Here is a 72,089-nt window from a genome sequence, read left to right as displayed (position 1 = left end):
GGTTTTTATTTAAAACAATGATTAATTTTTTTTAGTCAATTGGTTAATGTATAAGAGCATGCAGGCCATCTGGAATCATCTGAATACGTCTCCACAATTAGCCAAACCCAGCATCACTAGGGTCCTCGAAGAGACTCCACTGAACTAAAGAAATGTCTGTGATTTCCAGTATTGAACTCCTGATTGTGATCTCAGATGGCTTACAAAGATACTACTGTCTGGATGTCAGTGCACCTGTACTTAATTATGATAAATACGTTACAATCAAGAGTAAAGATTGTTGCTCTCAGGAAATAAAAAGATATCAGAGAATGGACTTTTTTTTCTTTTTTTAGCATGAATGGTACTTAACAAGATGGTGATGGGAGATGTTTTGGTACAGTTTAGGTCAACTCTGATCCAAAAAACACATTCAATGTTCAGATTTGAATGCCAAATGATTTTTCTCTGGGAAGTCTCCTGTAGTCTGTCCTGTATACCCAGTAGGGTTTATCAGAAGCATCAGTAATGACAATGTGGAGATTCATAAGAGATAAAAATGGTGGTGAGTGTCCCACAACACATTTACAAAAGTAAGGCATGAAAATAATGTCAGAGAGAAAAGCTGGAATAAGGGTTCCATTGCACCAGTCTGTCATACACATTGTTTTAAAAAAGGAAAATTATTGCAAGGTGCTTTATCATTTGTCTGCATATGCCTGACACAGTTTTTCCTGGGCATTCATTGTAGACCTCCTATGATTTTCTCAACTCTGGAGTCCTCAAAGTAAATGTAAACCTGTTCAAAGTTATTTGTGCACTCAAAACTCTTTTGCTCTGCAATTTTGAGGCAGAACAGGGACAATATCTTCAAGTTTAAGGATCATTTTTATTTCCTTCAGATATTCATGGACAGACTTCCTGGTTAACGCTTGCATTGCCTGTGTAAAGAATGTATTTCTCTTCTTCTGGGCAAGTCAGTTAATTTGAACGATACTGCATTTAAATTAATAAAATATTGCAAAGATAGATACGAGACTACCTTCAAGTGCATTCTCTTCACATACTTCTCCCACAGTGTACATATACTTCAGTTGATCTACCAACTGGCCAATACTGCTGAAAGGCAAATAAAATTTCCGTGAAGTATAGATACAGCCCCAGTTCCTCCCTTGGAAGTCTCTTGTGGAGAGCAGGGGCGGCATCTGAAGCAATGGATTACCAACTCAGAGACTGAGAAGCCATTGTTGATGCCAGAAAATATCTGTGAAGAAAAAAACCACCATAATATCAGTATCTTCTACAAAACTAGCCTGCAAGAAACAGTTCTAGCACATTAAAGGAAAAAACCCCTCTCAAGTACTCAGATTGTAAAATATTTTCCTTATTTTTAATTTATAACTATGGGGATAGAATAGCCTACTTGTCTTTTTTTTTTCCTTTGGGAGCAATGACATAAATCATCTCCAGTGATTTGTTTTTATCTGTGCTAAATATGGAAAGACACGCTTTGTCATCAAGGCATAGTTTCTTAATATATTTATTGAAAGTATTAAATCCTGCATGCAGAATAAACAGATTTTTTTAAAAACCCAAAATATATCTAAGTGCTTCTGTATGATGTAAAAATTATTTCTCTTCCCATTTTTTTAAGAATTCAAAAATTCTGGATTTCTACAGAATCTTCTGTATTTCTATAGAAACCTTCTAAATTAAATAGAAAATTTGCTTAGTACGTGGAAATGAAAACACAGAGAAATGTATTTAAAGTGTCTTAATCCTCATCTAGAAGGACTTTTGATATACATTTTTATGTCGATTTATGGAGGCTGTACATCTAGAAATTATTCCTGCCATTTGCTTTAGAAATTGACTTTGTAAATGTGAGATAGACTTCAAAAATATTTTCAATACAGGTTTCAATCACATTCTGTACTTACTTTTGTCTCCTTAAATGGATAATTCCAGAGGGGGTGACAAGAAATACCTCTGATTCTGTGGAAATGCCATAAAATGAGGGCTACTAACCTTTAATCATCATCTGTTCAAATGGGCAACCTTGAACGGGAAAATAACTGTCCCTTTGCCAAAGCAAGCCAGGTCTTCAAAGTTTTATGCTAGGGGAGTGTAAATAAGCAACAGATGACCAGATGGGAGACTTTGATCACTGGAGAAGATTGGTGAGGGAGTTACCAGCAGAGGAACTCAGTGGAAGTGATTGACAGAGATAAAGGGAGAACATAAAAAGGAACAGCCAAACATCCATTCATGCTAGAAAAGTCCTTTCTAAAGCAACAAGAATGATGTGACTAATGGACTTTTAGTTGGATTGTTCAACTTAAAACTGAGGAAAAGAGGTCTTTTGCCATTTGCCCTGAAAAATGATGCTTCATTTTTTTCAGCAAAAAATAAGCCAACAAAACCCCCAAAACCCAGCTTTATTTTTAATCTCCCAAGACTCTCATACGTCTTCAAGTTAAACAGAAAAATTATTGTGTGATTTCTTAACACCTTTTTAAACTTTTAAATCTTGGGCTGATTTTGAAACCAGTAGTTCACATATCTTTCTGACTGTTTTTCATGGATGAAACTGTTTCTCATGGATGAAACTGTTTCTGGATTCCCATTCATTAATAGCTTCTATCTCTTTCAGCTGTGTATTTTTAGTAATTTTACTGTTTTCTGAATGAATTTCACCCAGCTTCAACCACATATTCCTGTTAACTCATTTTTACTCTATGTTAATTCTTTACTTTTTATTAACTTAGCATGTTTAAATCTATTCCCTTCTCCCAAAATTTCTATAATGGCTGGGGCTTTTTCATTGTCAAAGAAGTGCGCTAGAATACATCTTTCCACATTAACAGTTAACAAGTTAACACAGTTCATGGTTTTGTAAAAAAAAACATGTTTTGTTTAAGGTAACTTCCTAACAAAATGCAAAATTATTCTGTTTTCAATTTAATACAGCTTCTACTGGACAACAAATACCATCAATGACAAACCTAAAATTTCAGGCCATTACTCCCATACATCAGAAAAACAGATTCCAAATCAATCATTCTCTTGCCAGACTAGAAATCATTGTAATATAGAAACACACAGCCCAGCTGCAACAACTGGAGAGAAACTGTTAAAGTTCCTAGTAAGGCTGGCAGCATCACAGAGTCAGCGTCTGCTGAGCAGTGGAGAGTCAGGCAGCAGAAGCTGCAGATTAGAAAGCTAAGCCAGGGCAAAAAAACTCTTACATTTTCCTCCCATTCACTTCTCAGTTCCAGCTGGATCTGGGAGCCCAGTTCACAGCTGTGCTTGCCTAGAGAGACAAAACAATGTGTGCTGGAGGGCCTCTTGCTACTCTGCTACAATCAAAATGAAAAGCCAATTAAGCAGTTTCACTTTTTCCCTCTATCTGCTTCTATTAAATCTTCTCCACCAGATTTGACTTAGACAGGAGACTCAGAAAAACAAAATAGTTTGCCCCTGGAACAGGAAACTTTGCACCAACTGGTAGATATATTCAACAAAATTTCACGCAGAGAGTAAAATTATCCACCCTCAAGGGCTGGACATCTACCTTCATTATCATGTTATACATTCTGAACAAGTCATTTTGATCAAAAGTTTCCCTTAAAAAAAAACTGTATTAAAAAATACTTTTACAAGGGAGAACCTGACTTCTGAGAAAACACAATCTTCTACAGCCTGAGAGCTAACAGAAAGAATCTGCCTAGGGTAAAGGTAAAATTATTAAGAAAAGCTTTTCACCTACAGTAAAAAAAACCACATTTTGCATTAACAATCTAAAGCAATATAACTCCATTCAAACCCACTTTACTTATTAACATACACAGTTATGTAGGACAACATACTCTGTGCCGAGAACTGGTGTAAGCATTTTACATTACATAATGATTACACTTGCTGTCTTGGAAGCACAAAGTCAGAAATCATCCTGACATTTTTTAAATCTATGACAATGAACTTAAGTTATTTTAATACTTTCTTTCTGATTTTTCTCATGAGCTTACTGTAGAATTGTAGCACACTCAGATGAGATGTTCAAAAGGTTTGTGGTATTTCTTTCCTCAGAAGGCAGCATCGGACAGAGTCACAAGTAGTGTCCATCTCGGAATAAGATTGCAACTTTTTGAAAGTGCAGTCTTACAGGCAGACAAACCCAAACACTTCTGAAAATCAAAATGAATATTGTTGTTATGCTGCTTGGTCTTTATTTTGAACAGCTGGAAAACTAATTAAAAGACCACAACATTCCTCAATCATCTGGTTTGCAAACATGAGTTTCAAAGCACCGGGTTCATCACAAACTAGGGACAAAGACTTGTAAAAGCTGCTTGCAGTGACCCTGGGACAACCAAATGTTGCACAGTCTCCTTTCTACCTCTAATCTGACTTTTACTTTGAAGTCTGATGCAGCAACAGCTCAACATATTTTCAAATCATTCACCCAGTCCTGCTGAACAGCATTATATTTTGCGTTACCATAATCTGATCTCAGAACCAGATGGTGATCCCAATACACGTTTTTTATGACTGTCACTGCTGTACAAAAATAGAAACACTCAATACAAAGATGAGATATTTCCCTTTGACTGTTTCTTATTTTATTACCCACAGCATATTCCCCAAGACTTTCATTTGTAGAGCCCTGTATCTCCTAGTTCTCTGTTACATCTCTGCTTTTTCTCATTTATTTTGGAGTTATTTCTCTCCTTATCTCTACAGCTTCTCAAGACTGCAGTATCTCATTAAAACAAAATTGAAACTGTTAACCTCGCTATTCTCAGTAGTTTCTCAAGGTCTTTGATGGACACAACAATGCAATCACATACCCGTCAACTTTTAGAAACCTAGACTAACTTTTAGGAATGTTGAATATCTAAAGCAGAACAAGGCATTGTAAGTCTTGTCTTGTCTCCATCATGCTCTAAACAGTCCCAGAACACAGAGTGTGTTCTAGACTCAGGGACAGAGACAGAAAAGAAACCTTGAAGTGAACACAAGGAAGAAAACAAGACTGGGTTTACTTTTGTATTCAGTGCAATTGCCAATAAATCAAGGTTAATTTGAGAATTGTATTTGCAGATGACTTGTAAAACAACCTGTGGTTTACATACCATATTCCCTTGGAGAGGATGATGCTAAGTTGCACCTTTTGGTGGAATGACAACAAAACCGAGTCTTGGGAAGAAACTAAGTCACTCTTCCACTGTATTGTATAAGGCCCATTCTCAGGCTGTCCCTCTGACAGGACGGACATACTCCTCTGTGCCGATCAAATTATAGAGACGCTGGTGACCCGGTCAGAAACCAGGCTGTTTCTCAGTATAATCTTTTGAGACTCTCTATTCCAGGACTTCACATGACAGAGTTTTTGTCAACACTTTTTGTTGAATTGTGCGAAGCTGTGCAAAATCTGCTCTGAGGTTTGGTTCCTATGTGTGCAGGCAGAATTCATTACAGGACAAAAAGCATTAAGCAGTCACTATGGGAGGGAGAGAAAGAGCTTCAGGCAGAGAGTGAATAGGACAAAGAAGATACTGAGAAATTCTCTCCCTAACAAAATACTGAAACAAATATTAGGAAAGAAGATCTATGAGCATTCAAAGGTTAACAACAAAGTCAAGAATAATAGTCAGTGCAAATGTTTGAAGTATAAAAATGGAAAGTATATTTGAATTATTTTGAATAAGATTACATTATCAGTTAACAAAGGGAACTAAATGAGCTGAGTATAACTTGAGTTTGGCAGATTTTATTTTTACACAGTATATTACAAAATTAGACTTACAAAATTAAACAAAATGAGGCTGGAGGAGTACATTGTAATATGAGTAACGGTTCAAAGATAGTTAATGTAAAGTAATTTTAAATGAAAGGATATTGTTTTAGGTGAGCTCTCCCCTACCTCTGAAATTTGTCTTAGGTCCATTCTGACTTAACATTTCGATTCATATTCTGGAGGAAGAGGAAAGATGGCATAGTAATCATTTTTACAGATGATAACTAACTAAGAAAAGTTGCAAGTTCAGTGAAGGGGAACACATAAAGGAATATCACATATTTAGGAGTATTAGTGAAATGCACAGAAAATGTAATTCCTCTAGGGACAAACTCTCCCTAGGAATAATATTGACAATATAACTAAAATAAAATTTCCCTTCCTAGAACAATTTTAAAAAAAAAGGTTTAGGAGGCTAATGGTGTAACAAATATATTGTTCAGGGTGCTTGGCTAACACTTTCTCACTGACAACCCTGTTCAGATTTCAGCTGCCTGATGGAACTTGAGCTTCTCCCATCCCTGCTCCAGCATCTTCTCTCATAAAATTAAGTTAGTGATAGACATCATTCCCCAGCAAAATTGTTCACACCTTTCCAGCTACTTTTATATGCAAGACTCTTCCAGGCACTCAAACACAAACCTTTAGTGAACTGACAAGCCATATTTAATTGACCCCCGGCATGGCTTGCACTGTTGCATTGCCCTGTGGTCTCCCTTGAAACACAAGAACTACAGCTGGTAGAAGTTAAGATCATTTGTTTTGACAATGTAAAATTAGGGGTCTGGCTGTCTTCACCTATTGACTGACTTAGTCCTTAACTAAACTATTCTCCATTGATTAGCTTACTGTGAGGAAAACCGCTATCTTCTGCCTGGAAGGACTGTGTTCAAATAAGTCAGTTTTTTAATACATTGAATCATACATTTCATATAAAACTTAAAGCCTCCCACTCACATGTTACACAACCACACAAAAAGGATTAATGCCTTTGGCTCATTATTGATTCATGTTTCAAATTTGACCCCTCATTCAGTCTCTGACTGTCACCATGAAACTAATCTTCACTGCAAGCCATTTAAACTCACACCCACTGAATTATACCCTCCTGACAGATATTGCTATCAGGTAGGCCAGAGCTAACTCAAATAAATCTGGTGTGTAACCTCCTCTACTCTTACATTTTTCAGGTCCCAAATAGAAGTAATGTCTCTCCTATCACATTTTTCTGAATCACTATCCTGATATTTGTAAACAAGTTTCCACCTTGGAAAGTTCCCTGCGTGGCTGGGAGAGGGTCTGGATATATATTCTTGCTGTTGTGGTTTAAAATCCTTCATGCTCTCCTGAGATTTTATGCTGGCTAATACAGTCTACATTTTGCCTAAAAGCAGACTTTTGAAAAAATCAAATCAATACATTGATTGCCGAGATCTGGCCTGCACTGCATTAAAATTTGACAAATATTTCAAAGTGGGCAGCTGCAATCAGCAAAGTGCACTGAAATTTATATTCGATTTACAAATCATAAGCTATACAGAAAAATAAAACCTGTGTTCTTGGGAAAGGGGACACTCCAGCTTTCTTTTGGCAGCTGTAACAAGTGGTATGTGGTGCATTTCAGCATATTTAAAGAAAGGATCTTTTTATATCCACATATTACTGCTCAAGTTTCCTTCTCTGCTGGAGAATACCGATACTTAGCTTATGTTAGCAAGTGTGATATATTTGTTTGTGCTATTTAAAAAATATCAAATACCTTCCTAGTTTTTGTACATGCTGTTTTTCTGCCTCAGGATTAGGGCCTCCAAAATTAACAACCTCAGTTTCTTACTCTTTATTTTTACATACTTAGCCCGTATACTCATTGGACATCTTTGTAGACATGTGCTTTAAACCTATTTCATCACTTAGATTGAGCAAAATTGAAGTTATTTGAATCTTTTTGCTGCCAAATCTTGTTTTCCCTTCCTTGCCTGTTAAGTCGCTGCAGTGTGTGTGACAACAATGCACCTGAATATCTTATCTTCTTGTCTTCTGTTCCAGCTACACCATTTTCATTTTATGGTCATGCTCATCTATGTTTTCTCCCTGGACTAAAAGTTAATTTATGTAAACTGTGGTGGCATTTTTATCACCAAAAATTAATTCTATTTTTTCCATAACACAAAGTGAGCATAGCTCACGTGGCTGTTTAAGGAGATCTCTCAAAGTATAAGTGTTTATAAATGTGTCTCATGCTTGTCTAGGGGGTGTCTATTGGATGTTGCTTATCAATCATGCATAAAAATTATTTAGCATCAGCCATATCTCATAACATTTTCATCCTCGTATTTGGTAAAATGCATTTTCATATATTTATGTCCATTGCCTTGGCTAAAACATAAATGAATGGTTCCTTTTTTCTGTTTTCTTTCTTTACTCCTAAAGTGACCAAAACCAAGAACCTTGCAGTATAACTCTTGTAGTCATAGGTCAGTTATGATTCTGTTTTAATTTCCCCCATAGTATAAGTGAAGGTTGCTTAAATGCACAGATAATGGGGTGACCTGGGTCTTCCAATTCTATTCTGCCACATTGTTAGTGTAAGATTCTCTTGAAAGGCACCATAGAGCTTTTCCTCAGCTCACGACACCTTTTTCTGAATTCACCTTTATGACCTATACGCCTACTTCGCTTTTTTCCTTTTTTTTAGAGTTAGTTCATTTTCCACAATGCCAAATTTTATCTCTTTGCCTTTTACTACGTTTTCATGTTTTCCAGTGTTAGTGCTTGCTGCAATACCCATGTACCAGTTCCCATATTAAAATAACGAATGTGCAATTTGCCCTCAGGTGAACAGTCCATTCATCTTCCGCCACAAAGATTATAGGAAGGGATTCACCAAAGCTATCAACACCTTTTTCTCTATGCTATATGTACATTTTGATGTTTGCAGCTCTGACCAGTTTGTGTCAGATGAGGTCCTCATACCTTTTCCCAGGAGCTATATGATATATATGCTATAGTGCATCGTTGTTCACATTTCAGTAATGAAGTATTCACTCAAGCAGAGTAATGTGTGCAAGAAAACATATTAATTTGAAAAATCAGTTGCTCTAAATGCTATTACAAAAAATAAAGCCACCTTCAAATTATCTTTCACTTCACTAACATGAAGAACTCTTTGAATTCTTCTGCTTATCTTCCTTATTTCCAGGAATTTTATCTTTGATAGACCAGGACTGGTGAAACAATATCTTCATTCAGGTTGATTTACACATCCTCATGGTAGCCTGTAGTGTTCAGGAATTATTCTGGACAAAAGTTTGTTTGAAATGAATTCTTCAGTGCAGACAGTATAAATTAGAACAGCATGAGAAAACTTGGGTTTCCGCAGTCACTCCCCAAATTGGAGTAGGAACCACAAAGGCTGTTTTGATTTGCTGATGTATTGTACCTGCAAAATGCTATAGAATAAGGTAGGAAAATTAAAGTAGAGGGAGTCATTCTGTCAAGTGATTGATATTTCTGCTTTTATTGTAAGTCACAGGGGAGGAGTTACCAAAATCATCTGTAGAGCAGCTTTTAAAACTAGGAAGCTCCTATCACAGTCAGCATTATCCTTCCCACCCAACCATGGATTTTATCAGCATGCCCTTGTCTCATACATAACCTTGCTAAGAAAACAGCTTTCTTTATCCTCCATTTAAGGTACTACTACTACTACTAGGGGGATCTAATGATTTCAGATTAGTTAGCAAAATAGGCAATAAAGTTTTATCTTTAAAGATAACAGTCTCCCTTCCTAAGAAATGTCCTTTCACAGTTTATTGCATTAGGGTTTGAGAAGCTGGATTCATTTACCTAACACAGCATCCAATAATCAATGACAATACTTTAGATATTGAATTTATCATAAGGAACTGAAATATTTTTATGAGATAAAAATTTTAGATAGCAAAATGCCTGTGAATTAATGGTTTTCAATCCAGAGTAGTATTTCCCTAGCTTTCCCACACTAATAACAAGAAGCTGAGGGTATGGTGCTTGAGGGAGTAGGCAACTGAATGGCATAGCCTCCAGGAGGGCTGTGCTGTGAACAAGTGTGTCAGCTGTTCTACAGCAGTGGTCAGGGTGGTACCACCTGAGGATGTCACCCCACAATCGGCTGTGCTAGCCCATGATCCAGCACTATGGTGAACATGAGCCAGCTTACCTGTTTGTTATCTAATTACCTCAGTGTTTCTCTGCTGCAAGAACTTACTGTGTCATTGCTGATGTATTATGGACCCACAACATACGACTTCTTAGTAACTTGTTTTATAGCCTTGGCCATAGCTTTGACACTGATTTCTCTTGTATGAAATTTGTTCATTTAAGTAAGCTTGAGTACTAACTGACAGAAAAATACTGAACAAGAAGTTAAACTAGAACATTCTCTCTTTAGTTCCAACATTATTTCATCTGTGACTGAAAACGTTCCTGTTTGGTTCCAGTTAGATGTGACCAAAAATTTTGGGGACAGTTGTTCCAGTTCTGGATGAAATATTGAAATAATTTTGGTCCAAGTTGGGTTTGTTTCCTTGGGACCAAATTCATTAATCTGGGACATGGACCTTAGAAATAACAACAGATCAAAGAAATGTGTATGATAGGAAAACCTGTCTCAAAAAAAAAAAGTATGAAACTAGCCTCACAAATGCAATAGGTCTCAAGAGAGGACCAGAAGATCTCATTGTTCTAAAGGCTTTTCTGTCTCTGTTATCTACGATTCAGTGTTGGAATGAATTGCAACAGGTTTTATTTCTACAATATTTTAAGGTTAAAAATAAAATGGGAAACTGTGATATCATTTGCATTGCCTGAACTCTTTGGTATCTTATTAATGAAATATTACTACAACAAAAGTTCTAGTAACTCTAGTAACTTCAGAACAAGGTGGAATATCTATTTTCTTTCTCCTATGTCATGAAACTGTGCAAAAAATAAAACAGTTTGGTATTATAGCTTACGCTCATTTTAACTTGGTTTTTATTAAACACCCACAACAGTGTCAAAAACAGTATAAACTTATCTTGATAGGAGTGACTCTGTGGTCAATGTCAGCAGCAATATTATTCTGGGAATAATCCTAGCAAAATGACACTATATATTTTTCACACTTCAGCAGCATGGCTTCCTTAAAGATAGTCATTCCCACTGATCAAGGATACCATGATAGCAATACCAGGGCTGGGCACGTATGGAGAAGAGAGAATGCAATTTAACATTTGCATTTGGCACTCTCAGTAGGATTCATCTGATTTGCAAAGGAGATAGACAAGTGATGCAGTCATTAATAAAGATGCTTCACTATAGTAGATGATCTTTGAAGCATATACTTAAAAGATCAGATCTGCTTACATCTCTGAATTCCGTTATTATTTTTTAAACTTTATGGCAAGTAAGCTAGCTATTAAGATGTAATAATAACACAATAATTAAAATACAATAACATCCTAAAAGCTAGATATATTCCCTTGTTACATTATTTGCAGAAAGCTTTTAATAAAACAAATATTGATGTTGCCCAGATTAAGACTTGTTTGGATAACATGCAGCTCCCTGGAGTTCTAGTTAAGGATTCCACTGCTCTGTTGGATCAGATTTCACAGGATGAGGTTAAAGAGGCAATTGCCTCTTTATATTATCAATGGTCCCCAGAGAAGAATGGCTTGGGGCTTATTTTTGTAAATATGTTAAGATCTCTCAGCAAAAAGAAAATTTTCTCAAATGTTGAAATTATAGTTTTGACAAGAAGTTCAATGTGCTTTCAATAAATAGAAACAAAATGGACCTGAGGAGTATTAACACATTTTCTTTGCCATATGTTAACCACAGTTATTAATGTGATATTTAGGAGCTAATAAGGGGCAACTATACTTAAGTGACTAACAGATTAGTGACAACTGACAGAACTGTCAGGACACTGACAAACTAGCATTATCCAGAAGACTAACGGAGATAAGGCTGAAATACCCCAGATTATGTTATCTGAGAGAAAAACAATCCTGTGTTTTTTGTTTTACAAACCAATGTACAAAACTGCCTGGTGCTCTAAGTTCTTCTAACCTACCAAATAAGATGTGGTTGATTAAGAAATCTCTTAACATCATTTGAACCAGGCTCCAGCCCAATGATATGCATAACAACCGAGGTACACACTAGTCATAGATGAATTTGTGGAAAAGCAATCCAGCAAAATTTATTAAAAACACAAAACTAATACACGTCTTTGGTATTCTTGACCTCCACATTTCTGGTGTTTGGTAAATCCCCAAGATAAGCTTTTTATGTGGCCTACGTGTATTCTATTCTTACATTCTTTGCAAGGTATCTGCTAACAGTCCTTATCAAAGGCAAGATGCTAGGCTGCATAGGCTTTTGATTTGAGCTGGTATGACCAACTTCACCTTAGTTTGGGACTAGAGGCAACTGCAAGTCCCCTGGGACCGTAGACATGACACTTGCAAGATACTTACCATACAAATAGAAGTATGAGAGATATTTTTGGCTCTAGAGTATTTCATTGCTGATTTTAAGAATGTTTCCACAAACCAGAGGAGCTCCCAAGACACAAATACAAAATATTATTTGTTAGCTAAAAAAAAATTTTTAAGTGTATGATCATTCTGGACAAGATGCAGTTTTATGTTCTCTTCATGGTATTCATCCTCTTTAGATACTTCTTTTTAAATTTTAGGATATTTTTAAAAATTACGTGTGAAGAAAAGGTGGTGAAATACCTGTCTGATAAGTTGCATTGATTTTCATTGCTCTATAAGCTGCTTAAATTAATCCCACATGTGCACATTTTGCAGGTATTCCTGCTGCTTCCTTTATGCCAGCACAGGCAAATACTAGCAAGTCTGCAGCCATGCTTTTTGTGAACAGAGCTGCACAGATACTTGCCATCAATGAACAGAAATTTGTCTCTGCCTGTTGAGGATTTATTTAGCTTTCAGCTCTGTATACAAATGAACAGTGAGGATTTACCCCTTGACATTTTTAGTTCATCTACTCTATTGCATCTTATTAGGATGATTTTTACCCTTTTATATATCTTTCAATATATCTGACCGAATCCCTCCCCTCCCTACTTTTTCTCATTTTTATTTTCTTTATAATTTTGCCTTTATCTTCTATTCCAGTTTCTTATGACTCATATAATTTTCATTACATTGCCAGTTCTGAAAACAGTGAGAAATCTGTCAAGAACAGATGTAAATGAGATGTAATAGAGGGGCATTTGAAATTTATTTTAGCAATCTGTGTGATATTAAAGAGATAAGAAGGGAAAAGAGAATGTTTGATTAATATAGAGAGAGAGACAATGCTAGGCAAAGTGGACAACAGTATATACAGACAATCTATACTCCCAAACATAGTCTGCTCAGATTAGCATGCTCAATCAACCCTTTAGTACCTATAACATTCTGCCAGATGTGACATTTTAAAAATGGAAAGGCAGGATTTGTTCATGAAAACCCTCCGCAGTTATTGACATTATTATTTATTTAGGAAAATTTATATGTGTGGTTCTTTATTAAAGAAAGTAAAAAGCACAAATCTTGGCTTGAAGATTTTATGATGCTGAGCCCTTTTGCACTAAATCAAGTGGGTAGACTTCTGCCAGACAGAGACACACTGACGTTAACAAGTCTCCACGTGAGGCCAGGAATTTGCTGCTATAGGCAACTTGCAAGGTCAGGCCTTTTTTAAAAATCCAACATAATAAATGAGATAAATTATCATATTTGTTTCACAGGAATCAAAAAGAACACAGCTCCTCAGACATATATTTTGACAACTATTAATTTTAAAATACATTGTTTTCAAAAAGCAGATCTATTTGTTACTTACAGCTACATATTGCCTTCAATTGTCATATTCTATTCACTTCTTGCAAATTAAGTTGCGATGTTTGCATTGTTCAGCAGGTGTTCACAGCCCAGGAGTTTGACAGAGGCCAGTTTCCTTCATATGAGAATTTTAATTGCTCACAACTGTGTAACACAACTGTTACCAGAGCACAGCCCAAGCCAGAGCCCAGCAGAGTTCCTCACAGCAGGAAATTATGCAGGAAAGACACAAAAGTCTGGGAGAAAACATAGCTGGGAGAAAAGGATAGAGCTGAACACATGAAATAGAACAAGTCACCAAGCACATGTGGAATGATTTGGCAGCAAAGACTTGACATGCTGAATCAGATGGCAGGTTCATTACCAACACAGACAACACAGGAACAAATGAATCGTTAAGAAGCATATGAAGTGTGTAGGCCTGAAAAGCACAATTTTGGCTTCAGGTAATGTGATTTTGGAGTTACAAAGCTGTACATGTTCAGCAGAATGAGGATTGCGCTTGAGTGAAAATAATTCCTTTCAAAGTCTTGACTTTACAGGGTTACAGGGTTACTGTAAGTCTTAACTTACAGGGTTACTGCTCTTAAATAGGCTTCTCTTCAGTAAAACAACAAAAGCCACCTTTTGCCAACTCCTCTATGGCTCTAAGTGATTCTCTATGGTTCCTGATAATAGTGCAGACATGGCGCTATAATACTGAATTAGGCTGAAGATATACAGGAAAAGGAAAGCCAGTATTAGGATACAGAGAACTAAGAGAGAGTAACAGAATAATAATGTTTGTTTTGTGGAATAAAAGCAGAGAACCAAGATCCTCCCCTTCTGAAGCCAACAGAGATATCCGTAGATTTAAAAAGTAACCCATGTGACACTGAACTTTTTCTGCAACCCTGTTTAAATCATATATTGCTACATATGTAGAACAGGGAAGTTCTGAAATACATATGAAATACAAATATCTGCATTTAGCTTCAGTGTGGTTTTACAGTTACAATGAATTCAGATGACTAGACCTGTGTCACACTGACTCAGCAATGTGCCAAAATTAGATATTTTGTTAATATTTCATTGTAAAGGAATCCTACTAGACTCTTCTATTTGTTTTCTTCTGAAAGCCTTTTTCATTTTGCATTCTGTATTGTATACTGAGAAGAAGATCCTGAACAAATGATAAATCATCAGACTTCAAGGTACTTGTATCTCTTTTCTAACCATTGTGTAGGGAGTTTTCTGACTCCCTATCATGAATTGTCATAGCTTTTCTGTTCAGAAAATTATCAGGAATTCAGAGCACTTGATACCTACATTGGGTAGCATAGTCAAAAAAATAGTTGCAAACTGCCTATTTGAAGGTCCAGTTAGGCATCACAGCTACTCTGCTATAGAGTCTGGATGTGGAAGCCCACAGTAATATTAACTGTACATTTCTCAGATCTCTATTTACATGCTTCATTGTCACAACGGCTGTGTAAGTCATCTCTCATACGCAGTCTGAATACAGCCTAAGTGACCCTCATTCAATGTATATTACATGATACACCTCACTCATCTTGTCATGTGAGAGTCAGGTATCTTGCTCAAGCCATTTATCTTTGCCAATCCAGAGAAGTAAGCACACTAGTAGAATGGCTGCAACTATTTTCAGCAACTGTTCTGATAACACAAACTGTCATCTGATAGCACTTATCTTTCTTCAGCAGTTGCACTGAAGCTGGAGAGACTTGACTCCCAATTACTGTTCATTAAAATTAACTAAAATAAGTTCCAATACTATCAACAGAAACTGAAACCAAAATTAAATCTCTGGGCTTCCCCCTTTTCGAGGTACTAAACAACAGTTCTTCCCTTTTAACATCCCTACTCAAAAGAAAAAAAAGAAGGAAAAAAAAGTTTCTCAATTTTAATGCTTTATGTTGTTCCTGTATGGATCACCAGTGATGAGTGTGTCTGGCTGTGGAAATAAAGTAGCTAGAGTAAAATTACCATAAACGTTTGCAGGCACCATTCTTAGATCATCAGTCTTACTTACACTATTCTGATGGCTTTTATGGTGAAATAGGCTGAAAGACAGACTCTCGTACACATGCATAGTCTGGTACAGTGTATACAAGCAAGGTCAAGCCTACATTACAAATAATATTGCATAGGTTTTCACCTCCATTTAGTTTCAGTTTTAGAGCAGCAACAAAAATGTGAAAAAGTAGCTTCTTTTTTTAAAAAAAGTTACTTTCTCTAGCTCCAAAAATGTTTATAGATGTATACTTTTCCTAACACTTAATATTTCATCTTCATAATGGTTCTTTAATATTGTGCTTCAGAACACTAATGCAGTTCCTTAGGTGGTGAAGGTTTCTTAGAAAACCAGGGATAACGTTTTAGAGGCAACAAGTCTGTAAACAGACTTTCTATCCTTATGAATTGCACATCTATTTTCCACTTATCATGCAACACCATACCATGCAGTTCTTAGCATTACACAGCCCTCAGTTCTGCGTTTAAAAAAAAAGTATTTCCCATGTGATAGGTCAAATATGGAATGCTCCAATTTCCTTTGAACTTTGGAGACTTTGGAAATAGTCCATGGTAAACAATACCCTTACAGTGAGAGCTAATCATTATCCTACAGTTCATCAGATCATTTACATTTTATTCTCTAGGGCTTTTATTTCAATTAGCTGGTAAAGTTAACCACTTGAAATTTGTAAATATCCCCACCAACAGTATCACTCCCTCACCAAGGTTAACCCATCATTTTCTCAGGAGATAGGAATTTATAGCTGTATGCATGCATATATTCTACTTTCCAATTTGTATTCAAATCTTTTTCTCTCTTCACAACGTATTTTTAATCAGGAATTTGCAGAGCAGAATAGTTAAACTAAAGAGATAATTTTGGTAAAAGTAAAGGTAGATATGCTTTTAATAACTTTCAGAAGTACTCTGAGAAGTTTATAGGGAAGTTCCTCTTCACCAAAAGTACAAACTCATCTTAAAACAGAGTGTTTCCCGAAAATACATGTTATGTAGGAAGTGGATTTAAAGAGGAGAACCAATAAATAAAATATAATATGTATTAGCATAAGATAGTTGCTTTTGTGTGCAGTAAGGAATGAATTTTGTTTGTTTTCATGCAGTTTCTCTTATGAGAAAATCTGAGGGACATGTAAGCAATCTGTGGACATAGAGGAGTTAAAGGCCTTGTGCAGCTGAAGAGAATCAGCTCTACAATGAGGCTATTATGATTCATATTAGGTTCAGGGTATCTCTTGTGTTGAGTTGCTCATGGACAGCCTTTCCTCTTACTTCTGTCACCTGAGTGCATACAGTGTTTTCTGGCTGTCATTAACAAGCCAGGTCAGGACAACAGTTGTCAAGTTTATGTTGCCTGACAATCTGCATTTCTCACTTCCTTGACATAACAGATTTTCCTCCTCTGACAACCACATTCCTAAATTTTTTATCAAGGGTTTTTGTAATTGAGATGTTTTGTTTAAAATTAAATCGTTCAATATTTTACAATCTTATTTGAAACCTCCTCAAGGCTTATGTTTACCCAATATGTAAATCAAGGTGGTTTTGATTTTAAATCAGTCTGGGGCTTTTAACTGGTGTTATTTTTTACAGTAATTTTTTATCATTCAGGTATCATCTCATTGAATCTGTAACTGTGGTAGAAATGTTTTCTTGGTGCATTTTCCTCTCCTATACCCTTTTAATATAGTCATGCCTGGCCACTGGCCATATGATTTTTCAGACAACCCATAACTTACCTCATGTGAGGGAAGAAGAAACAAATGCAGCCACTAGATTTGCTGTACGCTATTAAGAGCAATTATAGGGATTGGAATCAGGGCAGGAGCTAAAAACTTTCAGTGTCCTTTTAAGAACTAGCTAGTAATCTGCTTTCTAAATAAATCACCCCAGACACCTTATAACTGAAATGAGCTTTCCAAATAAATATTCTTAGGGAAGAAGGAGAATTTAATGCAGAGAGAGAACAATAGAGGACTGAGCTCTGCACAGAGATGTCTCCCACACAGTGCAGTTAAGTAGTTAAGTAGTCTTTTCCCACTGCAGAACATCTGAACTAATATATGGCCCCAACGTTTTTCTTTCTGACACTTAAACTTAGTAAAATCAATGCTGGACACAGGCATGTGAATGGATATTTCAGACCTGCAAGTTATTTCTTAGGTTATCGATAACAAAACCAGCAAAACCTTTGTGAACATTAATGTACTATAAATGACTGTCCAAGAAGCTTCAAGCTTCAAAACTGTACAAGCATGATAACATAGCACTGCAGAGGTATATCTGCTGTCCGAGTGCTCTCTGTCAGAGCTGGAATCCATTGCTTCAGTACTCATCCCATGACCGGAGCGAAGGCGGGTCTGAACTTGCAGATCATAGTTTGCCACAGAACACTAAAATGTCAAACAGTGTACTTGCACTAATTTCAGTTTGTTGTACTTGGAATGCAATAAAGGAATATGTAAGCTTTAGCACTGAAACTGCCCCCATGAAGGAGCAGTAACTACTTTCTCCCACTTAAAACAAATAGCTGGTATTTTGCTGGGAATCTTTAATAGTTTTACAGGACGGATTTAGTAAGTCCTAATTACTATCCTTTGTATAATCCTGTCTGATTTCTTTAAGCTTCCTTCTCAAAAAATAAAGATGCACTATAGCTTTTCTGGAGAATCTGAGCATTTATTCTGTTTTTTTTACTTGAAAAGCAAATTAATTTTATTGCTACGTTAGTGACTACCAACAAAATATTAATTGGAAATACAGCCCTGGGAATAAATACCCATGCATTTTCTAGAGCTAACAAAAGCCATTCCTTAATGAACTATAAGCAACAACTTTTCAGTTGTTACTGTCTCTGTCAAAGCTATTTACATCTTTAAAAAATAATTCATGCATTTTCAAAGGGATAATAGGTTATACTATGAAATTTGCCAGCCAATCAACAGTAATGTTTTGTAATCCTTATGTAAACACTTTTCTACTTTTCTTGTGCTGTGGTATAGAGATCCATATCTTCAATTTAAATCAAATGTAATTGAGTTAGTCTGGGTGTGGCTATGCTTCATCCACTACAGTATAAATCTAATTTCTGAAAATTCTCTACTCTATCAGCAGTTCAGAAATAAAAAAAAAGTATGGTGTCCCCAACTGTTGCATAAAAGGAAAGCAATTATTACTCTCCTGAGGACACCAGAATAAAAAAGAGCAATAAAAATTCACTTCCAACAGACTCAAATATCTTATCATAAATGAAGCTTTGCAGAAAACCCAATGGGCTGTTATTAACTGTATTGCAGTAACATATGTGTGCATCTATTCATTTTTAAGATTCTTTATGCTAAGCACTGTATGCACACATAGGAAAACAGTGATCCTTACCACCAAAGAAGCTGATCTTTAACACAAGCTACCACAGGAATTTCAACACACTGGAAGAAGTGATGTGAGGAGACACACAAATAGAAACAAAGGTATTGTACAACATGGTGGTGGGTGATACAACAGCATCACTAGTACAAACTGAAGCAAGAGGAAAAGGTCCCTTAGCATAAGTCTTTTTTGCAGATTTACTATTTTAGACACTGGTGTCTCAGCTGCCCAGAGGGGCCCACCTCATACCCTGCAGGAGTTTCTTCCACTATTAACAATAGCAATGAAGGCAGTCACCTCAGAGGATTCTTTTCAGGCTATCTAGCCCAAATGAAGGAGCAGCAAAGTCAGACTAAGAGTTGAAAACAAACAAACAAGCAAAAAAACAACCCCCCCTACAAATAAAAGCTTGATCTTTCAAGTTTTGCTAGAGCTAGGGGCCTGTGAGTGGTAAAACACGGGGATATTGATGGCTGCGCTTCTAGTGCTCTGAATCATAATGAAACCCAAACACATGGTTAAGCACAAAATTACATCAGCAACTTTAGTAAAAATTCCCTTAATGGTAACTTTTATACTACAGTATTCGATTGCCCAACAGTTCTATTTTAAAGCACTTACCAAATCCCCAGCATTGCTGTCGGTATAGGAATGCACGATTAAAGTCCCTGAAATGACATTATTTCTATCCCCACATCAGTGCCACTTTGTACACCCAGAACATCTGGCATTTATGATACATAATTAGAAAGGGACACAGAAGCCCATCATATGCTTTAAAGGGAAACTTAGTTACAGCATTAACTGTGGAAGAACTCCATACTTCATTCCTTCAAAAAGCCAGTCAAGTATTAATTAATTCTCAGGATCCTGAGAGACAGTCAAGTAATGTAGTTGCTTTGCACAGAAAGCTTGCTGGAAGGTAGTGTAGCTTATGCTGTATTTTTCAATATTTTTTCTTCCTTGGACCTTATCCTCAGGAAATAAAACTTGATAGTAGGATCCCTAAAGGCTGTCCTTTGACTTTGAACAACATGCATGAGAGAAACGTGCAGGTCTGTGTTGGGTAATGTCCTATTTTCCTCTGTCATCTTCCCTTTCACTCCTTCCCAATTGGAGCAATAATGTCTTACTGGATTAAATACAGAAGAAAGAATTAGAAGGTCAATGTTAGACTATTATTTTTGGTTTGATGTCAAAAATTGCTGTTTTCTAAAAGTTTCCCATTGAGAAAGCAGGAATAACAGTTTGTCATCTTTCACCTTCATAGGCTTTCAGCCTCAAACAATGATTATTAGATTATATGAAAACCTCAGATAAAGCAGTACAAAAAAATTCAGATTACCTAGGTCATGCAATTAAGAAGATAAAAGACAGGCTAGTGTTCAGAAGATGGCATATCTGCATCTATTGCTTAGTCCTTCCTGAGGACTTTCAGTGGCAGGGTACTGATCATATCTTTCTATCTTTAAGTAGAATCCCTGAAACTTCCCTTATTTATTACATACCTAAAGATACTGAGCTGGGAGTATCATATGCTAACTGTGGTTGTATTTATCATGCTCTTTTCTAGGGAAAGCACCAGAGCTCATTGTTTCTGATTATACACAAAGAACTTCAGTTAACACTGACATTGATCTCTTGCTAGCTGCTGGGCTGATTGACAATAGGAAATCAAAACCAGGTCTCTTCTGCAGTGGCACTGCATAGAGGTACACTTACAGGGCAGATTACTAAATTCGTTGAATCCTAACACACTATAAAATTAGATGTTCTGAAGTATTAGCAGCAGCTTGGATGAGCTGTGTAAAAGACATGCATCTACATCTACTCCAAGGTAGTAGCGTGAGGTGCCCTCTACAGTTCATGGCAGGAGATTCATCACACTTAAAGGCTGATGGGATGGAGACAACCCTAAAGTTGCCTACCACTCTGTCCCACCTGGGGAGTAATCCTGAAAACCACATACCTTATCTCACCTTTTTCTCTTGCAGAACTGCCAAAATTTGAAAACATGCTGGGAGAAACTCTTGTATAAATAGGCAACCCAAGACCCTAAACCAGAAAATGGCCTGGAATGAAGAGGTTTCTTGTACCTTCTGCTAGTTATTGAATCCTTTTCTTCAGAATCTGTGTTAAACCTCTCCAAAAATATCTCACATATGAAGTTACCTTTCTCTCCCTGTAAATGTTCTTGTCTGGGAGTTAAAGATAAAAGTACTAGTTGTCTTAGTTGATGAAGAAAAGCAGCTAATCTAAGGCAGCTCAGAAGATAATTCCAAATCTAGCCTCTTGGGGCAAATTTACAAAATAAAACAAATCAGAATCCAGCTAATATGGGGACAAAACTTGTTCAACTTAGCAGCATAATAAGAACAAGAGATATTCTATAAACTAAGAAAGGTCTTTTTAATTACCTTCCATTTGGGAAAAAAAGCAACTATGCTGCACTGTGGCTTCACAGAGTTTATGATCCACTTACTCAGATTTTACATTATATTTTCTTCACCTCGGAAATCAAATTATGTGTTCATAAACACCGTTTAATATAACCCAGAAAAGACAGGAGACCTTTACACACTGTCACAGACAAAACCACCAGCTGGACAAGCACTAAAATTCTTTGCAAATGTGTGACTCTAAATAGCAGTCACACAATTTTCTACACCTGGTTTATCTTTAAACTAATTTAAAAGTGTTAACATGGGGAAAAAAGCTATTTTGGCCAGAAAATATTTCTTGTCATTTTTAAAAATGTTTTTTTCTGCCTGCTGAATGAAACTGAAAGCTAAAAACCAGTATTTCAATAACAACACACAAAAAATATCTAACTTTATAAATTGACTTCTCCTCAGAAAGGTTGTTATAAGCAAATCTTTCTATTGCTGTCTAATTTGTACTGGGGAATTTTATCTCTGAGAATGAGATACAAGTTTTTCCATAGAGTTGCTACACACACAGCTAAGGAACAATTCATATTTGGGGAAAAATATTTGCAGTCAACTCGGTCTCCTAGTGACAATGTAAAGTCCTAATCCTCAAAGCCTTAAGTCATCTGCACTGTTTTTAGACAAATGTGAGATAACTCTATGTAATGTAATGTTGAGGTAATACACTTTGTGTTCCAACATTTTAGTTCAGATGCAACAACAGTAATACCATTCATTCAGGTTCAAGTGAGTGAAAAATAAGGCTCATGGTCAGGTGTCTGGAAAATACCATGTAGACAGACTCAGCAAGGTTCCTCACTCCTTGTCTGCCTTGGCATGTCGTGCACAAGCTGCCCGTTCTGTGCTGAAGAGCAAAATGTGGGAGCAGTCGAGCAGCAAGGGAATTGCAGCAGTTGCAGGTGAGCACAGCCGGAGCTCCTGTGCGAAGTCAGTGAGCAATGTTAGAAATGAAGCCCAAAAGACTTGGTGTGTGACAGTACTGTCAGAGTGTGGGGTGTAGCTTGTTAGGTTGACTGATAGACAGACTATTTTTTTTCCCCATATGAAGATAAATAGATCTGTATTTTCTTGCAGGTAAAAAAAATGCCTTCCTGTCAATTAATTGAAAAATTACATAGCTCACATTCACTGAACTTTCTATTTCTGTGCCAGAAAAACATATGGAGAAGCTGTCTAACAGGACAGTTTGGTAAGAATAAATGAGACTATGCATGAGTGAGATTTACAGGATCACCTCTCTTCCCCAGCTAAAAAAGTAAAAGACTCCAATATCCTCATTATTTCTGTCAATTCATATTTTGTCTCCATACTAAAATATTGATGAAGCCACCAACTCATAGAAAGATATCACCCAACTGGACATTCACTTAAATAAACTGAGTACTGTCAAGCCAACTGCAGAATTACAATTGGCAAGTTTCATTTTGTCATGCAGCTGGCAGACGAAGCAAATGTTTAGAGAAATTACAGGATTGCAGAACCATTATTCCTAGGAAATGCTAGAAGAGTTTTGGAGTTCCTAGATACCATAATTTTTTAAGTAACTGTGGATCAGGAAATTTAATTAGCATTAGACAGTTATATCCAAAGGTTGAGGGTTGGAACCTCACTGCCTTCTGCTTATTAAGTCGGTTGTGACTTCTACTCTGCTTGCTAATTTCTTTGCATTTTGCATAAAGTTATAATTTAAAAACCACAGCACTCACTTAATACACCTTATTGTTTAAGAGCTTATCTGGCAGTTATTTGATCCAAACACTACTTACAGTACTACCAGATTAATTATTTGCAACTTTGCTTTATATTCACTTTGAGGTAACATTTTACTTTAGACTAAATCGCCTGTGACACAGTCTAACTTGAGCTGATATTGCTTACAGAGAATTTTATAAGATTACTTACAAGACAATGCACTATAAAAACATTTCTCTTCTGGTCACAATCTCTCTAATTAAAATATGAATCTCATTGTTATTTTTCTATATTTCCTGTTCATAGATCTTCCCTTTTACTTAATTTCTCATTTCTGTACCATTTTAAATCTTGTCTTCTCAGACAGCTAACTTCTACATTACAATTTACTTACTTATTACTTTTTTTTTTTCAATAAGAGCTACCAAGAGAACAGAGCAAAAATGGGACAATTAGCTCTCAAAAGCAACTCTATTTTAAAGGTACACACTATACTGGGTCTGGCTGGGAAGGAGTTAATTTTATTCACAGCAGCCCATACAGTGCTGTGTTTTGCATGTGTGACTGAAACAGTGTTGATAACACAGCAATATTTTATCTATGACTGAACAGTGCTTGCATAGTATCAATGTCTCCTCTGTTTCTTACTTTGCTGCCCTAGTGAGTAGGCTGGCGGTGGGCAAGAGGTTGGGAGGGGACAGCTGACTGGTAGATGATAATTTTGTCAATGATAAAAACTGGAGTAAGAGATTATAACATTAAAAATAGGTGTATAACCACATTAAAAACAAGGAAACTGTTTATAAAGGGAAAATTTCATAATTCATAAAGTTTTAATTAAATTACTAACAAATATATATAATTTGGTTTTGATATCTGGAATGTAGTTTAAGCTATATATTTTGAATAGAGGCATTATGATTGCATGATTCCATTATTTATCAAGGAACTTATCTTGCTTTTACCTCCAATTAATTTACAATTAGTGAATTTTTATTCAAATTTATCTTGTTTATTTTGTTGCTTCTTCATGCTTTCTCATGGCTTTGATTTTAGGAGGTTTTGTCTGCCTTCATGCTGTGTTCATTCATGGCCATTTGAGTTATCACAGACCTATAATCATCAACTTTACTTTGTTTTCCCTTGTCATTGAAGAATTGATTTATTATCTTGCTCCACATTTTTAAAGTAGTATAAATTTACACAAGCTAAATAGCATGCTTGCACATAGAGTCATTGGGTATTTGTGCATTCATTGATACTTGGTTTTAGTAGGGAGAAGACAGTGGATTTCTGTACATGTAATGCAAATAAATGCACTTAATTGAACATTCATTTGGGGTTATGTACTTGTAAATATGGATAAATAGGATTCCTTAAAAATCCATAGCAGCTAATTCATTGCTTAATGTATTTTTAGTTCACTACAGGTTCAGCTGGGCCAGTGGAACACCTGTTAATGGTATAAATTTATGTTCAGCTTCATTATCTCCACTAATTTTAGATACCTAAAAAATGATGATGCCATAGTAAACTAGTTCTCTAAGCCCCCTTTATAACTTCTGGAGAGAATTAGGAAATCTGAAAGGGTAATTCACCCCATTCAAAAGTAAAATAATTACAGGTGATATGAATAACCCTAGAAGCACTTCTTGTAACTAACATTGGCTAGATGCCAGAACACTGAAGTAAATGAAAATAAATCCCATCTTAAGTCACTTCTTCAATTTCACAACATAAAAATTTGGTCTCCAAGTGACTCAATACAGTGTTGTATAAAGTGAAGTGTCAGAATAAGTCTTCAAGTTTAGGTAGCAGAAATTTAGATTTGATATAAATTAGGCTGTACTTGTGACCAGAGGTTGGCCTTAATCATGACTGTAATTATGAACCCACTATTAAATTCCTACCCACTTCCTCTACCCAGCCAGACATGTGGTGGAGTTATCCCTTGGCTCAAGTGGGAGTATTCACATGCTTAAAGATAAGCACTTGTCTGAGTGTTTTGCTGGATCAAGGCCAAAATATTCTCCAGGTTTCCTGGTGGCTTCTTTATCTTTACCATAGCTTTGCTGAACAGACTTTTATAGTTGGGGACAAAAAAGGTCACATTTCATTTCTCTTCACCAAATACAAATTCTGCATCTTCTGAGAGTAGTTCACTTGAAGTAGCTATGCACCATTCTTGATGTCCATGGTTCCTTTTTGTCCTTCATTTCCGATAGTATTAAGACATTTTCTTTTTCTTAAGAAACAAAGAGATGTAGTAATAAAATATGTTAATGACCTGACATAACAGCCATTGAAACCAGTGGGAGTTTCTCCATTGACTTCAACAGGTTTTGAATTGGGTTCTAAAATGTTAAATTTAGGGAAGAACAGTTAAAGAATTCTCTGATCAATAGCCAAAAGATCAGAATGCCTGCAATATATTAATTCTACTGGAAACAATATCACAATAACTGTTTTCTTGTCTACAATGAATCATTCTTAGCCCCTATGATATAAACAATTGCAATAATCAGCATGTACATATACAGATATACAAAACACACAAATGCATGTAGTAATTAAAAATTAAATTATGATTCAACAGATGTAATGAGATGTAAATATTAATAACCTCATTAAAAAGTCTGATGAATACAAAAGCTCTCCCATTATAATTACTCTCAGAAAGAAAAGCAGTGTTGTTAATCTGCTGAGCAGCTGATGACACAGAAAATTATAAATAATAGAAACATTGCACAAATTAATTCTATATTAGAAGGACAGAATAGTTTATATTTAATCATAGGAAGACCATTTTTAGCAGAGAATAGGCATGATGTTCTGTTGGAGGCTGTTTTAATTATTAGACTCCTTTTCTCTCCCATGATCCTCAATTTTTTTAAAAATAAGTAATCTCTCTCTAATTACAGGTCTAAATGAAGCTAGATGCTGGCCAGCAGCATCCTACAAACACCACATCATCTGAATACTACTGAAAGGTCTCCTTCCAAAAAGTTTTGAGGCTGTGAAAGACTAGTGAAAGACTTTTCAAAATTTAGAGTAACATGGAAGACAATTGCTAGGACAGTTTAAGGCAACAGAGTTTGTGGTATTCATATTGGTTTGTTATGTATCATTAGTGAATATTATAATGGTTCAGCTAATTCTGGAGACAGATTTTTTTATTAGTCTAAGCTAATTCTCATTTATGGAGGCATAGCCACTGGAATAGAAACCTTAAAAGACTAGGCTATCGTTATTTATCATATTTTGCAAAGGAAATTCATCATTTCTGTATCACGCACTGCCAGCATACTCTGCATTTGGCACTTTCAGTAAGTGACATTAATATTTGTATCCCCACCATCACCCTCCCATGTCTTTTAGTAATGCAGTAAATCTCATACATATTAAACACATTTTGCATGTAAATTCCAGGCAATGGTATAAAATACAAGTTTATCTTTACCTTCAATTAGCATCATTATTTTTGTTTAGTTCTCGGTCCTTGAAGAGTCAAAATGAGACAATTGCTTGTATTAATCATGGCAAGAAATAAGACAGCCCATAGGAGAACCAGTTTTTACTTATTGGCTCTTTTTACAAGCTGTATTGGCAAAGTCATTTCACAAGTTTAATGGATTATTCCAGCTTGTAAAATGTATTGGTCAAGGTAGGTCATATAGTGTAGTATCTACAAAAATGGAACCCGACAGGTTCAGTGACTAGAGTAGTTAAATAATAATGACAAAAAGGCTGAGTGTTTATCCTTGCTTTTTATGCCCTCAATAAATATTTTTCCGCCATAGGAAATTTAATGCTATAATGCAGTCAAGAGATCAGGCTTTAATTACTACAATCCCTTCTGGTCAAAAGTTACATTATGTTGTAATTTGTAATTTATAAAACCTGCCGTGAGAAGCTTAATGCACCTGATGAAGATTGAAGTTGTGCCATCATAAAGGATGGAATAATTTGTGTACAAAAACAAGACATGTGGCATGTCTGTAGCAGTAACAGTAAAGGATTTACTAAAAATCCCTTCATTTTAAAATACAAATCATTCAGAGGGGAAGCTTTCAGTTAACAACTAGTTATTAGAACTGAATCCGGCAGTCTGCTTTTATCTCAAGGATGATTTGGGTTTTCTAGTATAGATATGTGCTTGTGAATGAAAATTTACTATCATGAAAACAATATACTGATATTCACATATTGTCATGTAAAGGTAAGAGGTTAACAATAGAAGGTACTTTGAGGTCTAATTGACAGCACTTTTTAGTTTGTGCTTGGATTAACTATTTTGAATTAGGATTTCGTTGTTCACCATTGGTGAGGGGCATTGAGTGCCAATGAACCCTGAACACTTAGCTGTCTCACCTGAGGGTTTTAGCTTTAATATATCATTGTTTTAAAGCCATTGATGTCTTTGGGTGTTTCTATATAGGCAGGTGCAGAGACATATATATTCGTTCTTACCCATGTGTTGATCTGCCAGAAACAAGCCAGCTCAGTCACACATTCTCATGGTACCACACAGAAGCTACTGAAGTCTTTAGGGAGGTGACAGTCCATTATCTGGGCCACGGGTCTGCATTAGTGCAGCTACACATCTTCCCAACTGATCCCAATTTTTATGCAGTAAATTTATAGCGCTTAGAGTGCTCAGGTAAACAAACTCTCTATATCAGCGTGTCCAATAGACCTGCTCCACCCTGTCATGATGCCTTTTGCCCTGGCTTCCCAGAAGGGTGGAAATGCCCTGGAGGGGAAGTGCAGCCCATGCACCCATGTAGATGTGCCCAGTGACAACTGGGAGTCTCACACAGTGATGAAGTGGGAGTAAGGTGCCAGAAGCAGCTGCTGCCAATGAGCAAAATGTTCAAGGAATATTCCTTTGAGGTAAGAGTCTTCCCCTTGCCATTCCTGACCAGTGCAAGTACACTTAGCAAAGCAAGGCTTTTTCATGCAACTTGGAAGAAAATACTAACATACAAAACATATTTTTTTAGTACTTACAGCAATACATTTTGAGCACCAGGCAGAAAAGCGCACCAAACACGTCAGATAACATTCATTATGATGTAGAGTAAGTTATCACATTGACAATTAATGAAATAAAGCTCTGGAGTTTATGGGAAAGCAAGCTGTGCATGTGATAAAAAGTAATGAACAGAATAATATCACATTAAGAAGCTCTTCCAATGAAGAAGTTCACAACAAAGTGAAAAGACTCTGCCAACAAGGCTTTCAAAGTTAAATAAATCTACTTGTGTTTGCTGTTTTGATTTAGCAGGTCAGTATTTCAAAGAAACCCTGGAGATAAGCAAGCTGGCAGGAATGAAAGAAGTAGTTGTGGGGAGGAAAGCGAGAAAGGGATTTGGGCCTGAATTACTCTTGGCATTTACAGGTTGCGAGTAATGTTAACAAAAATTACAGCTGCAACAATGATGACTCTCCATTATAATACATACTGTCAGGAGCAGCCTCTTCAGTGACCTCTGGTAATATGATTCCGTTGGCGGAAGCTTGAGAACTTGCTGAGGAAGCAAGTTAGAGCTGCAGAAATGGCAAGCCATTCCTCATTCCCCAAACAGGAATCTAGCACTGAACTGGTGATTCAAAAACAACATACATTGTGCAAAAATAGATAAGAAAACAAGAAAAAAAAATAAGAGGAACACTTCCATTCTATGGGATGTAAGGGTCATGATAGCACATAACCACAGAGTCTTTGTCTAACAGATCGATAACTATTCTTCTGGCTGTGTAAAAGTGTCTTTTGTCCACAGGAAAACTGCTGAATGAACAAAGTGATTGGAAAAAGCATTGCCTTTTACATGCTTGAAGCAAACACAGTAATTTATTGTTCATATCTTTTGTTATACCTTCTTCAGCAATAGTACTCTATATTTCATTTTCAGCCTACCGGTAAAAGTACAAATGCAGCAATTATCTACATGCATTTGCTAGAGAAATACAACATATAATTACAACAGCAAAAAGCCACTAAATTTGCAGTTCTGCTGGAGTTTGGTTTTATAATTTCAATAACATTTTTAAAAGAAAAAAAGGCAGATGCTTATCTTAGCCCCTAATCCTGGAGAAAATGTTTTTTATCAGAGTAATACACAGTAAAAAGTAACTAATCATTAACACTCCACCAGTCTGGTTGCTAGAATCTGTAACTACCAATTTCCTGGGGTTTCTGCCTAATAGAAACTGTATTCATCATTTCATTTGTTCCTGAAGTACAGCAAAGTAGTTGAAGAAGCTGTGTTTATGTGTAAAAGAGTCAGCTCCCTGCCGTGAACAGGTTGTTTTCTACCTATTACAGTAAATAAAATATCTAAGCACTGTTTAAAAAACTTATTTGAATCTTGAAATTCTTGTACTCTTTCTTTTCCTTCTTTTCTCCTCCCTACAAAAGCCTTGAGAAAAGTACTTTTAGTTCTAAATGAATGTGGGAAGGAAGGCATGTGAATAGCAAGTGCCATTGTTGAATCATTATTTGTATCCCATCCACTTCTTTCACATAGAACTTTTCTCACTTTCTTGCAGTGAAACCATTCACTGAAGTTTTGCACATAGAACTAAAGAAGACACTCAGATGTGACTGAAAAGCCAGTTTTTTTCCAATACTCTTGGTAAATTCTAGGGGTTTTGTCTTGAAATTCACCTAATGTTTAAAACCAAATTTTTTAAATAATGTTAAAAGTTAAATTAAAAAATTGCTTTAGATTAAACAAAACATTTTAAGTCCTTGAAAGTTTCCATTAAGTTCTGAAATCAGGAGCCTTTCTCATGTATAATGTGAAACAATAAGGTAACAAAACTGAACATTTAATGACATTTGTCATACCTGTAATTTCCTGAACTAACCAAAGTATGCCAACCAGATAATGTTATCACAGCCTCTTCCAAGTTCTGTCTCTTCTTGCCCTGCTGGTAAACCCAACAACATTATTTTGGTGGGATAATCTAAATAGAAATTGAGAATGTTCAAAAAAAATTGACTTGGATGTGCAGAGAAAACTTAACTAAGATCATGGAACCTTCCTAAATAGTTCTTGGCCATTTAACACAATCAAATTTTCAGGTGTCTGTTCCAAACTCTCTGATTCTGGCTTTGAAATGCTATAGCTCCTTGCCTAGCTCCTGGTGATAAATAGTCTGGCCACTACAGCTGGAAACTAGATCATATAATAATTGCCAAGCACGGAGTTCTACATGCATAAAGACAAATGCCAGTGAAAAAACACATTGCTCAGGCATAATACTTAAAATCCCTTCAATTACTTTTATTTTGCTGAAGAGCAAGAGCATCCAACTTTCTCCTGGAATTTTGTGTCTTTATTACCATTAGAATTATCAGTCAGATCTATTACTTCAGTGTCTAAGGGCCCACACATACACAAAAAAAAATTCACTTATTCAACTACAGAAGGCACATAATAATGTATGTTCTCTCTAATCTAAATGAACAAGAGAGTTGTCAGGAGTAAAAACAAAACAGAATGATAGCAGTCACATCACAATACTTCAGAGTTTGAAGTCTGTAATCCTTGGAACAATAATCTCCATGAATCCTTGGAGAAACTGAAGAGAATGAAATGCGAAGAGAAACAGTATGAAGTCAATAAAGCAGGAATGAAAACACAAGTGCAGCAAAAGAAAAGTTGAGGTGAGGATCAAGAAAAGAGAAATTAATTAATTAATTAATTAAACGTGCTAGGGAGGGATGGAAACCATCTGTCTAAAAGGGGTAAGGGAATCTTCAGCAGTAGGCTGGCTAATTTGGTGATGCGGGCTTTAAACTAAAGGACTTGGGGGGTGGGATCCGTGGAGAAAAACGATCACACCAGCACATCCAATGGGGGAGTAAGTCAGGCCAAGCAGTGTGGTGACAATGGTTCCTTAGCTGTCTCCCAAGAGGTGAAACAAAAGAGTAAACACCTCAAGTGTATGTATACGAATGCATGCAGTCTAGGCAACAAACAGGAGGAACTAGAGCTCCGTGCCCACTCAGAAGGGTACAACATCATAGGAGTAACTGAAACATGGTGGGACACCTCAAACAACTAGGGGATCGCAATGGACGGTTACAAGCTCTTTCATAAAGACAGGCAAGGTAGAAGAGGTGGAGGAGTTGCACTCTACATCAAGGAACACCTTGAATGCATCGAAGTCAACTATGGTGATTGCGACTGCTCTATCAAATGCCTCTGGGTTAAAGTCAAAGGAGTCATCTCCAAGCAGGACCTCACAGTGGGCATCTGCTATCAACCTCCTAACCACGGTGACGAAGCCAATGAAGCGATATTTCGGGCACTAAAGCAAGCTTCTGGCCAACAGAACCTGGTCCTGATGGGTGACTTCAACTACCCAGATATCTGCTGGAAGAACAATACAGCAGCTCGTATGTCATCCACCAAGTTCCTGGAATGTATAGAGGACTGTTTCCTGATACAAATGTTAGATGTGCCAACCAGGAATGAGGCGCTGCTGGACTTACTATTCACAAACCGAGAAAGCCTGCTTTTTAATATCTCGGTTAGTGATAGCCTTGGATGCAGTGACCACAATATTGTGGAGTTTGGGATCCTGCTTAGTGTGCTGAAGGTCAGCTCTAAGACAAGGGTTCTGGATTTTAGAAGAGCAAACTTCAGTGCACTCAGGGCTCAACTGGGAGGGGTTCGATGGGAAGGTTCCATGGAAGGCAAAGGAGCTAGTGAGTGCTGGGAATTCTTCAAGAACTCTCTATTGGAAGCACAAAGCCAATTTATCCCCTACAAAAGTAAGGGAAGTAAGCAGAGCAAGAGGCCCCCATGGCTCAGCCATGACCTCCTGGGTCTATTCATCCAAAAGGGAACCACACCAGAAATGGAGAAGTGGAGGATTATCCTCTGAGAACTACAAGGGCATAGCCAGAGAGTGCAGAGATGCAGTCAGAAAAGCAAAAGCCCAATTTGAATTGAAACTGGCTGTAGACATAAAAAATAACTAGAAAGGGTTCTTCAGACATGTCAACCATAAGGAGAAAAAGAAGGAAAACATAGGCCCACTGTTAAACAGAAAAGGAGAATCAATCACCAATGATGCAGAAAAGGCAGAGGGCCTCAACACCTTCTTCACCTCGGTCTTTACCAGCACTGTGGGGTCCCAGGCTTTGGGAACAAAATTGCCAATTGAACCAAACACCGACCCACCATCGGTAAAGGAAGAGTTAGTATATGAATTACTACAGGATCTTGACCCCCACAAAACAATGGGCCCCGATGCCATCCACCCAAGGGTGTTGAGAGAAATGGATGATGTCATTGCAAGACCACTCTCCATAATCTTTGAGAAGTCATGGAGAACGGGGGATGTCCCAGAGGACTGGAGGAAGGCCAATGTTACCCCTATCTACAAGAAGGGCTTGAGGGAGGATCCGGGTAACTATAGGCCCATCAGCCTTACTTCAATCCCTGGAAAGGTTATGGAACGAATCCTCCTGGGGGCCATCACAAGTCAATTGAAGCACGTGATTGGGAAAAGTCAACATGGCTTCACTAAAGGCAGCTCATGCTTGACAAACCTGGTGGCCTTCTATGACAAAGTGACTTGCCTGGTTGACATGGGGTGGGCAGTGGACATTGTTTACCTGGACTTCTCCAAGGCCTTCGATATGGTCCCCCATAGTTTCCTCCTGGAGAAATTGATGTGTTATGGCCTAGACAAGTGGTCTGTGCAGTGGGTGGGGAACTGGCTGACAGGCTGCACCCAAGGAGTGGTGGTAAATAGATCCTTCTCAAACTGGCAACCTGTCACTAGTGGAGTCCCCCAGGGATCGATATTGGGCCCAATGTTATTCAACATCTTTATAAGTGATCTGGATAATGGCATCAAGTGTAGCCTGATGAAGTTTGCTGATGACACCAAGTTGAGCGGGGAAGTAGACACTCCAGAAGGGAGAGCTGCTCTGCAGGGAGATCTGGATAGGCTGGAGGAGTGGCCCAGCAAGAACCTTATGAAGTTCAACAAGGAAAAGTGTAAGATCATGCACCTGGGAAAACATAATCCGGGAGTGCAGCACAGGCTGGGATCCACCCAGCTGGAGAGCAGCTCTGTGGAAAGGGACGCGGCAGTCCTGGTGGACAGGAAGCTCAACATGAGCGAACAGTGTGCTGCTGCGGCCAAGAAGGCCAACAGGATGCTGGGTTGCATCAAAAAGGGCATCGCCAGCAGAGAGAAAGAAGTCATCATCCCACTCTACTCAGTGCTTGTCAGGCCACACCTGGAGTACTGTGTACAGTTCTGGTCCCTGCTCTACAAAAAGGATGTGGACAGGCTGGAAGGGGTCCAGAGAAGGGCCTCCAAGATGATCAAAGGATTGGGAAGCCTGCCATATGAGGATAGGCTGAAAGAACAGGGTTTGTTCAGCCTTGAGAAAAGGAGGCTCAGAGGGGATCTCATCACCATGTACCAGTACTTAAGGGGTAGTTACAAAGAAGATGGAGACTCCCTTTTTACATGGAGTCACATGGAGAGGACAAGGGGGAATGGACATAAATTGCTCTTGGGGAGATTCCGATTGGACACCAGAGGGAAATTTTTCACACTGAGGACAGTCAATCATTGGAATAATCTCCCCAGGGAAGTGGTTGACTCAGCCACGTTGGACACCTTCAAGAGTCGTCTGGACAGGGTGCTGGGCCATCTTGTTTAGACTGTGCTCTTCCTAGAAAGGTTGGACTAGATGATCCCTGAGGTCTCTTCCAACCTGTGATTCTGTGATTCTGTCATTCTTTGATTCTGTGATTCTGTGATTCTGTAATTCAGAATTGCATAAGTTTATAAATTGCAAACATAATTTTATATATGCATTTCTTATAAGCCTATTATTTTCTACGTTTCCAAGTCCAATCACTTCCATTCTTTCAGCATGCTAGAGCTAACAGACTGAGGGCACACAGAAAACATAAAGATTGCTTCAGCTATTCCATTGTTTTCTTCATGGGACTTCATCCAGGCAAGCAGCAGCAACAAGAGATCATACACTGAAATTATTAGGAAGGGGAGCATATTAGATTAATTTTTTATTCTGCTTTTGAAAAAAAAAGAGTACTGGCTACTAGATTATTTCCCTAGTCTGATTCTGGGTAATATTACTCTAATACATCTCACAGCTATGCACTTACTAGACCTAGGTAGATATATATGCAAAATCAAATGGAGCAATACATTTATATATAATGCATATATATTACACGTAATTATGTATACACTTGCAGTCTTTGTGGATTTGAAAGTTCAGTTCTATGCACTGAGATTGAGAACTCCCTTACACTTCCCTGAAATGATTGCTGTAGCTCCCATACTTGCAATGCAGAGCCAGAGTATCTCTTCTTTCCGTGGCCTGACTGAACACAGGCAGCTGGTCCCATATCCTCTAATCTCCGGTTAGACTCATCGCCACTATTGAGCCCATACAGGAGAGGACTTATTGCCAGACAGTTTCACTGCTGTTAGGGAAGGCTGTCTCCTGGTAAGGTTTCAGGCTTTGCAGAGTCTCAGTTGAAGGCAATAACTCCTACCTGCAAGTTTGAGCTAAGGTCTTTAGCCCCTCACTTTACCTCCGTTACCTGGCAAACACCCCAGGCTGAGGTTCTCATGACATGGTCACGCAACCAAAGCACAAGGCAGTAAGAGGCCCAGAAAACTGTGCAGTGTCCATGTGTGTGCACATGTACACATATAACAAACATCTAAACAGGTAATGGAAAGATGGTGTACTTGTCCCCACGAGAGAAATACACAATTGACTCAGCTTTTTTCAAAAACTTTAATGAATTAAAAAATGTCACATTATTTTCAGATGGGTCATGAGCATGGGAAACATTTTTTTTCAGAGTTAAAATTCTATTAAGTAGCTGAGGAATAAGTACCTTGATTTCCTATGGTTTTTGACTGGGATTTAAATGACCATCTGTATTTGAGTAAGTTGCCTTAGGCTGCCTTTGCAGTCAGTGGAGAGAAGTTGGCATTTCTAGGACACAATTTATCTCATCTTAAAATAGATGTCTAAAGCAGGTCAGACGAATTGGGCCCTTGCAGTGCCTTTTACTCCCCACTGGCTATAAAAAGCATGACTAGCTCAGATGTACACGTCTACACTGTAGGCATTTACAGGTAGGTGATAAATTCCACTCTACGATTTATGATGAACTGACTTTGATGGTCAAGGAGGGATGAGTTTGAACTGAATTTTTTCCCAGCTCCAAAGCTGGATCATTTATAGGGTTTCTCTGCAAAGTGGATACCACTATGTCTTCTAAGGGATTAAACCCATGCTATAGCCTTAAGTGTCATGGCACTTAAACAGATATTCAGCCCTTACTATTCATAGAACTGGTGGAAATGTGGTCATCTCTGAAACCATCCCATGCTTTTGAAACCTTTCTTGGCAGATTTGACTGAATAAACTCATAGATTTAAAAGTTATTATGGGAAGACCAGTAGAGACACATACATTTAGCATTGCTACTAAGTGTCTGAGGAAAACTATGATAAAAATTTCAAGCAAAAGTAGGAAAATGGTTTCTCACCTTCCATTTAGCCATAAGTAATTAACTGAAATGAGGTATAATAACAGCGTAAATAAAACCACTCATGTCAGGCTATACCTTTTGCTTCTTCATTTCCTTCCTACTCCTTTTATACAACTAATTCTTTTATTTGTTATAAAAACTATCTCATCCTGATTCCACTGAAACTAAGCTAGTATTAAATATGAATAAGAGTTTCATTATTCAGCAATATGCATCTCACTGTACGTTTTTGATAAACTAAGATTTCTGTGGTTAAGGGACTGCCCTTTATTGTTATCTTTCTAAGTCTCATCTATCATCTATGCAACTATCATACATAAATGATAAAAAAGTAGTGTTATTTACACAGAGAGAATAATAAAATCACTGTAGTTTAAGCAAGTAGGGAAACATCTTCTTAAGTAATGGTCATTCTGAATTTTAATATTTTATACTTTCGAAATTAGTACTGCAAGACTGAGCTTTGTTTTGTAACATTTCAGGCTCTGGGTACATTGCGCAAGGATGAATGTTATTTGAAAATAACTGTTAGGTTAAGCATCTGTTATTTCTCTTTCTTCTTTGTTCTAGCTGCTGAGAGAAGCAGCGATATTTTTTTACCAATATTAACATAAAAGAGAAAAACCTGGATGTTCTCAAAAGAGTTAGACCCAAGAACCATTGAATGCATTGAAAAATCTCACACTGGATTCCATTTGCTTTGATTTTGGCCCATGTAGAAACCACTCTCACTTTAAGGTTGAGATAAAAATGAATTGTTTGTGTTTTAAGGGGTATTTTCCACTTAAATTGTTATGCAGGAATTCCATTGTTCTATGGGAACCTTAATATGATATCCAGTTTCTTTGTGATAGCCTAGTCCTTTTTAATAAAAACTCTTGAAAGGAAACAGAAAATACCTATTTTTTCAGAATTTATATTTTCTCATTTCAAAGACCAGAAGTTATCTGTTATATTATTTTGAGCTAAATCACTTTACTATGACACTTTGCCTATAGAGTAGGAAGAGTCAGAATTAGGCAAAATCTTATGTAAAATCCCTGTAAGGCAATAACTCTCATTTTTGTCCAATTTATTTAGCCTCACACAGCATGGAATTGCCATATGGACACCTTCTTAGAGGAATTTTTAAATGTTGTATGGTGTTGAATAGGGATTAGAGGTGCTTCTACAGTCTCCAAATCTATTCCCTGACTTTCATAGGCCTTGTTATCCTACGATCCTTTCATAAAATAAACAATTCAAGTAGGCAAGCTACCTTGGAGTATACCTGGGAGCACAAGAGTTTGTGTGGTGGGAACAGGTCAGAGTCACAGTTACATCAGTATTTGACATACGAAGGATTTGCTCTCTTAACAGGCTTAGATGAATTCTAAGGGATGTTTGGACTATTTACTATACATTTGATGTAAGTGCTGCTAGTATAAATTAAATGTCACAAAGAATATCCTGTATCCTATTAAGACATTAAACTCTTGCTTCATATTCAAGTCCATGGTGCTGTACACAACAGTGTGTTTTGTACTCAGTTTGAAAGGTTTCAATGGGCTTTCTTGTTTTAGAATTATGTTCTGTAAATAAGAAACTGAATTCATAATTAGGAAACTTATCAAACAGAAAGAAAAAGTAAAAACAGGATCTGACACTTGATGATTAAATATACTCCTCTCAGGACTGGAAGAAGGGTTCAGAAGATAATTGTTGATTGTTAATTTAAAAATGGCCTGAAGAGGTAACATAAAAAAATACTGTAATTAACTTTGCCACTTAGAGAAGCTATACATTTTTACTTTAAAATTATTTTATTTGTTCTATTCCAAAAGCACACATAATTAAGCATGAATTTAATTTTAATTGGGTCCCTAGTGAACACCCATATGCCATTTCATCTTTTAAAACTTTGGCTAGCTTCAAACAAAAAATTTCTACTGGCAAATCAGCCAGAGGCACGATGTTGCCTTTGATGGACAGCTATGCCAGTAACTCTGTTTTAACGAGATGGGGATGATTTGGTTGGTATAGATCATTTTGCTCAGTGTGGGTGACAGCCTCAGGCACAAGTAGTCCAAATGAGTGCTTGAAGTCCCATGCTTTTAAGTAACTGCAGAGGTACAGCTAATCCAATGCTTCCCTTTATTGGGTTATCACATATCAACTGCTCTGAGGTATCTGTCCAGTAACAAAGGAGAGGTATTTAGCTCAGTCATCTATTAAAGTGAGGGTGACTTGGAGTTATTTTTTGTGAGAGCCTCAAAAAAGAGTTTTCTTATAGCAGTTCACTTAGATGATGATAAGTGTTTCCTGTGTATACGTATCAGCAGTGCCCACAATACTGCTTCTGAAGAAGCTCCTATGCAGGAAGCTTGCAAAGTAAAAAGTGTGGAGCTGGGGATCTGGTTTACAATCATGAGTGTGACAGTCTGAGACTGAGGGAGGTGATTTGCAAAGAGCTTCAGGGGTAAAATAGGAACACAGTACTATGCAACCAGAAAAAGGGAAAATTTGCCTTAGTGAACAGGTAGGGTTCTTCCTTGGAGCCTTCTACAGTGACCAGAAATCAGCTATTCCAGCAGTAGAACTGTTCTGCTGGTCTAAGTAATGTCCATACTAGGGTGATATTGCCTCCATAATGCACAGTGTTCCTGTATGCTCTTTGGTTTTACAAAAGACCACTTAAGTTTCTACAAGAATTTTTTTTTCACTTATATTATTATATTGACATTATACTAATTCCTACAAGTCAATAAAGCTTGGAAAAAGAAACAGGGCTGCTGTTTGACAAGAGTCACAGACCAAAAATCAACACAAAACTTGTGTTGATTCAACACAAGTTGGTCAACACAAATAATTAATTCCCCAGTAACAGAAGTCCTTGACAGAGAAAGAAACTAACCACAGGTCTTCAGGATTACAGACTAGCTTCCAAATCACTTGATTATTTTCCTGTCCCAGTGCAATCTTAGGTGGTGGGGACCTCTAACTACTAACACAGAAGCAATGCTGGAGTGAAGCCAGGGGCTGAAACAGTGGCATAGCTGTCCAGTGTCCACAGGCCAGAGCTCTAATTGAGCTTTATAGATAGGAGGTAGTTTGGGTGGATAAGGGACCCATTTTTATTTTACAGTAAGGTCTCAGATAAATGTACTAGCTCAGTCTGGTTGGTTGATTGATACCACAGAGGACAGTAGCAAACTAAAGTGGATCTCTGGAAACAGAAACATATCATGAATGCTGAGTTGGAAATAATAGGGAGCAGAGGAACAGTGTGAGCATGTATAAGGAAAGCATTCTCATTTTGTCGATACTGTTAGCTGTGAACAAAAACAGCCAAGGCAGGCTCTTTATTGGGTGTTCTTGGGGAACATCATTGCTGCAACAACCTTCCAAAGCTTCTGCAGCCCCTGTGGACAAGGTCACTCAGGGACCCTGGAATTTTCTGTGGCTTTAAGCCACACAGCTTTCCCAGTTGCCCCAGACCCTGACTTTGCTTCTTGAAGAAGAAAGCTAAGGGTAGTTAACTAACTTTGTTTAAGGGTTTCACAGTATTGCCACCAACTAAAAATGGGCTAAAATGTAACCATTCAGTGATGACCATCCTTATCCTTGCCAGAATCTCTTATCTGCAAAACATAACCAGCTAAATGGGATACTTCATTTCCAGTTCTGTGGTCTTTATTACTGCAACTTTTCCCTGGTGCACAGTGATTGTTAGCCATCAGTAGGCACTCATTTGCTTCAGAACTGAAGCCCTGAAAATGGTAATATGATCTGAAATGCAGTGAAGTGTTAGTATATTTGTGTTCTTCAAGAACTGTACTAACTCTTATTCTTACTGAGTTGTTATTAGTCACCCACAGGCATTTTAATTATCTAGCATCTATCTACCTGATATATTTGTTACACCCCATACTTTTGGAAGACAGTACTTCATATGCTTCCTGCTTTCAACTCAGTCAAACTACCAGGTGGGTATGTTTTCCACTTATCAAAGTTATAGTCACATTGGGCTCAGTGAAATTTGGATCAAGACCTCAGTGAATGAGCACTTCTGGTGACATTAGCCATTGCATTTCTCAACTCAGGTGCTCCAGTTGAAATTCATGTTGTATATCTTCCTTATACAATTCTCATAGGGAAAATAATCTGTATTAAACCACTCCTTAAGGAGATGTTGAATGTCCTTATCGATAGCTGAGGAGGAAGTGGTAAGTTACCGTGAAGAAAAAGGAGCAATCCCTTACAGAAAACTATGCTTGAATAAGGTGGCAACTTCAATAGAACCATTTCATTGAAAGAAGGAAAAACTCTTATAAATTTAGGTATTTCTTCTTCTCAGATAAGGTCGCCATTTTAAGAGCTGCCATTATGACTTGGCACAGAACAAGTGAGGTTTTGCAACTCATAAAATGCAAAAACATGCTTCCCTTCTGTGGCAAGGGAATTATTTATATAAATTGTGCTGACTTCATGTAACATTAATGGGGCAATTCTTTAACCAAACAGATTAGTCTTCTCTTTGGAAACAAACAGGTCTGCTGAAATCAAATCAAATAGTTTATCATTGTATAAGACAAGCACTTCAATTTCATATCAGAAACTAAACTTGGTATACAACAATGGTATTAGTAACAAAAACAAATGCAAACAAGACCAAAGCATTGTAACCTGTGATTCAAAATGTTAATTTTAATCTTACCTTTATGGTGTGATGGGTATTTAGGAGCATGTTCTAATGTTCTAGCTAAGTATTACACTTGCATAGACACAAAGGTCTTTCTGGTTGATAGAAAGACTCATAGTGATGACAAAGAACTTCAGATCAGATAAACAGGCCTTAATTCAGTAAGACTTTTACGCATTTGTAAATGTTAAGCACATGTTTAGATTGCTTTAATAAATGGGTAGAGTTAGTCATGTATACAAATGGCTTCATGATTTGAACCTTTAATGTGAATATGCTGAAGATTTCTGTACAGGAAGATTTACATTTTGGCTATGGAGAATGTAAATTCATGAATTAATAAATCTTTTTGGCTTTCTTTTATTGTCTCAATGCATCTTTTTTTCATTACCCAGTCAGTGCAGTTCCACCTTGCAATGCTTCATATCAGCCTGTGGATACCAAAGATGCATAATATATGGTACAAGTATTTTTCTTCCAGCAGTGGGTGGTCTGATTCCTTAATCAAGCTGACTTTTTGTATTAAAAAGCTTAGCTCAGCTTTTGCTCTTAGAAAATTTATTTTAATCTGCCCAACTATATTTATTTTAAAGTACGTGTGTGCACACATGCATGGCTCAGTGCCTAGTAACTGTATTATGTAGCCAGGAACATCTCAGTGTTTCCATCATAATTCCTTGCTTCTTGAGATTTATCACAAGACAATAGAAATTCACTCAACTGTGAAAACAAGGCTTCTGTGATTTAACATACTTTATTTCATTCAGAAAAAAAATACAAAATAATCAGTTTCAGGAATAGAATTGTAAGGAAATAAAGAGAGAAAGATAGAGTGAGAAAAAACTTCCCACAGAGCCTGTATTGTTTTTGTCTTTTGAACATCAGTTTTTCAGACCATTACTTACTACTAAAGGACATTAATGCCTAGATATTTCCAAGGAAAAATGCACTTTAAAAGGCTTCTGACATCTATAATACATCCAATTGTTGCACAGGGTCATATATTTTTGTTTTGTTTTAAATCAAGTTACTTTCCTTATTTTCTAGGTTGGATATAATTTTTGCCTTTTTGCAAGAGTTATATTTTTTGGCTTCAGATAAAGTTTATATGAACTTTGTCCTATGCCTCTGTTTTCTCCAACATTTTACTGCGGGGTACTACAGCTTTGTGTCAAAAAAAAAATGCTAACTAAAGCAAGCTCAGGAGTCAAGACATTGAAAAGCTTAAACACATAACTATAGCTCAAGAAAAACGTGTTATTTTGAAATTATTCCTTTTCTGCATCAGCATGAAACTGAGGACAGTCAATCTTTGAAGTGTATTCTTTTCATGATGGAGTAATCAATAGATAAATAACCATTTTGCATGTCCGAGAGCCAACATCAAGTCCTAGCTGGGAACTTGAAGTGGACCATGAAACTAAGATGCCCACATATCACAGAAAGAAGTGGTTCTTATGAATAGTTGTCTGTTATGAGATTAATGTTCTTAGGCTTTTCAGTTTGAACTGTGCTACTCTGTATATTCAGTTAAGTACTCACTGCAACCAAGACATGAATTTGCATTTTCCACCTCTCTATTGACTATGTTCTCACTTGCTTTGTTTGATCATTGGGAAATGGTAAGTGTTCTTGGGTTTGTATCTGCTACACTACGATTACAGTGAGAATTAGCATAAGGAAAACTCTGACATCTTTATTTCGACAGGGATTTTTCTTCTGAAATAGAAGTCTCTTTTAGATGTTCATGGCTGAAATCCATTCATTAGAGAATATGTAAGCACTTGAAGAGAACAGATTCTATCAGAGGCTAACCACAAACACTCACACGATGTTGATGTCATCATAATACAGAAGACTGTCCTGCACATAAAATTGCCAGTAATTCAGGTAAGGGTAGAAATCCTATGGGTAGCAAATACAGATCATCCTCTAGAACAATTCAAGGTGGTGATCCTCTTAAAAACGGCAACTGTTTTGAGTGCAATTCAACTTCTGAGATGTTTGCAAATCAGTCTTTCTCCTGGTTGTTTCTGCATATACAGGATATGCTATGCATTTTTCATCCCTTATAACTTAAATGTAGTAGGTTTTACTGAGACAAAAAAGTGTCAATATTCGTGCTGTCAGAACTCACACACATCCTAGGAGGAGCTGGCCAGTAAATGAGGAAACAATATATGTTGAAAATGGGTATTTGTCTAAACAGAGACAGCATTGTTTGGCTATCCCCAGAGTATCTATGCATTTCATATGGAATATCGACGAAATGGAATGAAGTCCGTATGATTCTTCTTCCGGGACAAAACTCTGGCAGAGCTATTTAGCCACTAAGAAGATTTGAGCATGAAGTCTAGCTATTTTTAGTCATGGTCTTATTACTTCCTCACTGATCTTATGCTTGAGGCTCAGCATTCCACCATTTGCAATGCAAAAATGGCATCAAATTTGGAGTTGGAGTGTGGGTAAAAGGCAATAGGTTCAGGAAATGGACAATATGTAATCCTTAAGTCTTTTCTGAGAGATGAGACATCTGTTTCAGCTGAGAGTAACACAGCTGAAGAGACCAATGTATCAGCTACCATTCAGGTGAGACAAGTTATTGCCACGTCTTCGCTGATAAAGGTGTTTATATGAAGTCCTTCTCTGCTGGATAGGAGTAAGTGTTCAGAAATGACAGGCTGCAGCTCAGTCTCATAACTGTAAGGCTGTTCTTCCTGAAGCAGAAGTGCTTTCAAAGAGCTAGAGGATCTGAAATGGAGCATAGCTGCTAGCAGATGTGTAGCAGTGCAACAGGATAGCTTATTAAACTGCCTCTCAGCTACCCCCAGCTGTGGAAGTGAAGTAACAAGTCTAAAGTATTCTTGGCAGATAAAGGAGTAAATGTTATGAGTGAGCTATGTGACTACACTCATGTAGCTGCACAGGCATATCCTTAGATACTTATAGAGACAGAAAGGACTAGAATTGGGAGGTCCATGCAAGGTCACTCAATATAACTCAGAAATTATTAACTACATTCAAGCACATGTCTGGGAAAAAAAGTGAGGTCAACTTTAACCTAGTAACTAGTTACTTAGTAACTTTGTCAAGGAAAAAAATCGCTCTGTTTGAGTAATTCTAAAATACTGCTTTCAGAGGGTTTGCCTTACCACTTCATTCTAATGTTGCTTCCCTTTCACTGGATTCCTAGTAAAAATATATATTCCCTTTCTTCCCTCTTCTAATCTTTGTTAAAAACAAATTGCTTTGGTAATGTTTCTGAGATGATCAGCCAGTATTTGCCCTCTTCCTTCTCACTCTGTCAGTAAGTTTCCTAATTAACTCCAGTCACACACATAAAAAATGTCCTAAAATGTGCAGCTTTCAATCTGGATTTTGTTGTGAAGAGAACCAGGAGTGAACGTGTTTCCTTCCACCTCTGAGAGCTTGTGTCTAAATGACAGGTTTCATTAATAGATAAATCTAATCCACTGCAATCTTCAGGTTCACTGCATCTTGCCACGATTATCTCTGTTTTAAAGAGGTTCAGGCCTGCAGATTCACAGTAGTGGAAATCAGGACAGATGTGGTGACAGAAGTCAGTAGGATAGATTGTTGCACATTTGGTATCAAGTTCAGCTGCAGCCAGCATTAACAGTGTCACTTTTATGAACACTATAGTGACAAATACTCAAAGATCTTATCTGGATGATGCAAAATGCCTCCTCAGAGCATCTTGGGATTTTGAATGATTAGGGTTATCATACAATCATGTGACATCACCAAAAGTAATTTTGATTCTGTTACAAAGTTTTGTATTCATTTAGTTGATTAATTACACTGATAAATGTCATTTTTGTTGCATTCTATACTGTGGTATAGTGTTTTAAAGACTTCATTGGAGTCCTCTATTTGTTTTGGCTTGATGGATCGAAAAATTGTATGCATTGTACAGGTCTGTTCATTTAACAGGTATTCATTTAAATGGGTAATAAGATACAAGGGTTGTGTAATGAGACGGAAAATTGCTAACCACATATTAGGTGATTACTATGGTTTTTGTCCAAATCAATTTTGGCAGAAAATAATAAATCTAGAAAATGGACTTGGAATATACATTTCAGATTTGTAATCAGTAGGTCACTGTTGTGAAAATATTTTCCCATTTGTTCTTGTTTAATGGGGAAAGAAGCCATTGCCTTATTTAATGGCAATTTAATAGTGAGATACAGATGCCATATGAAAAGGGATATGTATCTGTGCTAAAAATTCCCCCAGACAAAAGTCATGTCTTCTGTCTTTTTTTTCTGTTGAATATTCTCTATTGAGATTTTTCCTGCTCACCTCCTAAAATAACTAGACTCCATAAGGACCAATAAGAAGAACAGAAGCAGAAGCTCTGTGTGTGATTAGGAAACTAGGAACACAGCTCAAGCACGGATTTACCAGGGAAGGCTTGGGTCATACTTTCCCAGCCTTGCTATGGTCTCCCAGTACAGCTCTCCCTTAGCCCTCCAGCCAGATTCCACATCAGAAGGAAGCTTCAGTCCCTCTCCCAGACCACACGTGCTGGCAGAGATGTGGCAGGAGAGAACCAGAGGATTCACAAGGATGTTGGAGCCTTCCCTTGTCTGAAGCCTCGCTGGTGGCCTCTATCACACTCTTCTCAAGGTGCGAAATTTAATTCTCCCCATCCTTTGGGACAGCTGCCACGCTATTTTTGTGTGTGTGTGTGTATTTTACAACTTCACGTTCATCTACCTAGGGTTTAGCATAAACCAAAATTCTGAGATGCCTGTAAAGCATGTCCATGCAGTCATTAGCTGTGCCTTGTGACCACAGAACAATAATTCTGATGTAATCAGACCATAGTGGAGGGCGAGTAAATTGCTGTGGTAGAAGCTGAGCAGAACCTGACTAAGCATGTGTTTCTTGCTGAGTGATTCGACATCCAGAGCTCTAAGACGATGTCTAGGAGCTAAAAGCTATCTCCCAATAGCTTAACTAACAGCAACAAGGAGACAGGCAGCTGCCTACATACTTCTCAGCTCTTACAGACTGTGAGAAGATCTTCTAAAGTATTGCAAAACAAAGTGAAAAGGCAAAGTTAAGCCATTTCTGAATAATTTTGTTTAAGTCTGGCCTAAAAGAACAGCATCTGCTCACATGATCATTTGCAGCTCAAAAGCTTTCTTGGAAGCTGTTTCTTTCCCGAGGCCCAGGACTACTAATTGCTAAGTTACAACTGTGATGTACTAGCAGGCTGTGAAGCAATTTCAATGTTAATAAATTAAATATGCTTCTGACCTTTCTCCAGCACTGAAGCCAGCTAACCTAGAAAGGCTGGCATCCATACTGTTAAACAGTCTTTCTATGCAGAACACACTGACAAAATCCAAGATGTCTACTGGGAATAGTCATTGGACTGGGATAACTCCCAAACTGTACCCAAGAATTATGTAGGACACAGCTAGTTTGCCCAGGCCAAAACTGAAAATAGAATTTTACTAATAATTCAACAATGTAGACAACTGAATACTGGTATGAAAAATGTTGCCTGGCACTGTTTAATTTGTTAGTAAAAACAGAATATGACTGTACAGACTGATTTAATATATGTTAAAATGCAGGTATATGAACAGGTTTTCATGTTATCAAGCACTAACCCTGACAACCAGGACAAAGCAGAATTAACAGTTTTTTCAGTCACACACTGCAATGACATGCCATGGTCTTATAAATAATTTTTTTTTTAAACAAGAGGGTCCTGCACTAAATTTGCAGGAAACAAGAGCTACTGAAAGGAAATAGGAAGTGCTAATTACATTAAAAATTACTTGCAATGTAATTATTACATACACCTGAGCAAGATCAGGGTCTATCCTTACGACTGCCCAAAGCCTTGGCATTACTAGCACATTGCCCCACATCACTTACTCTGAGGAACCATCTGTTCTATTTTGTGCAATTGACAGGTGCAGTATTTATGGTCCAATATAGTTAATCTATGTTAGGCCCCTGACTTGAAATAAGCTCCTTGTGGGTGGATGCCTCCATTTGCCCAAAGCCCTGTTAAAGCCTCTAAAGCTTCACAGGAGCACAAGACTCAGACAAAATGCAGCTCACTCCAAGCTTGGCGATGTAAAATGGCTTTAGAATTACATTTAAATAGAATTGCTTTTCTGTTCTTCTATTTTAAGAATTCTGTTTATCATAATACTCTCTAAGTCAAAACAAAACAAATCTTGTTCTGACTCTGACTTTCGGAGTGACTTTGCAAAAATTCTCGTTCCTCCAAAAATCATACCTTCTAAGCATCTTGATTCCTTATGTAAATTGAACTGGACAGGAAGGTCAGTTAGCAGTGAAATAATATTATTTAAAAATAATTCCCCATCATGCATTGGAGCTATCCATTAGGGAAACATTAGTGAGATACAAATTTATGTTTCCCAGCTTGCAGCTTCAAACTGTCTATTTTAATTTTGTTCATATGCCACTGGTTATCTGCAGTGGATTTAATATTCTGCAATACCACATTTTATGTGATCTCTCTGGTCCTCTTTGTCTTGCTTTCCATTTACTACTCCATGCTATTATTTGGTTGCATGAAGGAGCTTGGCTATTACTCTGTTGCTCCATTTCTGCTGCCACAATAGTTTTGATCACTACAGTTTGCAAAAAATTAGATCATAAAATGCAGTGCATTTAACAGAACTTTTTCAGTTGTTCTAAGATCTTTTGTTCCAAATACAGGAACAATAAGTGGTCTATACCCCACTTCTGGCTTTCTAGTATATTTTTGCAGACACTTAAATATAAAATACATATGAAGAGTTAGTTCATCCTTGAAGAAACACATTGAGTTTGAAGTTTTTTAGTGTTACTGTATAAATTTATATTTCAATATAATTTTAGTTCCAACATCAAGTGTACAAGATAATGGGGCAGAGCTTACAGGATGATTTAGTACCAACCTCTAGCTACAGTATTTCTCCATCAATAAAAGGGCAACAACATACAAGGGAATTGTGGTGGTCTCACTTTCTGTGGACTCTACAGGGTAACAAGCTTTTATGTTGTATATAACAGAGTTCATATTTCCATTACTGAGATTATTATCCCATAACACCACACTAGGGTGTCTTTCTAATGACGCTTTTATGCAAAATGTTTGGTTCAGCAACAAGACCTATTCACACCTTTAAGACAATTTATGCATACTTAAATGAACAATTGTTCCTAACACACAGTCAGTAACCTAATCATTCTAATCTTAATAACCCGTAGAGGAAACTCACAAGCAGTGATTATACACTGTGTGGGCTGCTTTCCATTCACTCTGGAGATTTCCATAATAAATCTCTGCCTGGAATCAGAGCTGTTCTCCACTCCTAAGGGCTACAGGCTAGAGAGTCTCATTTTTGTAAGTATTTGAAAGGAGAATTCTTATTTTCCCTCAAATAAAGTAGGCCTGAGCATTTATCAAAGTCAGAACTATTAAAGGAAAATGCACCAGCAGAAAGGGTAACTTAAGAAGCTACCACTGGTTTTGCTCAAGGAAGTTGTTTTCTTTCCAGAAGCATGCCCTTGTCAATCTGTAAAGACCACTTGTGACTTTTCAGATTTCTGTCTAGCTACAAGTCGTTTTTCCCATTAATATTGAAAAAGTGTAAAATACACAGAGGTTAAAAATAGCATGTTGCAAGTTCCAAATAATATTTTATGGTACACCTGACATATCACAAGGACTGTGGTTTTCGTTTTAAATATTTTACCTAAATATAATTCAGAAAGACATTACCAGCAGAAAAATAAGAAATAAATAATGCTTAAACACACACATACAACCTTCACCTCTAGAAATCAGCTTCTTAAGAGCTTTACCCAGATGACTTCTCTACCGTGTTCTGTTCATAACAGAATGAAATGCTTATTGATTAGATAGATGTTTGGTCAGATAGAAAACATCTTATTCTGTAAACACGGGTTAAATGAAGCCTGATTTCCTATGGATTTCTGTCCTATACCCTATGCCACTGCAAGAGTTCTGCCATCTGCATCCTCAGGAAATTCACATCACTTCTTCATTATTTCTTTGCCCTCTTACCTACGTTCCCTAGCTGCTCCAGCAGCAGTTCTCTTCCCTGAGCGCACCGTGCAGCTGGGTCAGAGGCGGTGCCGGCACACACGCGTGCCGGCACACACATGTGCTGACTGGCCAGTCAGGTTTTGCATGGCTGGCTGAAGCAGCTGGGGGAACTTGTCAGGATTACTTGAATGGGACACTCATGTTGTAACCTTTCTGTCAGAGCTTTCCAGTTCTCCCATCTCTATCTTCCAGTCAGTGGCTGGTTTTCAGCATGCTTGTAGAAAGCCAATATGTCCTAGATCTCTGTCTCTTTAGTTGAAATTGGTAATTGGTTCAAAACCTTTTAGGAAAAGTAATAATACAGACAGAAGAACGAGCAAACAAACACAGCATACAGTCACAGAGATCTTGTTTGCCCGAAAGATCAGGCTAAAAAGCATGCTAATGCTTCCTACATTACCAACATTATACTACACCAAGCAATACCAGGCAAAACCTATTCATCTTTATGTTAAATATAGATTAAGAGAAATAACTGACTACTTCTTTTTCTCTTCTGAAGATGTGGACCCTAATCTTGGTCCTTTCTCTTTGTCCTCACCCTGCTTCAGTAGTGTAAAGCAGTTCAGGGAGCTCACCCCTACACAAAGGTATCTTTGGATAAACTTGGATTGTTGTAGCAGGTTTTCTTAAACAGCAGTCCCACAGAAGCTGGAGTAGGACATCCAGTTTCAATTTCCTTGCGCCTTGATCCCCTGACATTTGCTTACATCCAGAGGCAGCTGGAACAGGGAAGGCCAGCTTGTCAGCTTGTATAGTTTGCATTAAAGGAACTTCTCTGTACAGATGTGCCTAGGCCCTAGAAAAGCCTCTTCTGTGTGTTGAGCTGTTCTTTCCCCTTGTGATTCCCCTTGTGTCACTTTTCCCAGAGTGATGCTCTGGATCTGGTATTTATTACCCTCCCTTTCAGCATGGGTAGTCCTTCACACCTGTATAAAGCAATTCACCTATCCTATTGGAATACTACCAGACTGTACATTTGCATTCAGTGGGTTTGAAATGACTATAGTATACAAGCCACAGAGAAGGGAAGAATCCCATTCCTTCATGACTAAATGTAATTGTGAGAATCATCATTAATCTCATTGCCGTGGTGCAGTTCGTAGACACTCTCCAGCGACGAATGACAACTAAGCCAGCTTTCATAATCAAGAAGCAGAACTCATTTCTTGTTTCCTTCTGATTTGTATAGGTCTTCCATTCCTTATTTTGGAATGCTCTTCTAGCTAAATACATATTTACTGGATTATGTAAGTGTCTATCAACCTCAGAAAACATGTTTTTTAAAAAATATATTTCCTAGAGTGTCTGCCAAAATTTAATGTTCAAGGACATGTGCAACATTTAGGATATTAGCAAAGTAATATCCAGAGTTTTCTCTCTAGGGTCAGAGTGAAAATCTAGTCTGTTATTAAATTGCTTGGCCCAAACTATAGACTTTTCTCTTAGCTTTGCCATAAAGTTTTTTGGTAAATCATACAATCTTTCCATGCCACACTTAGAGAGGAAAGGAAGAAAATGTTTTTTATTCACATTCTCACACCTTCTATTTAGATTCATTCTGTGCAAACCTTATAGCTAGTCATGGAGGTGATAATAAAAATAGTAATAATATTGGCATGGTCATAGCTCCAACACATATCAGTGTCCAGTAAATTTGAGATTGTATAGCCTCTACAATAAATTTGTGTTTTCTGCTCAGTTCACTATACAGTTTCATGCATCATAATTTGTACCTTTACTGTCACCTTTCCTGTAGTTCAGGCAGAAAATCCAAGTGCTCCCTTAAGCTACCATGTTATAGAGCATTCCATAAAGCTGTGATTTGTACATATGTCTAGAGCTAGTAGATAGACGAGGTGCAGCAGATGGCACACAAGCACATAATACAGTTTTGGTGCTATGGATCAATAAAAACTGTTGCACACTGGTTTATTTTGTGTATACCTTTGCATGAAGCACTTTAATTATTAATCTTAAAAGTTAACTTTGCAAATCAGCACTAAAATGCAGGACAAGGGTACTTGGCCTGCTGATGGCCCTGGCTCACAGCCTAGTATCTTTCCTGTAGGTTAAATTCACTTAAGTACTGAGCAGAACTTAACAAAAATATGTAAGTAATAAATACACATCCATTAAATTAGACTCATTGTTAAGACTGCAGGTTATACAAAGTAATCTTCTCCTTTCAGATGAAGAGTCAGTTGTTATCTCCCAGAGCATACCAGCATTTTTAAAATTTTAAAATAGGTATTCAATCAGCCATACCATTCCTGCTGAAGAAGGCCACTTAAGTGCAAGCAAATGAAGACTGATGAAACCCCTTGAACTACTGAAAGCCATATGCTAATAAAGGAACATTGATAACATATCATTATTTGTTCATTATTATGTATTCAGGTGCATAAATAATTAAGAGAAAACCTGCAGATCCTTTTCTGTTAGAACCATACATAATACAGTACAAAATACCATACATAATGCAATACAATTCAGCAATTCATCCCACATGTGTAATGGTATAACCAGTTACATATATTGACTTGAAAAGCATAATCTTCCTTAGCATTTCAGCTTTTAGTCACTTCTGTCATCCTTAACACCTTTATAAACGATTTTGTCATCTTTCACAAAGTTTATTTAAACCAGACTGTAGATAGTCTGGCTCCAGAATCTAGCAAAGTTTCGCTTAAAATCTTTGTTTCTCCTTTAAATTGAGTTAACATTAGTTCTCAGCAGTAATGTGACAGCTTTGAAAGGTAAACCCCAGGACACTCAGAATGTCAAATGACATATTTTGAAGAGTGCATGACAATGCTCAAACAGTAAATGCAGGTTACAACTGATATAAGCTGAAATTTTCTTTTATGCAGATAAGCCATTCAATATATAACCTGCTGTATTATATATCAGCCCTTGTTTCCAAAACAATTCACACTGGTATACCTTCAGACAATCATGAGTTCAGCCCTGCCTTGAAAGTGGAGTTCACAGAAAAAAGATCCCCACCCAAAGTAAACCCTCACAGTCCCTTGGTGCTAAAACCCAGTCTTCACTGATTTTACTTTAACTTAGTGACCAGCACTAAAGAACTACTTGAAACTCTAGGTTGAAACTCAGATGACTACGTTCACAAGAACAACACAGTAAGGCCTCCAAACATATTGCACAGCCCAGTAGCTTCAGACAAATACTTTCCAAGTTAAACCCAAGTTTTAACAGGTATACCATTCTTTACTAGGACATCTGACTGCACAGCTGGCCACTAGGTGGTTGGTTACCATCAATACCTCACTGTCTGTTCCAACATTCCTGGACTACTTACAAAACATGGAGAAAAGAAGGAGCTGTGTAAAAACCCAACTTGAAAAGTTTGTAGGTAAACTATAACTAAATATTATCTCATGACTTCTCGGAGAGAGAAAAGCATCATGAGTTTCTTGGCCAACAAGAGTATCCTGACCAGACCCAGAAAAAAACCCTGTCATTATTATCTCACAATGATACCAAAAAGAAATTGATACATCCAAGAAATATTAATGTATGCTCGTGATCATCAACAATCACAATGTCTCTCTCTGCTGCACTATATCTGTCTGGACAGAAAGAACTGAAAGGTAGACGCATGTAAGTTGAAAAAAAAATGTAGGTAGACTGACAAGAAAAAAAGATTAAAAAAATAAAGCTTAGGATAAAAATCAAACATGAGGCGTGTAGGAGGAGGTTAGGAAAGACAAAAAAACCAACCCAAATTTCATAGCTAGAACCTTGGTTCTAGCTGGGGACTGCACTGAACCTGAGAAAAGGAGTAGAAGGGCTAAGGAATGTGGGGTGACCGGAGGGGCCTGGCTGAGATTAAATTCATTTGGAAATCTGTCTGGTGAGTGCATGTTAACTGCTCCATTTGAAACATTGCCATATCAATTACACACACACCAAAAAAAGGTAACATTTTTGATAATTTATTTGTGTGTTAATCAAATTACTTTAAAGTACTCCAAGAAACTCCATGAAACTTCTAACCAAAATTTAAAAATATATGTGCATGAGCATTAACACAAAATTATGTGGTGGGTTGGCCTTGGCTAGCAGCCAAAAATCCATCCAGCTGCTTTCTCACTTGCCACCCCCTCAGTAAGACAGAGGGAGAAAATAGAAAGAACAGGCACAAGAAAGCTTGTGGATCAAGATAAAGACAGGGAGGTCTCTTACCAATTACCATCACAGGAGAACCAGGCTCAGCTTGGGGAAAATTAATTCATTGCTAATTAAGATGTACGTATTTAATTACCAATTCAGGTATTGTGAAACAAAACCAATCAAAAACCCCCATCAACAAAACATCTGGGGAAAGCACAACACCCTTCCTCCCCCCACTTCCCTGCTAAACTTTATCCCAAACTCTTCTCCTCCCTCCTTGTTACCACTGCAGGTGACACTTAGTCCCTTCCATGAGGCAACATGCAGCACAAGGAGTGGTGGGGTTGGGGCTGTTATAGCCAGTACACAGTGGTTTCCCACTGCCACGCTTTCCTCCTCACCCTTTTCCTCTGCTCCAGCATGGGTCCTCCAGGAGCCGTAGTCCTTCAGCAGTATCTGCTCTGCTCCTCCTCCTCCTCCTCCTCCTCCTCCTCCTCCTCCTCCTCCTCCTCCTCCTCCTCCTCCTCCTCCTCCTCCTCCGACCTTGGTGTTCCCTCTACCGTTTCACACTTTTTTCTCCCTCCTCTGACTGTCAGCGTTTTCTGCCCTTTCTTAAATATATTTTCACAGAGCATATGGGAACATAAATATGTTTTCACCATCTTGGCTGAGGGGCTCAGCTGTGCCCAGCAGTGGGTCTGTTGGAGCCGTCTGGAATTGTCCGTGTCCAGCATGTGGCAACCCTGGCCCCTCCTCAGAGAGGCTGCCCCGCAGCCCCCACTGCCAGCATCTTGCCATGGATGCCTGGTGCAAATTCAGAAATATAAGTAGCTCATTAGCGTGTGGGGAAAAGTGTGTGTGTGTGCATTTATGAATATATAATACATGTTGATGCATTTTGTATATATTTGTGTCCACATAATTGTAACAATCTAAATAAACAAAATCAAGTCAAATGATACTGGTCAAAAAACTGCCAGAAAAAGGCAAAAAGAGCTGAAAAATGCTGCCTTCAATGCATTTTTACAATATTTTTACTGGTGCCTGTACTCTTTATAGTCAGTAGATGTTAAAAAAGACTGTCAGATACACAAATATCCTCTAAAATGTCACTGAAATCCAGCATAACTTAATAGGACAATGCAGATGTGATTGCCGAATGCCTGATGTTTTGAAGGATTTAGAACTCGGTTTCTTTTTTCAGTCTCTTAACAGTAATTTGATTCCAGCACAATCTAAAAATACTATGTAGGTAGTCATGATGTCACTTCTTTTGTATTCCTCGTAGAGCTAAAATGTGCAGCTGGAACTGCATAAAAGCTGAGGAATTACTGTGTCATGCGAAGTCAAAATTATTATGCTTGAACTGCTGCAACTGTAAGTTCTCACAGGACTACTGGCCTCCAGGCTTATGGAAGCTAAACATACTGCTGCTAGCCAGGACAGATTAGTAAACATATTGCTTGTGCTTCTGGAAAACCGTCACTGGGTACTCTCCCAAAAGAACAAGTTCTGATCTGTATTTTAAGTAGCAGCTGCTCAGCATGCTAAAATATCCTGCCCAGATTTATTCTGTTTTGCTTTCCACAGAGTTCTTTTAATCTCAGTTACCCACAAATGTGGGACAGAAGTGGAAATTTGACATTAAACTGAGTGGTTGCTGGCACTTTCCAGAGCAGAGAAGAACAGCCCAGGAAGAATTAGATTATATTTAAGCAATAAAAGTGTGCTTTAGCTCTTCTCCCATATACATATATGGGAGACACACATATGTTTTCTCACTCTCTCTCATTGAAAACACACACACACATACACAAAAACACACAAACCTCCTACCAGTGCTTCAACAGGACTTAAGTATTTGTCAGAAGATCACAGAGCCACTGCAACTGAAAAGGACACCTGGAAATTGCCTAGCCCGCCCACCCACCCAGCCCCTGCGCTCAAAGCAGGGTCACCAAGAGCAACATGCTCAGGGCTGTGTTCGGTTGGGTTTTGAGTATATCCAAGGGTGGAGACTCCTTATATTCTCCAGGCAACCATGGAGCTCACATGCTCCAAGCCCTTCATCGCGTTTGTGACCCTTCACTACACTCCATTACGTCCATGTCCCTCTTCTATAGGGAAGCCCAGGACTGTAGCCAGTGGTCCAGCTGAGGCCTCTCTGGTGCTAAGGAGAGGGGAAGGATCACACCATCAGCCTTCTTCCTAATGCAACCCAGGATACTGTTAATCAGCTTTGTCTCTAGCGTACATTGCTCACTCAAATTGAACTTCTTGTCCACCAGAACCTTTCCAGTCAGCCCTCAGCATGTACCAGTGCATGTAGTTGTTCCTTCCCATATGCAGGACTTGGCATTTCTCTTTGTTGAACTTCATGAGATTCCCATTTACCCATTTGTCCAGTCTGCTCTGGTGTATCAGCCACTTCTCCTAGTCTATGTAGTCTGCAGACCTGCTGAGGATGTACTCTGTCCCATCATCCAGGTCATTAATGAAGATGTTAGGCAGTATTGGCATCATTATCAACTCCTTGGGTGCACCGCTGGTGACTGGCCTCTAGCTAGACTGTGCCCTACTGATCACAACCCTTGAAGCCAAGGAGCTCAGCCACTTTTCAGTCCACCTCGATGTATGCTTATCTAGCGTGTACTTCATGACCTGTTCTATGAGGACACGATGGGAAATAGTGTTGATAGTCCTGCCAAAGTCAAGATGAAAAACAGCCACTGCTCTCCCCGATCCACCAAGCCAATCATGTAATTGTAAAAGGATACCAGGCTGGTTAAGTGTTTTTTTCCCTTCATAAATCTATGCTGACTACTCCCAGTCACCTTCTTGTCCTAAACATCTTTGGAAACGTCTTCCAGCAACATTTGCTCCAACACCTTCCCAGGGAGCAAGGTGAAGCTGACTGGCCTGTGGTTTCCCAGTCCCTCCTTCTTGCCCTCCCTGAAGGCAGGAGAGACATTTGCTGCCTTCCAGTCATTAGGCACCTCCACCATGAGCTTTCAAAGATAATTCAGAGTTTCTCAGCACCCATGGATGCATTTCATCAGCACCAAAGAAGGGATCTTCTAGTTATTTCTGATCAGGTGGTCTCTAGCAGACACCCACACCAACTTACATCGTGCAAATGTTCCTTTTTTAGGAACCACCATTGCTTCTTATGTTGAATCATTTCCACTGAAACTGCCAGAGCAAAAGGAGAAGCTGTGGGCTTAACTCATTAAAGATAGCAGAATTACATCACGTGGTTTCACTGTACTTTGACTGATGTGCTGAAGAAATGCACAAGTCCCAAAGGGGACTATAGATGCTAATAATTAATAAATAATTAACTAATTCTAAAAATAAAATAATCAGAAATTATTATTTCTAAATCAGAATGGTGTTGGAATCCCTCCTATTTGTCTGCAGAGGACAGCAGTAAGGTCTTAGAAGAAGACATTTTCTAAAAAGGTTTTTGGAACAGCATTCACACGACTAAGCCGCGTGCTAGACAGCTGCACATCCCCATGTAAAAATCATGAAAACTGAAAATAGTCCAAAGTAGCTACACTTCTGCTCATGAAACAAAACAATTAAGAACAGAGATAGACATGGAAATAGTCACTCTGTAGCAGCCACCAGCTGTTACACTGAAGAAACAGAGATGAAGGTGTTACCTGGACTAGCTTCAGGGTTTGCAGCTAGTTTCCTGCCATAGGCAAGGCAGGAGCTGGACCCACGCTGTGACCTAAGGTCCCATTCTGGTTCTTGCCCTGCTCTTAGACTAACACAACCATGCACTGTGCCTTTCTTATACTGATCTTCAGGTTATAATCTCACTGCAAGACTTGAAGAAAATAACTAAAAGCATCCATTCAAAATAATTCAAAGAAAACAGTCACTTCTCACTCAAGACTTTTTTCTCTGATTTCCTCTGTTTGTATTTGACATTTGATAATATATGCCTATGGTTGAACAGACTGGGAAAAAGCCTCTGCTGTGTTTGACAAGTACCTTTTCAGTGGAGCTGAAATGAAATTTTTTTTACCTCTATTTTATGCACATCTCTCACACAGACTATGAGTCTGGATAGGTTTTAAAGAAGCAGAAAATAATGGTAGAGAATGATGAAGTGTGCTTTGTTACAGAAGGAAAGAAATCCCACCACATTTAGGAAGGTGTGTCCAAGAAATATGTTGTCAGTGTTATGTGTGTGTGAGAAAGATAGTGACCATGAGCAGAGAGAAGAAACAAAGATAGAAAAACATAACAAGTGTAGGAGATATGACCAGATAATCATACAAGAACTTCAAAAGTCAAAGGATGCAGTTTAGGATGGGACTTTAGGATGTAAGGAATGACCAGTTGCCTATTTTTACTTAAGAAATTTTCACCTATACCATTCATCTGCTGAAGATAAAATGTTAGACTGTGGAAAGAAGAAATTGAGAAAAGACAGAATTGAGGATAAAGATGAGGAAAGCTGGAATAATGTAGGTAATATGTGAGATTTCAGTCTTCTTGACAGTAGTTATACAGGAAAAGTAAATAAGAAGGTAAAAGCCAAAGATTACACCACACCAGCAAAGAAATGTTTTGAGTTGAGAAAGAAAACACTTGAGATGGGGAGGCATCTGATAATGCTCCTCTCATAAAAGAAATATTGAAGAGCTGTTTCATCAAAGTAAATTTGTGAGATCTGGAGATGAAGGGGTTAAACATAAAGCTACATAGAAGTTACTACAAGATTTAAAATACAAAACTATCCCTTTGGCCTGAAAAGACAAAATAGCTGGAGGGTAGGAGAAAGAAAATTGTGCCATCCTAATTTCATGGATGACCAGGAAAGATCAGATAGAGAGAAACAAGTTGTTTGAGAAATTTACCCTGCAGATCATCTTTCAGTCAGGATCTTAACAGAGACAAAAATAATCTGAGAGTGCAGAGAACAATGGTTTTCCATTGGTTTCAGGAATAGAAACCATGTCTATAGATGCCTTACCATATGCACTGCGCAACAGCTCCTAGTTCTTCAGCTTCTTAGTCTGAAAAGACATCCTCTTTACATAAATATCCTGAAAAATGTGTAAATAGCCACCAACTTCAAGGAGTTGATGCAGTGAAATAACAGGACATTCCAATAATGTCAAAAGGCAGATTTGTATTAAAAGTTCGTGAGCAGTAACCAACAACCACTATCTGAGAAACAGAATCATTAACAGCATGGCATAGAACACTTCTTCTTTCTGCAAAAGTATAACTTCCTCTAAAATCATTCCACATGTCCTTTATTTTTCTGACAGCAGTCTAAGCTACTTGTACCTGACAGTTTTACATACACAGATAAAAAGCGCAGACAGCACTGACAAAAGCACAGATTCAATTTCCTGAAAGCCAATCATACTTTTCTATTGACATTTTAGCAGTACGTCCTCAGGAAGAGCCCTGGATGGGCACTCCTTTAAGTGGGCATTGGTACATTAGTGTATACAGAAATATAGATTTTTGTGAAACATTTGCAAGTATTTTCGTTTTCTATTGAAATTGAATATATTTATTGTCAAACATTTTATTTGAAAATATTCCAAAGGGAACTTTACAGATGTATTTTGGTAGCTGAAGTACAAATAAGCTCTGTGAAAAAAATGTATGGTAGAGTCCTCTTTGCTCCTTCTTCCAAGTCTGGTAGCTGGGGAGCTTAATAGTCCTGGAAAAACAAACTTCGTTATGCCAAATTGAATAAGAGTCTTGCTGCAAAATTGACTTTTTATGTCAGGAGTGTTTGGGAAATGGCATGGTCTCAAACATTACTCATGGCACCAGTAAATTACTGAAATAAACTCTGTCATCTGCTATCCTAAGCCTCCAGTTCACAGTTATTTGGGGAGAGAAAATTATCATCATACCATATTCTAGAAGCACTAATTTAATAAGAAAACTTGGGTTAGGTTTTCTTATTTATGTGCGGTAAAGATGTGATGGCATACAACTACAGCAGATGGATGTGTTGCCTTATACAGCAAGTGGATTCCTGGAAGTTCAAAGTACAAATCTCTTCAAAAGAGGAATAAAATTGAAAGGAATGCAATAAGTAACATTAAGGTTCAGTTCCCACAATAAACAGCTTGGAGAAAAAAAAAATCCTAAATTACATATAGAATTATTTGGCTTCATCATTTCTGATCCGTAAGTAATTTGGTTTATAAGCTTCTTTCACCTCCTCATAGCAAACATAATTCAATTGTGCATGTCTTTGACATCAACACAATTAAATTGGTGTTAGGGGAAGAAGACAGGCCTTTCTGCTCCTTTAAGGCTCTTATGCATAATCCTAGGCATAGGAATAATTGAAGAATTATAATTCCAATAATTGCTTGGCATAGTTAAGGATATCTCAGAGGTACAAAAAGCTCAAAAAGCTGATGTGCTGGGCATATTATTTACACCAACTTTTGAGAGCAAATATTTATCTTGAAGATTAATGTAATTTTTTTCACTAAAGATTTACTCTGTGTGTTACACAGACAGCCCGAACTAGTCAGATTTGTGGTGAAATATCCAAGGAAGCTGGAACAAACTTTAAAAAAAAAAAACACAAAAAAAAAAAAACAAAAAACAAAAAACCCCACAAAAATAAACCCCAAAACCACAAAAATCCCCCCAAGATCTGGTAATATGTATATCTTGGACTTTTAACTACTCTCACAGTTTTCTTCCCCAGCATGTACCAGCATGAAAAAAAGGACATTCATATGTGTTTTTCTTGGTATTTTTGTTTTCCTTCAGCTTTTCTTGTGTCAGAGGGCATTCTCCTCTCTGAAAAAATCAATACAACATAACACATTTTAGCTCATCAGTATCAGTGGCCTGATCAACAAAGAGAGCTTTGCAAGGAAAAAAAAAACCAATAAAACCAACCAAACAAACAAAAAACAGAAAGAAAATGCAGTATAACTTCAGGGTTTAGTTCTGCCGGGTCTTTGCAAGCTAAGAAAAAGACTTTGTTTTTTAACATCCCAGAATCAAGTTTTCATTAGTTTCTGTGTAGAGTAGAGGATTCTGAACTCCTGTGATCCAAAACTATCATTTAAATATATATAAAAGTAATTCAATACCCAGAAGTTTATGTCCCTGCTGTTTCATCATTTTTCCTTTTTGGGAAGCACAATTCTTTTTGCTTTGTTACAATTTGTTAGGCTGCCACGATTTCATCTTTTAGAGAAGAAAAAAATCTTTTGATAACTGAAGCAAAAGTCAGGAAGATACAAAATGAACAGTAATTACTAGGAGAAAATGTGCATTTCAATACTTAGCTTTAATAGTATGACTGAAAAGACTGAATTGTCCCATTAAATTTAATTCATCTTTGCAAAACTTTCATTCTGAACAACCATTGCTACTACCCGGGCCCCTCCTTCAGCATCCATATCTATGTAATTCATTCTGCTTTGCTTCTAAGAACAAGAACAAAGTTAAAATTTGAAATTCATATTGTAGCTGAGCATGAATCTTCCTTGACATTGAATATTTTGCACTTGCCATTTGCATTCTGTTGCTAAAAATAAAAGGTTATTACATTATCTGCATCAAAATAAAGCTTTTCCTATTTTGCATGCTTCCTGGGTCTTTAAACAACTTCTATAGATGTTTGGACTTTAAATTTTTTATTATATATTTCATGCATCATTACTTTGAAAAGCTGTTTTAATTATAATACTTATTATGCTGAAATGGAGTTGTTTTAGCCTGTTAGGAAAAAGGGCTGTTGTGTAATTACCGATACATAACTGAACTTTTCCTTAAACCATGCAATTCCTGTACTCTAATTAGGTCTCCATGTCTCATTTGCATATTTTTTTAATACTCTGATGGAATGGAATTTGCTGTCCTCAGGACTGGTGAGCAGCCCATTAGTAGTAGCAGAGGAATTAGAAATTCGTGGTGAGGATAGCTCTCGCTAGCCCTTCTGCTGCATCCAAACATGTTCATGTTGAACACGAAGTTTCAGTTCTCACTGGCCTCTTGCCTCTGAGTATTCAAGCTGCTTATCAACAACAAAGTTACCACCTCAGCTTCTCACATGATTTATGATGTAAGAAAGAAATATTCTTGTGGTCAGCTGAAAGATATGGGGAAGTGTGGTGAGTGAAGGCTGTTTGGAGGGCTGTGGGCTATTTTTAGTTCATCTGCACATTGACATATTCCTTCCCAAAGCTTTCTCTTATCTATGTCCTTATACTGAATTCCTTACCATGGTATCTCAGGGTTTCTGTTTCTGTGGGCATTATTAAAAATGAGAGAAGTCCTGATCTAGTCAATCCTAACCTGCAGTCACAGAAAGTGATAGCTGCACCTCTCCCCTTGCCCAGACAAAGAAGATCCTGAGGGCAGAGTTAAGCAGGAGAGATGTGGTGGGCATTTTAAGCAGCATATTTTAGCCTGAATGTACTTCCAGGGTTTCACCGTCCAGTCTTTCCAGTCCAGTCAAGGACTGCCCCATTCTTTCAGCACCTGGCAGATTTTTTGATATCCTTTTATTACCTGAAATTGGGATAGTTGTCAGCAGTCTGCAAGTGAAAGTTCCTGTACCCTTTAGATCCCAATTATCATTTTCCTGGAGAATAGAAACAAATCATCAAAGCTGCTAAATCCTTCACTCTGACATCTCATTTTGTCTAGATGTTGAGGCAGATAAACTACTTATCTACTACTCAGGGAAAGAAATTGTGCTTACAAAGATGTGAATCACACCTTTTGCTCATTAGAATGTCATGTTTAGAGATGTTTAGAGAAGTTCAAATTCTTCTTTGTTAAACTCTCTCCACTAGAGCAAAACTTCTAATACCTATTCCGAATTGTTATCTGGCCTCCCCGTTACACTATAACTACCTTGATACTTCTGGATTTCTTAGGAAGAGACCTTTTACAATGCATTTCTCTTTCCATTTAGTTTTGATTTATAATATATGTGCCATATGCATGCAGTGGATTTTATTTGAGTTTTAAAGTCCTGTATATATTGACATTACATGGAAATCTAATACGGAGGTTGATAAAGAAATCAGTCATTTTCCTCTAATTTAAGAAGGTTTTCCCTTCTAATCAATATGTAGTAATTTAATCTCATTAATATATGTTTATTAAATATACCTATTTAAAATTTATTCAAGTGGTTTTGTGAAGTAGTTGGGATTTTTTTTATTTATTCCAGTAATTAACAATGCATTTCCTCTTACCTGAGGTTTCAAATATATAATGGCCTCAAGTAAATTTGTGTAACGCTATTAAAATCCTTAACATCTATGGAACCATGCCTGCTGCCTAACAGGTGAAAAATATGTCTTTGTCTTTTGACACTGTGGACACTCCTCATGCAATGCTATTGAAGAGGACCAATTATGTGTATGAATATGATACCATTACTGAAATGTTGGATGCTTAGATTTCTTTATGGGGTCTTATATTGCTTTATTTCAGTACTGTATGATTTTACAGTGATGGTGGTAAGCATTATTACCACTTTTTAATATTGCACTATACCTTCAATATACTTAAACACTACATATATTCATGGAGAACACCACTGCAACTGAAGTCAATGAGGACATCCTTGTTAATCTCGGTGATTTGGGGTCACACCTGGGCAGAATTACATTTTCATATACATATTTTCCAAACTGAGAAGAAACTTCCTCTCCGTGGTCTCAGTTCACAGCTCCTAAGCACAATAATTCGCAAAGAATGGCTGTTACACTTATGGAAGGAAATTAAACTAGTTATTACCTCTGGTAAGTGCTCTCTATTTCATGTAGCTTCAGAAATGTAGCATCCATTAAAACCTTTTATTATGAATCTGCTAATTAACTACTTTGCAACTATTGTTTACAATTATTCATCATGAGTTTGATGCAAATTTGCCTTTATTTCTATTAATACTCCTCGATGGCAAGGCAAGTGTATTATCTGCATATATCGGGCCAAATTAAAATCTGAATGGCTCCTTTGTGTTCTAGCATTTTAGTTGTTTGTTGGTGCAGATGGTTTGTACGTGGATTTCAAATGGGGAAAAATCACTTTCTTCTAAGGGCATGAAGATCTTAGGAAGAGAATGCATTCTGAGACATTCAAATATACAGAGGACTTGTGAATTTTTTGAAAACCTGTTATTGTCTGCAAGCAAAAAAAATACTGCACTGTATTAAAAGTATTGTTAAAATTAAATTATTTCATTTCAATTACTTAATTATTTGAATGTCAACAAGGTTTTCACATTTATAGAATTTTCCAGTAATGGGCAATCACTAGAAAAACAGCTTCTTTAAGCCTTTTGATGGTAGGTGTTTGCATGCTAGAGAAAATGTTTCATGTAAATGACAGAGGAAAAAAGAGTCAGAGAAAAGAAGAAAAAGAGTAAAGCACATAACACTGAGAAGAGATCTGTAAACAGCTATGCAAAAATAGCTTTTGTAGTTACATCAACTAGGGTATGATTTTGAAAACTGGAAATCTTCAATCATCAGAAGAAAAATTACTTAGAGATAGATTGTGAAAGCTTGGAAAGAACACCTTGGGCAATTGTAGCTGTACGCTTCTACAGGAGAACTTGTCTTGGGCCGCATATCTCCGGGACACAGGGCTCTACCCACCCTGGGGACAGTGATGCACAGACATCAATGTGATGGATACAAAACGTCCGTTTATTTAGCTGCGTCACACGCTTATATAGCTCTTGAGCTTCCTGTTCCTGCCACTCCTATGGGGAGGAGTCTATCTTTCCGTCACATCCCGTGATCTTCCGGTCGCCGATCCCTGTCTATTCCCCTACATCTCCCCCTCCCCATGCTACTAAAAATTCTACAAAGCTACTTGCATAAGCGGATACATATTGCGGTCAGGTCTATATTCATGTAACTCTTGCAGGCGCTCTTTGATTTGTCTTATAACACAGCATAACAATGGCAGCCCACAGGCAATTGAAACCAGTTCCCTGCAGCCATGTCATACAACCTTCTTCATAATTTCATTAAGTTCCCTCCTTGAACCAGTTAAACATAAAACCATGTTAACAACAGAGCACTTGGAAACTTTACTTTTCAGCTTACTGGCAAACTTATTCTGACTTTCAACATTTCTCATCAGTTCTCACACACGTTCCACAGCCAACATATTTATTTTTCATAAGCAGATGGTCTCCCTCCTTGGTGTTTACCCAGGTGATGATTTACCAGGGAAGATTATGGGAACTTTAGCCTTCCATTAGCTCCTGTCTTCAGCATGCTGCTTCTTATCTCCCTAATCCCATATGCCAGGTTGACAAGCCAGGAAGAAGTTGTAATGCTGACATGCAGGGAAGTCTCTCATGCAAAGGAGGGAGGAGATGGGGCTTAGTATCTCTTCTGCTCCTGTCTCCTCCCTTCACCTCCCCATAGCATATGACTCATGTGTGAAAGGAGACCTTAAAGGTATTCACAGGTGGCCACCTACCTGATTTATCATTTTGTTTTACCTATAGAGAAGAATAATGTCCTCTAAGAGCCTTCACTAGGCTAAGCAGGCCAGCTCTTTCAACCTGCTTGTACAAGAGCCTCTCCATTCCTCATTACCCTATTTGTTCTCCAAAGGGAGACTCATCAGTACCTGCTACCATATTTTTAACACTGTCCTAACGTGTTCTGGATATAGGAAGGACCTCTCTTATTCCATCAAAATATTGTCACAGGGACGGTGACTGTTTGTACTGTCCCACCCAAAGCTAGATACCGAGCATGACCAATAATGTATTCCACACAACGAAAAGAACTCCTTGACTTCAGTGGTCTTCAAATCAGGCTCGTTGCCCAGTATGCAATGTTTTTAAAAGTGTAAGTTGTTTGTTTTTAAAAGTATAAGTTGTTTCAGTTGTTTAACATTTCCCATGACTGAGGTAACCCTGGATAAGCATTCAATATTTAAATAGCATGTGAACAACAGAAAACATCATTCTTATTTTCATAATCATGTACATATCAGCCACAGCCTAATTGCTAAGACAGAACATCACTCCTAATTATACCCATTGTGAATTTTTGCTTTTGGATGGAGTGTGAAGTAGCTTTGTATGTTTATAAAATGTTGGATTTAGGTGAGCTTCAAACCTCTGCAGGCTGATCTCACATTAGTCCTTTGAATAACCTCTATTTTTAATTTGGCATGAAACTACTGCAAGCTACGTAGTGAAACTAATGAGGCTGCTGCAACTGTGCAGGGCAATAATCAACAGCTACTTTATTGCTGGAGAGTGTATTAAGTCTACACATTATATGAACTGAGAAAAGCTTTTTGTTTCAAAAAAGAATCTGATGTGTGTTCACGCATTTTCTCGGAAAACAAATAACATTGCAAGCAGACATTTTGAATGGAAAAGGGCTAGGATCATAAGTTATTTTGATCTAGACTTTTGACAAATCAAGGAAATTATTCTGCACATTAAGGGCAAAGAGAAATTCAGACCTGAAGTATAATCCACAGAAAAACAGCAGCCAATCATCTGTGTGGTGGATTTTCACCATTGGTAAGGATGAGCGAAAGCCTTTCTCCCATGCTGCAATCCCATACACTACAAAAAACTGACTGTCCTGATGCACCCATAGACAGGCACAGTGAGATGGAAAAGCCAGAGTCCTGCTAGAGGTCACACTCAGATGCATCTTCAGGGTCTGTGTGTTGCGTGACAGTACCCAGGTGTTGACAGCGGTGGCCTCTATGAGATGAGGCCAGGGGCTGCCCTGGGCTGGATACAGCTGGTTCCAGCTGGCTCCAGTGGGGAACAAAGGCTGGGGCAGAGGAAGTGGGAGAAGCAAGGAATGGCATAGAGTAGCCACTGTGTACTGATCACCCACAGCCCTCATCCCCTCCTGCACCACTCATGGCAGGAGAGGAGTGAGGACAGTGAGGGAGTGAAGTTGAGCCTGGGAGAGGGAGGAGGAAAAGTGTTGTTTTAATGTTTGACTTTTTTTCTTACTACCCAAATCTACTTTAACTGGCAATAAAATAATTTTTCCCAGTTTGAGTCGGGTTTGCCCATGACAGTAATTATTAAGCAATCTCCCTGTATTTGTCTTGACCCATGAACTTTCTCATCTTATTTTCTCCCCCTTTCTTGCTGAGGTGGTGGGGTGAGTAAGGGGCTGGCTGGGTTTTTGTCTGTCAGCCAAGGCTGACCCACCACACTCCATCACCCAAGTATATCCCTCATTCAGACCTTCCTTTTTTGTGCGGCCAGAGGTAGCAATACTGACCGTTGTACACCACAGAGTTTGTGATCCACATAACATCCACACAACATAATCTGAGTAGGTGCAGGCCTGTCCTGTGCTGTGCTGTCCTGCACATATAGTTGTGCCTTCAGGCCTGTGCTGTGATGCACAAATCCCTTGGCCACAGGACAAACTCAAAAGGCTGACAGTAACGGAGGAGCCTGTAGAGAGCTCTCACTTGGCACCAGCGATGACACTGCTTGTGAGTCCTTGGTTATATCTAAAAGTGAAGCAACATGTTCTCATGCAAACATCCTTTTGCTTTACAGTGGAAATGATGAAGAGAGCTTTTTTCTTCTAAGAAAATCCTATTAGAGCTCTAAATTCTGGTGAACCTGTCCAAGGACAGGATCTACACTGCATGCAGTGCCCTGATGGGAGATCTGTCTGATGCTGCTTAAGTCGGTATTTCCAGAATCTGGAGGTATGTAAGATTATCTATCCTTTTTTTTTTTTTTTTCCCATCTTGTGTTAGCGCTATTAAATGGTATGTTAGAGAACATTGTTGTGGCAGGTTAGCCTTGGCTATCAGCTAAATGCCCACACAGCTACTCACTCACTCTCTTCCCAGCAGGACAAGGGAGAAAACAGGAAGAACAGGAGCAAGAAAGTTTGTGGGTTGAGGCAGACAGCGAGGTCACTTACCAATTACCTTCACAGGCAAGAAAGACTCAGCTTGGAAAAATTGAATTATCGCCAGTTAAAAAGAAAATGTAATTACTAATTCCGGTAGTGAGAAGCAAAAGGGCAAATATTAAACCAACACCTTTCCACACCTTTCCTTCCCCCTTTTCCAGATGTAACTTCACTCCCCACTTCTCTCCCCACCCCAAGCAGCACTGGGGGGTTGGCGACGGGGTTTATGGTCAGATGTAGAGGTTTCCGCATTCTGCTCCTCCCTCCTCACACTTTCCCTCTGCTCTCTGGTCTCTTCCACAAGCTGCAGGGAATCTCTGATCCAATGCCTGGAGCACCTCTTCCTCTCCTCCTCCTCTGACCTTGGTGTTTCCTTTGCTTTTTCTCACTCCTTTTTGCTCCCTCCTGCTCTCTCAGGCTTTGTTTCCCTTTTTAAAATTCATTATCATGGCTGGGGCACGTGCCCTGGGGTGGGTGGTTGGAGCCGGCTGGGACTGGCCATGACCGGCACGGGGCATCCCTGGCTTCTCCTCACAGAGGCCTCCCCGCAGCCGCCCCGCGGGCCCCTGCCAACCTGGGCACCAACACCCAACCCCAACCTTGGAGAGTCTAAGTGCCTTTGTCACAAGTATCATAACAAACACTTGCACCAATGCATTACACCCCCACAGCTATGTGTACCTCATTAGATGCTTCTATTTTCTACACTGTCTTTTGGACCAGAATATGAAGCCTCATGTGAAGTGTTGGGCCTCTTGAGGGAGAAGGAGAGGGGTTAGGATCTACTTACAATTATAAAGATGCATTCATTTTATTTGTAGAGAATTTATAAGGAAATATCTGTCAATCATAACAGAATTTCTCCTGTCAAACTATTTGGTAGCTACTACCAAGCAAAGAAAAAGTTGCATGGACTCTTATTGCTGTCATATGGATTATTTACGCTATTCAACAGTTGTGTATCAACAAAGATTATGGCTCAGACTTGACTATTCATCTACATATCTGCCTCAGGTCTACTCTAAAGGCAAAATAGACTTGCAACCCTTGAATGGCTCAGGACGCTCTTCTCTCTCTACGATGTACAACACAATGTGAAATTAAAACACAACTGAAGCAAAGATATATTAATAACTAATTATTTGGTTCGGGCACCAAACAAAATTAGTCAATAAAACCAGAAAAAGTGCATTCACTTTGATATATTTTTAAATTCTTTTAATTTTTCAGGAAAAAATGAACACTAAAAAAAGATGTCACATTAAACATATGCTTATCTTTATGAATACTTTATTCTAATCTATTTCAAACTCAGATGAATTTCATAACAAATCATTGTTCAAAACTGAAAATTGTTTAGCTGTCAGTTCCCAATGAGCTACATGGGAAGTTAGATGCCTCCTCTTGAATTAATATTTTTATGGCTAGTCAAGAACGTCTGTGTATGCACAGAGGAACAAGTCAAGATGCTAAGAATGGTGTGAATATAAATGTACTAGGCTTTTCTTTCTTCATGATGGTAAGCTCAAAGAGGTAAAAAGAATGGCTTCAGTTCCTTCATTTGCTGGTATTTTACGAAAATAGTTTTGTTCAGTAACATTACAGTTAACACATTATATCTGGCAGCTAGAAATATACTTTGATTCATTACAGTTATTTGACTCATCAGTCAAAACTGTCGAGATTCATCTTTCTTCTTTCACAGGGCAGGAAAATGAAATGATAGAAGTCTAAGTTCTCCTTATAAAAGTGCTGGTATATAAATTACCCTAGTGTCGCATGCTAGCAGTTGAGTTAGTGCATCTGGTAATGTCCAGATACATTAAATTATCCACATGGATTATTATAGGGCTGAATAAGTTGCGGATCCTTACTGTCCACAGGAGCTGTTAACTGACCATTTCATTCAGTTGAGCATCCAGGTGCTTTTCTACAAACATTGTTTTTCCGCGTCCTACTCCCTTTTTCCTACAAACACTTTTTGCTGTCCATGCAAGCAATGTGCAGCAAGCAAGTGTTGAAGGCAGGAAGCAACTGATTAGGAACATGCAGGCACAGTTTCATCCACTTTAGGGGCTACACCAAGAAAAGTCCAGTAACTGAATTCACACAATAATGCACTCATATATCCTCATGCAATGGTTCTAAAAAAGGGTGGCTTCAGAGTTTTCCACTAATATGGCATAGAATATCTTTAATTTCTTGTATAGCACCATATTATGCAATGGTGTTCCCAAGCACTTAATGGAAGGGGCAGACCAGGATATAGCTGAATGACAGGGGTTTGCATCAGCTCAAATCTCCAAGTGCTTTAATGTTCAGCATTTCAGCCTTCTTCATTGTTCTGAGTAGGTTCAGGCTCCAAGGGAACTTTCTGCAAAGTCCTGTGTGCTCGTTTGAATTTGCCTTTCAGACCCAAGCTTCACATTAAAATTAATGGTGCCAAAAGAAGATAAATGCCCTACCCTGTTCATGCTTCCCCTCAGTGATCGTCATTCACAGTATACTGAGTGTGTTTTGCTATACTTTTAAGCTTAGTGGTCCCTGTAAATATATCTGCCTTTATGAGATCTGAGGTGTAAGGTTGTTCAACTACTTAGTTATCTCCAAAGTTGGTAATAAATAAATGAGTACAGTACAGCTCAATGTATACAGTGTTTGAGAATGATTCCACTACCTAACAACTATACATACAGACCCAGCACCCCAAACACACTTGCCTTCCCTTTCGGTATGGTTGTGTTCTGTTGCTATTGCAGTTAAATGCAATATCATGTAATTAACGTAGGTTTGCAGTTTTGCTCCCTGATCCTAGAATTACATTGACCTAATTTTTTGTTTGTTTGTTGGGGCTTTTTCTTCAGGCTTTGCTTTTTTAGAGAGGAGATGAGAAGCTATACTTACCCATACACATTAAACATAGCACTTAACAAAGAGTAATGAATAATTTCTTCCAAAGATTTTTTTAACTCTAACAGAGAAGCTGAAGTTTGTCACTTTCCCCCAAGTAACGTATTCTGTTTCCCTAGTAGGTCTGCTGCCTATATTGTTAATCAGGACTGGAAAAGAGCAGCCTTTCATCACCCTCTCCTTCTGAACATGTGGCAGAGAGCTGTATAGAATTAATACATAAAGAACAGTACTTCTTCTCTTCATATGCACACTTCTTCATATGCAGATTGGTGTACGTTATTGGTTTTTAAGTCTCTTCTACCCACACCAGAACAATATAGAGGAGTTTTGAGATTCCCAATTTTGCCCTGAAAACATAACAGTTTCTTTATCAACACTTCACACCATTAGTGTCTATCCATATGTCACATTAAAAACCTGTTAGAGACACTTAATTTAAAAAAAAAAAAACAACCCAAACTTAATAAAGAAATAAAAGTAAATGTAGCATCATCTGACGGAAACTCTACAGTATATAATAAGAACAAAAAACGTTTTACAGATTTTTTTTAAAGTCTTGAATTACTCCTCCTACAACATCTAAATTGTAAATTAGCCGTCACAGCAGTTTGTACTTGAGCCATGACTGTCAAAGAGCAGCATGTCTAACACAGAAAATGTGCCAGAGGAATAGCTGAAGAGGACTGGGGAACTGAATTAGTTGTGTGTCAATGGTAATTATTAAGCCACAATGGTGTGCAGTATTAGGCTATTTAAACAAGAGAAATGATAGCTATTACAGGCAGAAGGGTTAACGTGCAAAAACAAATGAACACAGTGGAGCATACACATGCTGCACACCACCTGTAACTGGAATCACCTCCCATGTGAACAGCTCTTGCATGTGTTGATGAGATCAACATCTGAACCGCAGAGAATATGTAGCAAAAATAGTCATTCAAAAATAATGTGAATTTGAATGTGATGGTATTCTTAGGCTTTTCTTATCTTTATTTTTATTTTCATCAAGGATTTGGATGACATAAATGATCACAGCAAATATGTTTTCACTGAAATGTTCAAATATTCACTGAAGGGTTATGCAAAGTGTATGGTCAGTCATATTTCACAAGGTACCGGTCCTTTTAGTCATATAAATGGTACAATGTGGCTATCCTGAAATAAGCCAAACTTAGAGACAACCTCAGACAAAAAGGGGGTTTTTTTTGGTGACATAACTGCATTCCAAGACTGATGGTCTGAAAAAGGTTGAATCATTAAAACAAAAAAATCTTTTTCCATTTTTTGACGCACCTCTACTAAACAGTAAATTATTTTTTGTTTTACCATCTTGCTTACACACAGTCTTAAAGTATTTACATTTTTCTAGGTGAATCTGATGGTGCTCAAACACTGAGTAATTTGTAATTATAGTAGCCCAGTGATAGTTCAGAATGTGAACAATTTAACTACCCTCACCTTTCTGGTGACAATTAGAGTGCACGTTATATAGTAAATTTTTTAAAGGATATCTAAGGAGTAATACAAAAGTAAAAACATAAAACAGTACTATAAAACATGTTTCCAAGAAAGCTTGCAGTTTGCAGGAAGTCTGTTAGCTGCTTAGTGTAACACAGAGTGCTGGGGAAGAAATTAATCAGCCAAACAGCTTGGCTGTACAGATATATAGGCCACTTCTGAGTAATATGTGGTTTGTTCACTTTCTCCTTGCCACCCATTATATAACATGCTAAGTCTTCCTAATTAAAAAGATGATCCTTTAACTGTGAAATCTATTTTCTATTATTTTCTCTACTTATTGCCTTACCTGTCTTTTTTAAACATGACTTTTGAGTTTCACTCCAGGTTGATTATTAGTTTTATCAAGGGAACTCTTGTAAAACTTCTCTCCAAGAAGAAAATTTCTTAGATAAAATTAAATTACCTCTTTGGAGTAAGGTAAATAGGCTTTTTAACATAAGAGTAGATTGACATTAAAAAGTAACACAAATACTAATCTAAACGTAAACCATAGTAAAATTTTCTCTACATTCTGAGTTGAGTCTTTTTCATGTCTGTTTTCAGGACATAGACATTTCCGATTAAACATGTTTTCAAATAGTTATGAATAAACTATTGATTTCAAGTTCTTATGAGAGCTCTATACTGACAACATGGTACGATTACCTTGAACACACTGATGCTAAAACTGTCCCTTCAGGACACTAACTCACATTCAATAAAATACAGACTAATCACCATTCAGAAAGCGCAAAATCTCCCAGAATTTCTAGGAGTGTGGTTCCTCCAATATTATTAAAGAAATGAAGTTTTGACTACCCTACAAGTTAAGTTAATTCTAAAGGAGAAATAACTGTCATCCAGCCTTTCTCTAAAGCAAGGTGGGCCCACCACCACCACCTGCCAGTGTGACAGGACACTCCTGGGCTGAATGCAAGCAGGAGATTTGCAGGGTTTTCACTTTCTCTTTCATTGTGCAGATAGGCAACAACTTATGGTTTTAGTCAG

This window comes from Phalacrocorax aristotelis, chromosome 1 (assembly GCF_949628215.1).
Source record: "Phalacrocorax aristotelis chromosome 1, bGulAri2.1, whole genome shotgun sequence".
Lineage (NCBI taxonomy): Eukaryota > Metazoa > Chordata > Aves > Suliformes > Phalacrocoracidae > Phalacrocorax > Phalacrocorax aristotelis.
The sequence above is the reverse complement of the archived record's forward strand: the minus strand, read 5'-3'. Positions refer to the sequence as shown.